At 42.5% G+C, this 72089-nt stretch overlaps 2 protein-coding genes across 4 annotated transcripts in view; both read right to left on the reverse strand.

Annotated features, from left to right (window-relative positions):
- The window catches only part of MORF4L2 (mortality factor 4 like 2), a 13570-nt gene extending 2489 nt beyond the window's left edge, over positions 1-11081 (reverse strand). Inside the window, exons 1-3 of one of the 3 annotated variants that reach the window (XM_039223737.1) lie at positions 11044-11081; positions 8259-8347; positions 1430-1535 (exon numbers count right to left, since the gene is read on the reverse strand). The gene's annotated coding sequence lies outside the window, so the exon portion shown is untranslated. The other 2 variants (XM_039223735.1, XM_039223736.1) reach the window with 2 other exon arrangements.
- An 18764-nt stretch (positions 11082-29845) lies between these two features.
- LOC120225551 (glycine receptor subunit alpha-4) lies at positions 29846-54403 on the reverse strand. Its single transcript, XM_039223741.1, has 9 exons — positions 54333-54403; positions 50724-50854; positions 50370-50437; positions 49512-49735; positions 49291-49373; positions 47648-47788; positions 43280-43494; positions 37004-37153; positions 29846-30136 (listed from the first exon to the last, which is right to left on the reverse strand). Exons 1-9 carry the CDS (start codon positions 54401-54403, stop codon positions 29846-29848), a joined length of 1374 nt encoding a protein of 457 aa, XP_039079672.1.
- Between the last annotated feature and the right edge of the window lie 17686 nt (positions 54404-72089).

The following is a 72089-nucleotide window of genomic DNA, read 5'->3' on the forward strand; positions in this document are numbered from 1 at the left end:
GTGTAGCAACATGGATGGACCTTGAGGGTGTTATGCTGAGCGAAATAAGTCAGGCAGAGAAGGACAAATACCATATGTTTGCACGTATAGGAGGATTAGGAGGAACTTGACGGAGGAACAAGGGGGAGAAGAAGGGCGGAAATGGTGGGGGAAAGGGAGAGAGGCAAACCATGAGAGACTCTTGAATGCTGACAAAAACTGAGGACTGATGGATGTGGGGGGGAGGGGGGGATGGGCATGGAGGAGGGCACTTTGGGGATGAGCACTGAGTGTTATGTAGAAACTAATTTGACAATAAACTATTTGTAAAAAAAAAAAATCACTGATTTTAATGATCAGTTTAGAATCAGCAATAAAGTAATAGGAAATAATTAATCCATCCATTCAATTAACTATCATACATTATCGCACATCTGCTTTGAGACAGGTACTATGCTCGGTGCTAAGGATTCAAATATCTAAAGTGGTCAATTAAAAAAACAATGAGGTTAGGGGTGTTATGCTAAGTGAAATAAGTCAAGCAGAGAACGACAGATACCATATGTGGAACAGGAGAAAAGTCAACAGAGGACCATAGAGGAGGAGAAGGGGAAAAAATAGTTAAGGAGAGGGAGGGAGGCAAGCCATAAGAGACTCTTAAATACAGAGAACAAACTGAGGGTTGAAGGGGGGTGGGGGAAGGGGAAAATGGGTGATGGGCACGGAGGAGGGCACTTGTTGGGATGAGCACTGGGTGTTATATAGAAACCAACTTGACAATAAACTATAAAAAATAAAATACTTCAATAAATAATAAAAAGAAAAAAAACCAATGAGGTTAGTACAATGATAGTTACAGGCGCAGAGTATTTAGAAGTAAACAAGAAATGGTACATGACACAACTTTCAGTATTAGCTGAAATCACATGGAGGAGGGAGAAGTCATTGATGACTCCCAGGTTTTGAGAATGGGTGATTAGGTCGTTAGTATTATCACATGAAACTGTATCTAGAGAAGAAAATGGATTGCAGAGGAAAGAAGTTCAGTACTAAATCTATTAAGTGTGAGGCGTACAGTTAGATATTTACTTTAAAGCTCAGCTAAAGGTTAGAGCCAGAAACAGGGATCTGAGAGTAATCATTTTATAGCTGCTACTGGAAGCTATGTATGAAAGCCATTGAAATCATTCATGAAGAGAAGTGGGAAAAAAAAAACTGAACCAAAGTATGGAATACTAGAAAAACCTAAAAAAGACATATAAAGGGTGAACAGAGACCAAAAACAAAAACGGTCAGAGCAGCAATGGAAGAATCAGGAGAATGTTCTTCTGGAAGCCAAAGAAGCTGGGAGTTTTAAGAAGGGATTAGGATAAAATGCAGCAGAGGGGTTGAAAAAATAGTGTTCTATGATTCTTACAGTGTGACAGATGAAGCATTTTCTTTGACTTACATAATCCTCTTCCTTCTTTCCTTTCCAAGAACTCCTAGTGTTTTCCCAGATGGAACCTCCCTAGATCTCCTGGGATGGTCTGGAAGGATAAGCTGGGAGACACAATCTAGAAAGGAAAACAGGTATCTTCCATGAAGATGAACTTTTGTGAAATAATACAGAATAAAGTAATCTAATTTTATGACTATGTGGTTTACAACTGTAATATCAAATATATGAGCACCAATGTTAGACATAATTCTACTTCAATTAGGTCTGTCATTTATCAGTTGTGAGGACTTAGGCAATATGTAAGCTCACTTAGCCTTTTTCTGATCTATGAAATGAAGCAAATTACCCACTAGCTTTTACAGGTTTTTGTTAAAAACTTATTTTAAAAAAAATTAGTTTTTATTTTTGAAACAGAGAGAGACACAGCATGAGCAGGGGAGAGGCAGAGAGTGAGGGAGACACAGAATCTGAAACAGGCTCCAGGCTCTGAGCTGCCTGCACAGAACCCGATGCAGGGCTCAAACCCACAAACTGTGAGATCATAACCTGAGCCCAAGTCGGATGCTTAACAACTGAGCCACCCAGGCGTCCCTCTTGTTAAAAACTTCTTAAATACAACGTGGCCAAACAGCTAGCACAGTACCTTGCAGGAATACATGTAAATATGGATACAAAGATGTTTGTTGTGGTGGTGTTTTTAATACTGAAGAACTGGAAACATCTAAATTTTCTTCTAACATAAATTATGTATGCACACTACGGAAGAACATTCAAGTGAATTAAGCAAAAAACCACGTAAAACACGGAAAGATGTTCGATTCTATATTAGTAAGTAAACAGGCATAATGCGTAGTATGTATAATAGGATCCTGAAGAGATAGGTCAAAAAAGAACTATCAGTCTCACACAGTTCTTATGAACAGTGAGTGTGATCAAAATCATGTTTTAGGGGTGCCTGGTGGCTCAGTCAGTGAAGTGTCTGACTTCGGCTCAGGTCATGATTTCGCACTCCTTGAATTTGAGCCCCACGTCAGGCTCTGTGCTGACAGCTCAGAGCCTGGAGTCTGCTTTGGATTCTGTGCCTCCTCTCTGTACCCCTCTGCCTTTCACTCTCTCTGTCTCTAAAATAAACATTTTAAAAAATCCTGTTTTAAGCTGATATGTGTAAATGCATAGGAAAGTATCTAGATGAATAAATACCAGATTGTTAAAATCAGGGTAACCTTTAAGAAAAAATGAGGGATGATGGTGGATCAGCCTTAAACCAGACTTCTCTGGTAACTGTGGCCTTTCACCCACAGAAAAAGCCTCTCAACCAATCCCTAGACGTTAAAACAATGTTGAGCAGGTATCAGAGAAACCCTGAGGGGGAAAGTAAGAGGTAAGAAATGCTAGACAGAGGTTTGAATCAGGGAAACCAGTTATTGGAAAGACAGACCTGGCTGGAAGAGCTTTCATTAAGCAAATGATATCCTCTAATTAAGAGCACAAAACTCTGAGCAGAAATTAAAGGACAAAGGTGGTCCTCAGAGAGCATCAAAACCTGAAAATTCAAAACCTGAAAATACAGTTACTGACCCTGTGGGAATCAGAAACCTTCTGGCTGAGAGGGATATACACACACATCCTGTAGAAGGATCAGACAGCAGCTAGTGTGTCACAGCATACATTGTAAGCTATCATGCTTACAAAAGTAATTTGTTTCAAAACAAACATTCATTGTGACCAGGACATAGGGGACACAGTATCTGATGTTTTAAGAGAATTTAGTTAATATAAGTGAAATCCAGAAAACCCACCTCAGAACTAATATAGTGCAGAGCTTCCACAAAACAAGGGGACAGTTAAAATACTAACTAAAGAAAGCAAGATGGCCCAGTGCAAGCCAGCCAGACTGTATAAAACAGAAGTAAGAAAGGCTGGACAGGAAGTATTTTGGAAGCCTACCTGGTCATCAGCAATTCCTTACTGAGGAGGAACTTGAAAACAATAGCTGAACCTACTGTACATCCTTGGCATTAATCACATATATTCATTCACAGAAAAACTACAAAAGGAATTCCACCTGCTTCTGATTAACTGGGAGAGTTGTCATTCTCTACAAATTCTATTATTCATATGAAGTCTCAATGAAATATCTGTCACTAGACAGAAAAATACTTATACCACAAGTAAAGGTTTGTGACCAGAGTGAATAAAGTCAGGGAAACAGCCTTTCTCAGAATTAAGTACCTTTATTTTCATCTGAGTATCCTACATATCAAACAAATCACTACCTATAAGTCAGAAACCAGAAATCAAAGGAAGGGAATACCTGTCCTTTTGATGTATGCTCCTTCTTGTAGTACAAGTTTGTGGATAGCTTTGCACTTCATACTGCTCTTTCCTGCTTAACACTTCTCATGATCAATGACAGATGTGCTGTGCACACTCATTTAAAAAGTTTGCACTGTAGATTAACTTGGGGCAGTTTTAAACTTTGAATTTGACAGTTTGTCTTGAGTTTCAGGCTTTATTAACATTGTTTATGAACTTAGCATGCTACTCTTTGCTCCTGTCATGCTCCCTCATCTAAATACCACAGAAATCCTAGCTCTTCCTTAAATCTCCAGTTGTAGCCCGTTTCTCTCCCATCTCCAGTACCATATGAAGCTGACGCTAGGACTCAAGTTTATGATTTATTTAAATGTCATGTTAGTTTTGCTTATAGAACTACACCATTAATCCCTTTTTGTCACAGGTATTGTTTTACTTATCTCACATATTTTCGAGGAGCACTTAGGTCCCTTGTGGGTATATGACAGTGAATCAAAGTGAGTGATTCAACACATGAAGAAAATGGAAGCAAATTATGGACGAATCATCAAATATTTTTTACTTGTTTTCTACAGGTCAGCTCTAGGGTAGGCCAGACACTGAGAAAACACATTTGTAGGTTTGCCCTAGGTTTCTATTTTTAATTTCTGTGTAAATATTCATTTAAACAAAAGTGAACTAATACTAAATATCAAATTTTAGATCTTCCGTTTTAAAAAATTTGCAACTACAACTCATTTTTCCCAATGTATACAGATCTTAAGCTGTGTATTTTATTAAGTGGCCATACATTAAAGTACCCCCTTAAGGGAAAAGTGATTCCCCCTCAATTTACCCTGTAGTAACTATTTAAATATTTTTGTCCTCATTTCCTATTAAAACTTCCAGACAGATATAGTGGGTCACGAGGGACTAACAGGTTATCAAATTACTTCCCCCATGCCATACCAATTTCCAACTTTATAAATAGTGTGTAAACCTATCACACCCATGCTCTGGTCAGCAGCGGCTAGTCTTTTACAAAATTAATGAAATTTTATGAAATGTTTAGCTGTTGAGCTTCTTAGTGATGCTTCAACATTTAAAGTGTCTGTTGGCCTTAAATATTTATGGCTCTTGCTCTGTGCCTAGTTGGTTCTTATACTGATTTTAACATTTATAGGAGCTCTTTATCAAGAGTTGTCATTCTGGGGCAAATATTTCTCCTAGTGTCCTTTTATAACATCCAATGTTAAGATTTTAAAGTTTTATATAATGGAATGTTAGTTTTTCCTTCCACTGTTAAAACAGGTCATTTTAATGGATGTTTTATATTTTAATTCTTTAACCCACCCAGAATTTACTTTGTACGTTATAAACTGAAAAGCCTGTATTGTCTACCCCAAGTAGTTAACGTTGTGGCACCATTTTGGGGTACTCTTTCCTTTACATATGTGTAAATACCACCACACAAAATGATGGTGGAATTCTCCATTTACCTCCCTTCCCCAGGAGTGTATAGGATTTCAAATCTTATATACATATTCACACAAAAACATACCCTTAAAACTAAATGTGTATTTTATATTTGACTTGGTAAAGTGAGACCTACTGCCGCACACCTTTTCTTACTTTATCATGGGCATCTGTCATTCTTTTTAACATCACTCTATAATCTCTGTGCCAGAATTTAACCATTAATAAGTTTAACTTATTAATGAACATTTAGGTTGTTTCTGATAGCTTCGTTATTACAGAAATGCTGTAATAGACGTAAGTAGATAGATATATTAGAGATTTCAGAATTATTCTCAAAAGTGGAACTGTTCAAAGGATTGGTATATTTTTAACTTTGATGAGATAGAGACAAATTCAATTTGTAAAGAACCGCTTTAATTTGTACTCCTAGCAAAAACCTTAAAGTTCATTCATCTATACCTTCAGCAACATCTTTTGGGAAAAAACAATCATTTTTTTGCTTATCTAGTATGCAATAATACTTTATTTGAATATGTGGGATATTGAGCATCTTTCATACATTCATGTGTTATATTTTTCTTATGTGAATATTTTTCTTTTCTATCAGGTTGTTTGCTTTCAATTTATTGATTTCTAACAATTAAATCCTAAGTTTTCTTGGGTATGTTGGAAATATTTTTTCCAAACTCATTTTCCTTCTAAGACGGTCTCTGTGTGTCAACCTTTTCCTTTGACATTTATGTTATGTCTAGGGAAAATGTTACCAAATCAATATTCTAAAAACAATTTCCTGTATTTCTTGGTATTTTTATAGTTTCTTCCAACTATATAACTTTTAATATTAAATATTAAAGAGGTCATCCTTTCCCCGCTGATTTGAAATGCTATTACATAGAACATTCTAAATTTCTAGATGAATATGGATCTTCTAAGTACCATACTCTCTTCCCAATGATTTTTGATTATTCAATTTTTAAAGGTTATCAGTGTTTCCAGGTTACCTGGTTTGTCAGCGACATCTGTTCTCACACCAGTATCACCCTGGTTTAATTATCATAAAGACATAAATGTTGCCCTAGAATAACACTTATAAATGGTTTCCAATTATGTTTGATTATTGGAAGTATTATTTTAGGTAGCAAAAACACTGGAGTCAACCCAGAGGACCATCATTAGTAATTTGGAAAGATAAAATGTGCCTTATCCATAATGTGGATTAACATGCTAGTTAAAAGAAAGCCTCTGTGAAAGGAATCAAATAGAACTCTAAGAATGGACGTGGAGAGAGCCAAGACAATTCGCTGAATAAAAACAGCAAGTTGCAAAAACGATACCTAGAGCATGATACCAAGTCTATGTAAGGAAAAAACCCCACAATAGTATTATGTATGTTTTTAAACAGATACATAATTTAGAGATCTAGAAGGACTAATAATAGTGCTTAACTCTGGAGAAAGTAAGAGAATCAGGGGTGGTGAAGAAATGGAAGCCCCAACATACTCTATAACATTTAAACATTTTCATTTTAAGGATAATATATTCACATATCAATTACATGACTAAAATTTTATATTAAAAATACAGATTTAAAATTCATCATCATTTTCTGATCTATTCTTATCCTTGGATGTCACACATAGCTGGACTTTTCAGTGAATTATCACTGTGTATCATACATTTTGTAGGCATACCATTCAGACTGGTTTCCCTCCCCCACCTTTCTAGGTTCTACCCATCCTTGGAGGCAGAGGTCAAGGTCCTTTTCCTCTTTGAGGCCTTCTCCATTTCGGAATACTCTGGACCTGACCTTCTCTGAGCTCCTATTGGCCTAACAGCCCACCTCCCTCCCTTTTGCCTTTAATGATTCTCCAAATGGCCTCCTGTAAAGGTTATTTTTTGTTTTTGTTTTTTGTGCCTACCCATTTACTGCATCTTTTCCAACAGCACAGTGCCCTCATCTGCAACCTAGCTTTCAGAAGGGAAAAAACATTAGAAGAAAAATATAGTGACTTCATGGGAAAATGAAGCTTTCAAGCGACTGGAAAAACCTTCCTTCATCTTCTCATGCACGTAATGGGCCATTTAGGAATGCAGACTCCAAAGGCTAACATTTTTGGTATCGGTGTGTCACAAATGAGTGTAAACATCTATGGTTTGTTGGAATAAACCTTTAAAACCACATATGTCATTACAGTTAATTTACATCCGTTCACTTCTGGATCTTGGAACACTTTCTTTATGTTTAACATGTTGTTTGAGTCCAAGACAAAGGAGGAAAGACACAAAAGCTGTTAGCAGACTAAATATGGCTATGATTTCCTAGATAAAATTATTGCTCCTGGAAATTCCTTTATAAATGACTATGATCAATATACTCAATATCTTTCTAGATTGTTAGGATAAGCCAGAAGTCATGAATCCAGAATTCAGTTCTAGTGGTAACTGCTGCTTCTGGAAAATCAGGAAAGAAACCCAACAGTATTATTATTTTTTTTTACATTTCCAAAAAGAATTCACTGCTTTTAGAAGTGTAAGAATGTATGTGTGTGTAAACCAGGACGTAGCAGAGAGACTAATAGAGTCAGAATTATTATTAAAGCAAACACTTGTATGTGATAAGCACTGTCCCAGTACTTTACATGTAATCCCTTCAAAAATCCCATGAAGTAGGAACAATTATATTTATTTTACACATGGAGGAAATTTAGGGACAAAGTGAGGGACAAACTACTGTGCCCAGGATCACACAGTAAGTGGTACAAACAAAATTCAAATCAAAGAAGTCAGTCTTTACTCTTAACCACTAAATTATGCTGTACATGGGAGGAAACAAAATTTAAAAATAATAATATTGTAGTATTTTTTCAAAGAATGTAAGATTATACACCCCTCTGTTGTTCAGGCACTTGCTGTACTGGAAGCACCACTGGACTTGACCTCATCATTCCCATCTTAGAATTTAGAGTGCTTTCCCAGATAGGTGCTTATTAATCTTAAAATATTCCTGGACAGTTCGGAAGGTTATGGGGAATTGAATTGAGGCTAGTAGAAGGGAGGCACTCACCCAGATTCTGTAATCAGGGATAGTTCTGCAATCAGGATCAGATCTTCTGACCCTTATTATACAGCAAACTTAGCTTTTCTAATGATGGCCTGGAAGGTCAAAGAAGGGGACAGAAAAGGACATAAAATAAAAAGATATGAGATCCCTTTTTTCTTCATCAACCAATGCACTTTATCACACACAAAGCACACCATAGCTGATAAATATTACACAAATGTTTCTTTTTCCCTTCTTGTGCTTGTATTTTCAAATTTACTTTACTGTACATTTATCCTGATTTTCAATAAAGTGATTGTCTTTTTTAAACTTTTTATTAAGGATAATTTCAAATAAACAAAAATGTAGAAGGAAGAGTACTGTAAACCTGCAACAATCACCCAGCTTCAACAATTACGAACTGAAGGCCATCTTGTTTCATCTATAACCCCACCCACTGCTCCCCCCCCCCTCAGATTTTTTTTAAGCTCACCGAATAGCTGATTTTCTGTATTTTATTATGGAAAATGTCAAAAATATACCAAAGGAGACAATAATATAAGGAACCCCATATACCCTATCACTTAACTCAAACAATTATTAACTTAGGGCCAATTTTGTTTCATCTATACCCCTCCCCACTTCCTCCTATCGCTGAGATTATTCTGAAGCAAATCCTAGTCACCTACGTATGTGAAGTCATTCCCAGACATTTTATTACTTAATACGCAAATATTTTCCTATATATTTCTACAAGAGAGACAATTTGAAAATATAACCATTCATGCCATTATAACGTCTAAAAAATCGACATAGTTCCTTTAAAAAACCGTCAAACCGGTCTTCAAATTTTCCCGATGAATCTTAAAGTTTTTTTTTTTTTTTACAGTTTGTGTGTTCAAAGCAGGATACAAACAAGGCCTACTCATCGCATGTGGTTCATCCCCTGATCGCTCTCGTTCTCCATCTCCCCTCAACCCCCGCCTTTTAAACTTTTCAATATGGAAAATTCCAATCCCCGCTATTTTGAGGTAATTCTCAAATCGTAAATTTTTTTCAGCGGTAAAGATTGATATGTCTCTTTTATAACTCGAATTTCTCCTAGGGAAGAAGTTGATGGGCAGGAAAAGCAGTATAATAAACAAATTTACATAATTTGTGTTTTTTCTCATTCTGTTACGCGCGTTTTTCACTCCAAAATAATAGCGAATATCTTTCGGAGCCAATATTGGTCTTAAATATCTTATAAGCACTAACACATTACAAGCCTCTGAGATAAACGTCTCTGAGGTAGATACTATTATTATCACCATTTTACAAACATGGAAACCGAGACACTGAAAGAACAGGAGCCAGCCCAAGCAGGGCGTTGGCGAGTAGGAATTTGAATGCGGCTCTGCTCAGCTGTAAAGCCATTTGTTAATCTTGTCTAGATACGCAACAACAAAAAGACATCGTCAACTCTTTCACCCCACCCCCACCCCGAAACCTGAAACGAGAATCCAGTTCTTCCCAGCAGCCGACGTGTGATCACTGCCGTCCCTCCAACCGCCATAGTAAAGCCAGGTTTCTCTGGCAACTGATATCCATAGGCAGACACGTCACCCTGGAGGCGGGCTTATGCCCTTCAGCCAATCACAATCGTCTTGTCTAAGTTTTAGAATGTTCCATAACCAAATGATTGGACGAAGCCTACCACGTCAGCGATGACACTTCGCCGCAGTAAAGGCGGTCGCTAGCAACCTGCTTCTTCACGGCTAAGGATTGAAGCAAACCAATCATCTTTCTCCATTAGTGTGGGCCCTGGCCAATGACGCTCGCCCTCTTAGGTTCTTAGCCCGCCCACCAAAAGGGCGACAGACGTTGGGTCATACGTCTATAGGGCAGGGTGTTCACGTGGCCTATTTTCACGACCCAGAGTTCCCCTGACCAGAGTTTTTTTTTTTTCCTGCAGGGAGGCATTATGGGTTTTATTTTTTCCACTGGGAAAGGAAGTGTCTACGTGGCCTGCGGAAACAGGATGGGCGGAAATGAGCTAAGGTTTCCGCGAGTGGGGAAGCGCGAGATCAAATCCTGGTGCCACGCCCCCCAACCTCTTGCGCAATTCTCTGAGTGAAAAAAAGACTGGGTGGCGGTTTTAATGTGTGTGAGGGGTGTTGGGGCCGTTGTGTTTGTGCGCGGGAGAGTTCGCGTAGCTTTGGGGTTGGGGTGTGCGCGCGCGGCATTTCTCGTGGCGTTTGAGGTGGTGGGTGTGCGCGGGCGTGCGCCCCTAGCGTTGGAACTCAGTGTTGGGGCGGTATGTGTCCCGGCGCGAGGTTGTGCGTCTGTGTGCGCGCGCGCGTGTGTATGTGCGTGTGTGCGTGCACGCGCGTGTGTACGGAATGTTGTCTACTTTTCTATGAGTTTGAAAATTGTTCTAATGAAAAGACAAATAAGTCAAGGCGACCATAACCAATAAGGAGCCTTTACCAGAAATATTTTGGTCTCTCCTATCGATTTAATTTGAGACCCTAAATATACACTTTCCTCCCACTTTTTTTTTGATTGCCAAAATGATGTTATATAGTTTTCCACTTAAGAGCCAAGCCCTCCCAATCCCATATTAGCAATACCAAGGAACAGCTTCTTTCCCGTTTTCTAGTATCCGCTCCCATCCCCCACCGCCAAAGTTGCGTGCAGTTTTCTTGGTACGAACACAATTTTCTGCCGGCAATATCTGGATGTGACAGCCTTCTCCAGTCTATCGCGCGCGCGCTCTCTCTATATATACGCAGACTCCGAATTTCTGTAGGGACTGAGGCTCTCTTACCTTTTTGTCCTGATCTCCAAGCACAGTGCCCTTCAGGCAAGTACGCACTCAGTTAATTTTCCAGAAAGTTCTCTGGGTGAGGTTTATACCTCTTGAGTCAGCCACTAGATGCCACCAAATCCTAGCAAAGGATTGGCTGTTTAGTCCCTGGAATTATGGGATTTTGTTGCCCCTCTTTCTGATTTGTTGAACTCCACAATCTATATGGATCATATATATCTTTCATTGCTAGGGAAAAATCAAATTAACTTCTGTAAATAGCCCAGCCAGACAGAGGACTATGGCCCTAGATCCAGATGTTTTTCCTTGTTTTCTTTTTAAAAAAATTGCCCCCTCTATCCCTCTCTTCTTTCCTCCTTGCCTTTTTTGGGGAGTCAGAACTGATGAATAGCCGCAGGCACTGATGCTGATGAAGACAGAATTCTTTGCGTGCACCTGCTTTTCAAATGCTGACAACACTCCCCATTGGAAAATATAGATGGCTGTTTAGTTAATAAAGACAGATAGGAACTTGGACCCTGATGTTGAAAACTGATCTTTTTTCTTGAAATTTTTATTAAGTATGAATGTTTGCACTCTTTTTTTTTTTTTTTTTTTGTAGTGGTACTGCTACACTTTGTTATGTCTCTGGAGTTAGAGACCTAATTTTATTTTATTTATTTAAAAATTTTAAAAAATATATTTATTCATTTTTAAGAGACAGAGACAGAGAACGAGTAGGGGAAGAGCAGAGAGAGAAGGAGACACGGAATCTGAAGCGGGCTTCAGGCTCTGAGCTGTCAGCACAGGACCCGATGCTGGGCTCGAATTCACGAACTGTGAGATCATGACCTGAGCCGTGAGATCATGACCTGAGCTGAAGTCGCATGCTTAACCAAGTGAGCCACCCAGGCGCCCCTTTATTTTTATTTTTTAATGTTTGTTTACTTTGAGAGCAAGAAAAAAACATGAGTGGGGGAGGGGTAGAGAGAAAGTGAGAGAGAGAATCCTGAGCTGGCTCTGTGCTGTCCCCAAAGAACTGACATGGGACCTGACCTGAAATCAAGAGTCAGACTCTTAACCAACTGAGCCACCCAGGTACCTGGAGACCTAATTTTAATTCCCTACTTCCTAACCCTGAGACCTTGGGCAAAAAACTTATGTTCTGTGATCCCCAGTTTTTTGCATGCTTTCTGTAGTTTACATGTTGTGTCATATCCTTTACATGGCTAGTCTTCTGTTCCTCACAAAATCCTTGTTAGATGGGTCTGAATACATAAAACTCAAGGAAATATATATCTTTCAATTATCAATCGTACACGTGTGTGCATCCACGAGCACAAATGTGCACATGCACACACAGAGGGGAGGGGAGGAAGATTTAGACCTGTGGTTATCCAAGTGTGTTTTCCAGACACACCAGGCAGCATTATTACCACTTTTGGGGAAGTTGTTAGAAGTTCAGATGCTCAGACCCCACCTCAGACCTAATGAATCAGAAATACTAGGGGTAGGGTTTGGTGATCTGTGTTATAACAGAGTCTTCTGCTGATTCCAGTGTACACTGAAGTTAAAACCACTGCTTTGGAAGGCAGAAATGCAATGCTTATTTTTGTACACTCCACTAGAGGGTGCTACAGAATGTAAAGCAAAACAATAAATGATGTGTTTATTGAGACACCCTGTATAGTTTTTCAAAAATTTTTGTCCTTTTCTTTATTGAAGTATAGTTGACATACAATGTATTAGTTTCAGGTATACAACACCTTGCATATTAGCAGTCCCATTTTAAGATTAAAAATTAACATATAGAGGTGTTCAGTTGTTTTCTCAGTGCATACAAATGGGGCAGTCAGGATTCAAACTTTACGTGCTTCTCCAGCCCAAGCCCTTGATAGTACACTGTTCATCTATAATAGCTTGTCTTTCTGGGCCTCAAAATACATTATAGCTACCTTGTTCCCTGCTTTAGCTAACAGTGACTAGAATACCAAGTAGAGGGCAGAAAAGCAAACCGAATAAATGGAAATATTTTGATCATTTCATACTCTTCCTCATCTCTATTCTATAATAAGATATCACCTAAAAGCTCATAGGTGTTTCCCTTCTTGCTTTTATATTCCGCAAATGTTTTCTCTACCCTGCACCTAATCTATTTTAGTTTATGCCTGAACCTCGGGGAGGAACTGAGTAGTGAGGAAACACTGTTGTAGAAACCTATTGTGGGCCACACTATATAGCTCTATACACATTAGTCCCAACAATAAGTCTGTAAATTAGGTGATAATTTTCATTTTATAGGTGGTGAAAGTGAGTTCTAGAGACTATAATTATTTTTCTTTGGTCATATGACTTGTATAGGGGAGTTTGGGTAATTCCTGGTGTATCTCACAGTACTACCTTGCTAAACTTTCTACTGCTCAATTTTGAGTCTGGTTTAGTTACTTACTGTTTATGTAACTTTTAAGAAGTTCTTTAAATTTTCTGAGACTCAGTTTTACCATACATTAAATGGGAACAAATATTCCTGCTTCATAATGTTAGAGATGCGGTATCTAAAACAGTAGCCACTAGACATGTGGGTATTTAACTTTGGATTAAAGTTAAGTAAAATTAAAAATTCAGATCCTCAGTTGTACTGACCACATTTCAAGGGCTCAGTAGCTACTTATGGCTAGTATTGGTACCAAATTGGATATCAACAGATACAGAATATTTCTACCATCCCCGGAAAGCTGAGTGCTGATTTAGAGTTACAAAGTATGTAAAAGGACCTAGCATAGTATATAATTCATGGCAGGAGCCCAATAAAAGTGATTTCATCTGCTTTCTTTCAGTATCAGAGCTAGGTATGTTGTCCTGTTTTATTGACAGAGTCAGGAGAGGGGAGTAACTTACCCAACATACTTTAACGGAGGATATGTCTGGCATTGGGACCTACATCTCCTGACTTTCACTCCAATATTCTCTCTAGTCGAACCCCTCCTGTTCTACTCTGTTGAGTGAGATCTCAAGGCCAAGGATGTGAATCATGTGAATTAGCTTTCGAGTCAGGGTAGTAGCAGAAAAAGACATAGGAACTGAATGCCTTCTATGTGCCAGGCAGCACTGTGTTCAGTTCTTTACATCTGTTATCTTAGTGAATCTTCCACTGAAGCCCAGAGAAGCTAAGTACTCACTTAAAGTTGCCAATTAGCAAATGGCAGAGCAAATATTTAGACTTCATTGACTCCAAAACCCCAGTTTTTTTTTTCATTATGCCATGCTATCCTCTTAAAAGTAAATATCCTCCTGCCTCTTCCACTTACTAAGTAGGATAAAGTTTCCATAGATTCCTGACTTTTAGTGGGTCCTCAGAAAATGCGAGTTACTCTTCTTCCTTCTTACATTTATAGCTGAGCCATTGTCTTCACAATCTGTTACAACTGGAAGGGAATGATAGCTTAGATCACTTTTTGGTTGGCTTCAAGACCCAACTCCAGATGGAGACTGTTTATTGTACCAGCCTTCAGAGAGAACAAACAGCAAGTGGCTCCAAGATCTCTGTTATTTTCAAGGCCATCATTTCCTCATAAAATGCCTTTGTGCTAATTAGAAACATGAGCCACCTGAGAGCAGACAAGTTGTAGAGAAGTGTCCACTCCAGTGAAACAACGAGAAAAATATTTTTCTTTCTCAGGGATGTTGGAGCTCCACCAGGGCAGTCGAAGAATGAATTTCAGCCTCTTCTCATTGGGTAGCCTTCTGCAGGGGCAATCTGCTCTGCCTATCAGTAACAGCTGTAACAGTATATGTTGCCCTTGCCTTGTGACTAAGAGCTTTACTAGGTCTGGAAGGTAGTGGTTAGCCTGTTCTGGAGAGTGGAGAGGGACACCAGTATCCTGTCATGGCTCCTGGCTAGTAGATGAAATTGTTGTATTCTAAGGTTATTTTGGATGTTTTTCATTTCATTCTGACTAGCTTATTGGTTGATATTTAAAAGAATATTTGGTTAATTTAAAAGTTAAAAAAAAACCTTAATATTTCAAGGCTAAGTAAAATGGTTTTTTTTTAAAAATAATAATGTTTTCTATATATTTATACCTGCCTCATTCCATAGGGATCTCACAAAACCAGTTCAGCAAATTAGTCTGCATCAGTCTAGTTTGCTAGCCTATGACGGACAGGAAAAAGGATGGAAATAGTCATGGAAATTTTATCCTTTTACAGTATTTGTTATTTTTTAGCTCCTCTCTCTTGTAATCAACCCTCCCCTGCTTCAACTGGCCCATCCATTTAACAGAAAGAGGATATTTCAAATGACTGAAACCTAAATCTAATCAATATGGTCCTTGGTGACCTTGGAATGCCAAACTTGCACATAATGCTTTGGTTCCCCCTTCCTGAGTCAGTAGTTTAGCATGCAATATACTGAAGTGTGTGGTTTTGTGAACCATAGGCTTTACTTGGAATCATCATGTCAAGTTATCCATGTTACACATCAACCAACAGGTGAGGACTGATTTTCACCAGTGTATTCTGACTCCTACAATCTGATCATCATCTCAAAGAGTTTGTCTTGAGCCAGTTTTCCAGAGATAACTTGTTTATGCTTATAAGCTGCACCCACAGTGCCCATTTTACTAGGAATAATAAAAGCTATGTCTTTCATAAACTTCAGCTGTAATACTATTAAGGAGGACAAACCCGTAGTAGTTAAAGTTGTGCATCTTTATACCATATGTTTGCATGTATAGATGGATTAGGAGGAACTAAATGGAGGACCATGGTGGGGGAAGAAGGGTAAAAACAGTTGGGGAGAGGGAGGGAGGCAAACCATGAGAGACTCTTGAATGCTGAGAACAAACTGAGGGCTGATGGTTGGGGAGAGGGGAATAGGGGTGATGGGCATGGAGGAGGGCAGTTGTGGGGATGAGCACTGGGTGTTACATGGAAACCAACTTGACAGTAAACTATTAAAAAAATAAAGTTGTACATCTTTAAATTGTTGAAGCTTTATGAACCACCATGTACCCATCCTAGGTGAGTGCTGGAGAGAGCAAAGCTACTAAGGAATGAGGGGATCAGGGAGCAGGATATGTTGCAAAGAGGCCCTCAGTTGGAATCTCAAAGGATATTATTTGAAGACTCCAGGCCCTATCTGATTTGCAGGTTTTAAAAACGTTGGGAAAGCCATCTGATTGCTGCAGAGTTCACACAGGCAACATATGCACACACAGGCATACATGCACTCATGCACAAGGACCTGGAACCTGTCTGTTCAGCTTGGAAAGGTAGTCTCCATAAAGTACACATTGAAAACTATGTGGTTTGGTTTTGTTGTTGTTGTTGTTGTGTTTTTACTGTGCCCCTGAGCAAAGAAGGGTATTGGTACATTGCTAGAAGTGAGATATGGTTGGAGAGGTAGGAGCATTGTTTAGAGTGTGGGAACATAGGAGGACATGTTCTCTCAAGGCCTTGAAGTTTGAGGTAACATGATTAGAAACGGGAGACAGAGAAGAGAGCAAGGGCAGTTCTTAAAAAGGTACAAAGCCGAGATTCACCCAGCTGCTCCTAGGCCAGAGTTGTGGGTGGGATGTCAGTGAGACCCAGGCGGGTGCCGCCAGCTTTCAATAGAGCTGGTCTGTGAAACTTGGCTGGGAGGACAGAGGAAGATTGATGTTTGCTCCAGAGTGGGGCTGTCAGCTGTGCTCACCACCTCACTATGGTCCCAGCTGTAAACAAAAGTCCTGGCCCTTCATGGCACTGCAGAGCCGTCCAGGCTGGCGTAAGTCTCTGAGAACAGCTAGACCATTTTCTCATCCTGGCTGACAACCAGAAGACAGAAGAAACAATAGAAGGTGGTGGTGGTGGTGAGAGGGGTGCAGGATTGGAAGGGGGTGAGAAGCAGTGTCCAGTGGGAAGGAGCTATCAATTTCAAATCTTAGGTCTTTGGATGCAAGTAACAGAAATCTTTTAGAGAAAGCTGACCCTGTTTCTTGTCAGCTTCACAGATAATAGTGAGTTACTAAAGGAGGCCTGCAGGGACTTCAGTGCCTCATTCACTTATTCATTTATTTCATGAGAGTAATTTAATGTGCCCACCACTGGGCTAGGTATCCTGGATGATGCCAAAGTAATGAAGACAGTTCGTAAATTCAAGGAGCTTACAGGGAGTTTGGGGATATGTGTACAGTTAAGTAACAATAAGAAATAGTGTGTCTTTAAATGCTAAGTAACAAACATTGGAGTTTAGAAGCAAGAGAAGCTGTATCTGGGCATGATCAGAGAAGGTGGGATTTGAGAAGGCCTTAGAAAGATAGACATTATTTGGCTAGAAGGAAAAAGGAAAAGGAAAAGGTAATTGGCATTCTAGGTTGGGACCAAAGCATTACAAAAATGAGGACTGCTTTAGCTAAAGCAGAAGGTTATTGTGTCAGAGACTTCCTTCAACTTCTCACCCCCACCAAACTCCTCACCGTAGCTAACCCAGACTTGAGGTCTCACTTGAAATGTCACATCTTCAGAGAAGACTTCCTTGATCTCCAGGTTTAGCCTTGCTTTATGTTCCCTTAGCATGCACTAATTTCCCCTTTTTAAGCTAGGACAATTTTCGACTAATAACTCTTGTCTCCCTACAACTTTTCCTCCTACAACATTCCTCCTCAGAATGTTCTTTGCAAAATGCAAATCTGTTACATCACTTCCTTCTTTAAAACTCTCCTACTCTGACCCCTTCATTCTCTTTAGCCTCCCTTTAGGTCCTTCCTGCTTCCTTCCGTCTCATTTTTCCTTCAGGTCATATCTTAAATGTCTCTGTCTCAGGGAAGCCTTCAGGACATCCCTTCCCCTAATTTCAACCTCAACCAGGTCAAGTCTCCCTCTTAAATATTTCCATAATACTTCCACATTTTGTCCATTTTTCTATTCTCTAATGACTTAGTCCAAGTTTGTCTCCCCCACCAGAATATAAGTAAGCCCTTTGAGGGTAGGGGCTGTTTCTTCTTCACTGTGTTGCCCATATATTTCGTATAGTGTCTGGCATATTGTGGTAGGTACTCCACAAAAATTTGAATGAACCCAAGGGAGATGAGGCAATATTGGTAGGTGAAAGCCAGCCTGAAGAGATTGTTCTCACATCTGGGGGCAAAGGGAAAGCTTTAAAAGTTTTTGGTTCTGGAATGAGGAAATCATTAGACAACACTATCAAAAAAAAAAAAAAACAAACAAACTATTCAAACAAACTAAACCCAAAGAGCTCAAACCTCAGCTTACCCCAAACTCTAGCCTCCCAATTATCTTGTAGACTCGTATTCACTCATACCTATTCCCTCCACCACTTACTCCTCCAAAAACAAAAGAAAACTTACTCATTGATTATTCCAACCAGAGAGATTTGACACTAGAGCCAAAAGCACTTACTTTAACACTTGTATTTGTTCCTTCAGCTGATATTTATTGCCCATGTCCATTGTTCCAGGCACTTGTGATCTTAGCTACAGATGAAGAAGATATTCCTACCTTAATGGAACTCACAACTGAGTGCACTCTTCATGATGATCACTCATTTGATAGCTTCAAATTTCTAGTGAAGGATTTTGTCTTACCTGGGCTCATTTAGGGACTTTTCAGGGCACTAAGAGCCTGAATCTCAGGGTTAGGTCCTGAGAAAAACTGGGGAGTCAAACTCAGAGAATGGATGCTTATGCCAACACACACTAGATTTTTATCCTTCCATGAGGAGGCTAAATGGCAGGGTGGAGAATATCTGGAAGGGCATTCAGTGAATAGCCATTCCTTAACCATATGACGCTGGGCATAATAAAGCAAACAAGTCTCTAAAGGTATACCCCTTGAGTGAACCAGAATGGAGGAACTCAAGGAAGGACAGGAAAAAGAACTAGATTTTCCAATAAAAATTGAGGTGTTGTCCTGTCCCCTGAGGGGAGCTAAAAAAAATGTGTGGTTCTAAGAAATCTTCCAAAATTAATCAGAAAGTACTCATCCTCACCATAGGGTAGATGTTAATGCCAGGGGATGGTTTCTTTTCATCTTAGGTTCAGTCCCAAAGTGGTTAGGAAGATAGTGAATGGGGATGTCAGAAAGGCAGTGTGCCTCTGTCCTGCTCCAAGGAAGAGTAAGGGGAATTAATTCATATTGTTTTGTAGTTGCAGTCTTTCCTAACTGGTTATCTCTTGGTTGAAGGGTAACATCAAACATGGTGGCAGTGATATTTTGAAGATACATTAGTTAGTTTTGACCTTCTCTCTCTCTCAAATCCTTTAACCTGAACAAGAATCCACCACCAGGATATCAGGAGATTATATAAGTAGCAGATAGACATGAATTAGATAAATGTCCAAAATTCATAGCTCTACTCTGTTAGGTGGCCATGAGTGAAGAGGGTTCATACACTTGGAATTTGAAATCCTAAGAGACAGGCAGGAAGAAATCAGTGGAGTGTATTTCATAGAAGGATAATAATGTACTGAGAAACCATATTCTATCCTTCCTTAAAGGATCAACTTGAAGCCTAGGGCCAACAAATAGTGATGACAGGCTTTGTTTCTACTAGGGAAAGGCAAAAAGAAGCTAAATCTAAGGGATTCACAAATAAATTCAAAAGAGAACCCTGGGGGACACTTGAGTTTGTAGAATTTGGAGCTTGGCATGACCATTTTTATTTTTTTTTATTGTTTATTTTCCTGAGCATTTAATTTTTTTTTTACAAATAGTTTATTGTCAAGTTGGTTTCCATATAATACCCAGTGCTCATCCCCACAAGTGCCCTCCTCCATGCCCATCACCCCTCCTCCCCCCCAACACCCATCAGTCCTCAGTTTGTTCTCAGCATTCAAGAGTCTCTCATGGTTTGCCTCTCTCCCTCTCCCCCACTATTCTCCCCTTCTTCTCCCCCACGGTCCTCGGTTAAATTCCTCCTAATCCTCCTATACGTGCAAACATATGGTATTTGTCCTTCTCTGCCTGACTTATTTCGCTCAGCATAACACCCTCAAGGTCCATCCATGTTGCTACACATGGCCAGATTTCATTCTTTCTCATTGCCATGTAGTATTCCATTCTACAGATAAACCACATCTTCTTGATCCATTCATCCGTTGATGGACACTTAGGCTCTTTCCATGTTTTGGCTATTGTGGAGAGTGCTGCTATGAACATTGGGGTACATGTGCTCCTATGCCTCAGCATTTCTGTATCCCTTGGGTAAATTCCTAGCAGTGCAATTGCTAGGTCATAGGAGAGTTCTATTGTTAATTTTTTGAGGAACCTCCACACTGTTTTCCAGAGGGGCTGCACCAGTTTCCATTCCCACTAACAGTGTAGGAGGGTGCCCGTTTCTCCACATCCTCGCCAGCATCTAGAGTCCTCTGATTTGCTCATTTTGGCCACTCTGACTGGCATGAGGTGGTATCTCAGTGTGGTTTTGATTTGTATTTCCCTGATGAGGAGGGATGCTGAACAGGCATGACCATTTTTAAAAAAGGTTTTTAAGTTATCACTATATCCAACATGGGGCTCTAACTTACAACTTTGAGATCAAGGGTTGGATGCTTTACCAACTGACCTAGACAGGTGCCCCTTGGCATGACCATTTTATACCTGTAATATCCTAATTGGTGCCAAGATTTGTGTTATCCTCTTTCTGTTGGGACTGTGGATCCCTCATATGGATATCAGCCAATGTTTAACATGGCAGAGATCAGGGACCGAGTGGTCATCAGAAAGACAGTTTCCTCAGCTACAGATTGCCTTTGGCTTTTAATCTTCTTCAGTCTGTATGTCATAACAGTCTCAAAAATGAGACTCTTAACACATTATGACACCCTTTGGTCCTTCACTTTCCTTTCTATTCTTTCCTTTCATAGCTTCAACTAAGTTGAAAAAAAAGGGGAATTACACCTGGGGCCTGGGCTTTGCCCAATCAGGCCTCAGTATCCCATGTTGTCTAATGAGCAGACCAGACCGAATGATCTGGGAAGGCCCTTCCAGCTCTATTGTGCCAGGTTATAGAATTCCAAGACATTGTGATCCATTTACCCAGTTGCCTTATGGGAAATCCCATGAGAGATTAGTTTTCTAAAAGAGCCAATTGTTTGTTTCTCTGTGTGGGAATAGTGGTAAATATAGTCAATATAGCAAATATGCTGCTGTGACCATAGTCCCAAGTATTCTAGCCCTTCTGATGGTCAGGGCTATCTTAATAACAATGATGCTCACTGGCTGAAGTAGTTAAGGATTAATGCTAAATTGAGGACTGATAAGACTGTGATCAGTCAGCAAAGCATTGTCAGTAAGTGAAAGGGGAGGGAAGTGAATAAAGATTCAGTACTTCTGTGGGTTGATAATTTGAAGGAGAGCTTAGAGTCAGAAAGATACCCAATTGCAAGATTCTTTTGTCATGATTGCCTTTCATTTTGGACTATTTTCAAAAACCAATGTCTTTTTATATACTATTATCCAAAAAATACAGCAGTAATACCTCTTGACCTGTTAAATGAATTACCTCTGAAAGTTGTAAATGATGTAGCTTTGTTTTTCAAAAATTTAAAAGCAGGAGTAACTTCTTTTCTTGCTTCCCCTATCCCTACCGCAAACAAAATATCATGGTGAAGTAAATGTATCAGTCAAAACTAAAGTTAATCTAACTGAAATATGTGTGTATATTGTGTGTGATGGGGGAAGGACCGCCTATTCTAGGGTTTCTTGAAACTGACTTGCCCAGTAAATAGGGCATTGAACTGAGAAATGAAAAGCCTGGGTTTTGGTTTTGCCACTGTAACTAACTCATTGTGAGACTTGGGTAAGTCACTTGGCCTCTGTGAGCCTTATTTCCTCATCTTTTGCATGGATATATGGTTATTTTACCTCAAAGGTTTACTTTGAGAATGACATGCCACGTAACTGCTTTGAAAAGAAAACGGCTACAAGCATGCTTGTTACCTTGATAGTATAGTCCCTCACCACACACCCCTTGCAAAGTAAGTATAGTTGGTGAGAACTGATGCTGCAATTGGTGCTTTGAAGAACTACAGTGCTCATTAAAAAGAAATTATCTAGCAAACACTAATTAATTTCATGCTGTGAGCTTAGTGTGGGGAATTCAATGATAAATAAATGATAATCCTTGACTTCAAACTCATATATATGTATGAGGAAACAGATAAAAGAACCCTATATAATCTTACAAGTATAAATATAAAGCCATATACAGAGTGTTATTGGAGAAACAAAATTTGTCTGGATGTTGAGGTAATAGGGGTTTGAGACAGCTTCACAGAAACTTTGATATCTGGTTAGAATCTTGACAGATGAGTGGGGATACCTCAGGTGGAAGAGGTCATAGGAGGTCATTTAATTTATTTTACATTTATTTATTTTTGAGAGACAGAAGCAGAGAACAAGTGGGGGAGGGGCAGAAGGAGAATGAGACACAGAATCCGAAGCAGGCTCCAGGTTCTGAGCTGTCAGCACAGAGCCTGACATGGGGCTCGAACCCACGAACTGTGAGATCATGAACTGAGCCGAAGTAAGGCACTTAACCAGGTGCCCCAGAGGGCATTTAAAAGCCTAGGGAACAGCAAAGGCACAGAGCATTAAACTGGATGAATTATAGGGTTCAGGGTTCTGTGGGTGGTTCATCATGGCCAAATACAGGGTGCATTTAGGGAATTGAGGGGATTGATGAGAGAAGAGACTGGAGGAAGTAGCAGGAGCCAGAGAAGAAAATCTCTTAGAGGTTAATTTCAGGAATGTGGACTTTTTCCACGGGGTGCCTGGGTGGCTCAGTCAGTTGAGTGAGCATCCAGATTCAACTCAGGTCATTCGTGATCTGGCAGTTCATGGGTTCGAGCCCTCATTGGGCCCTGTGCTGACAGGTCAGAGCCTGGAGCCCACTTTGGATTCTATATCTCCCTCTCTCTCTCTCTGAGCCTTCCCTGCTGACACTCTGTCTCTCTCTCAAAAATAAAAAACATTAAATTTTTTTAAAAAGTTGAAAAAAAGAATGTGGATTTTTTTCTGAAAACAATAGGGAGCTATTGATGGATTCAGAGCAATGAAGTGTCATAAAAAGATTTGTGTTTTAGAAAGGCCAAGTTAGAAATAGTGTGTGGGGGATACAAAATGATACTGGAATTAAAAGCTGAACCAAGGGGTACCTGGGTGACTCAGTTGGTTAAGTTTCCAACTCTTGATTTCAGCTCAGATCATGATCTCACTGTTTGTGGACTGGAGCCCTGCAGTGGTCTCAGTGCGAACGTTGCAGAGCCTGCTTGGGATTCTCTCTTTCCCTCTCTTTCTTCCCCTTGCCTCCTCTCTTTCTCAAAATAAATAAACTTTTTTTAAAAAAGCTGTACCAAGATGAGGTCAGGGAGAATAGAGAAGGGGGGACAGACTTCAGAAATATTTGAAAGGTAGGGGTGCCTGGGTGGTTCAGTAAGTTAAGCATCCAATTTCAGCTCAGGTCATGATCTCACAGTTCATGAGTTTGAGCCCTGTGTTGGGCTCTGCACTGATAGCCTACTTTGGATTCTGTGTCTCCTTCTCTCTCTCTGCCCCTCCTTCACTTGTGCTCTCTCTCTTTCTCAAAAATAAATGAACATTTAAAAAAATATTGGAAAGGTAGACTTGGCAGGACTTGGTGATTGATTTGATCTGAGTGCTATGGAAGAAGGAGTTGTAAAGGATGACTCCCAGGTTTCTGGCTTAGGTGACTGGGTAGGTGGAAGTCCCACTGATCAAGATTGGGAAGATTGGTGGAGGGAGTGGAAGAGGAAATTTGAAGGAAATTATGAGTTGTTTGGCTATAGACATGTTGAATTTGAGGTATTTGAGGGATGTGCACTGGAAAGGTTCAACAGAGGATTGGAAAATAGGACTAGAGTGGTGTTGAGTCTGAACTGAAGGTAGAAATTCAAGAACCATCTGCATACAGGTTATGACAGCCATGAAAATAGTTGAGAACAGCCAAGCAGTAAGTGTGCAACAAGGGGAGGTGAAAGCTAAAGATGAAATCCTGGAGAATAAGGAACACCAAGAAGCAATGGCCAGAGGAGAAAGTGAAGACACTGGAGAACGAAAGTCAGGGGAGAAGAGAATTTCAAAGAAGCTGTGACAGCTCTAACAAATGTTACATGAAGTCATGAGAGATTAGGACAGAAAAGTATTGACTTGACATAGCAGTTAAGAAGGCAGTGTGAGGAACATGGGAAAAGCATTTTCATGAGGAACGTAAGGGGAGGAAGCAGAGGATAGATTACAATGTGTTAAAGAGTAAATGGCAGTCATGAGCATGTGGAAATATCTAATAAGGATAACCCTTTTAAGAATGTTGGTGATGAATGGAAAGAGAACAATAGATCAATACCTGGAGGGAAATTCAGGATCCAATGAAGGGTGGTTTTGATTTTATTTTTCATTTTTTAAAAGATTTTATTTATTTATTTTTAAAATTTTTTCAATGTTTATTATTTTGAGAGAGAGAGAGAGAGAGAGAAAATGAGTGGGGGAGGGGCAGAGAGAGAGGGGAACACAGAATCCAAAACAGTCTCTAAGCTCTGAGCAATTACCACAGAGCCCGATGTGGGGCTTGAACTCATGGACTGTAAGATCATGACCTGAGCTGAAGTTGGATGCCCAACCAACAGAGCCACCCAGGCACCCCTTACGATTTTACTTTTAAGTAATCTCTACACCCAATGTGGGGCCTGAATCCACAACCCCTAGATCAAAATTCTGATGCTCCACTGACTGAGCCAGCCAAGTGCCCCTATTTTTCATTTTGACTGAGAGATTTTCCCTCTTTTTTCCTCTTCCTCCCCTCATCTCCTCTCATCCTTACTTTTCCCCTCCCTTCACTCTTCCTCCTTCTCCATTCCCTCTTCCTCCTCCTCCTCCTCCTCCCTCTCTTTGAAAAAGCTGAGATTCAGAAAGAGATTAAGCAATTTGTCATTGGTACATAATTTGTAAGCATGTTATATGTCAGCAGGAAGAACCCAGTGAGAGTGGAGAGATTGAAAAAATAAAAAAGGTCCACATGCTGGAAATTTGACAGGTGTATGATGATGTGGTCTGGTCATGTAATAGCTAATCTTTATTGAGCACTTAATATGCGCCAAGCACTGAATTAAGCATTTTGCCTAAGTTATCTCATTTTATTCCCACAACAACCCTATGAGGTAGGTACTGTTATCACCTACTTTTAACAGATGTGAACATTGAATCACAGGTTCAATGATTTGCTCAAGGCCACATAGTTATTGTGTGCTAGATCTTTCAGAGCCTTCAAATGACCCTTTAGAAGAGGAAATTGAGGTTGAGGGAGATGAAGTCATTTGCCTAAGAGCCCATATCTAGTGAGGATCGGATCTGTAATGCAAACCTAGGCTCTGTTTGGTACCAAAACCATGCCCTTAATCACTACGCTGTCATGAATGGAAGCTATTAAAATAGAGTATATGTGCATATTTTTCTAGATCCAGCCCTGTATGGCCCAATGTTCCCCTTGAATTTAATTAATAGTAAGAATTACCCTTATTCCAGGAAATTGCTAGTGAGAGTATGTACTTCCTTGTAATGCACCACACAGTAACCTGGGCATTTGTAGATAGCCTCATGGTGAAAGCAGAGACTAAAAAAAACAGAGCTAGTCAGGCAGAGTGGCAACAGCTGAGTTCTCATGTGATTTTTTTCAGGTAGCTTTTTCAGCAGCCATACTTCAACCTTTCATGCAGAGAATACTCTGAATGAGAAAGCTCCTGGCTCAGGTGTCATTCCTCCTTCTGGCCTCAGATTTGCTAACAAGCTGTTCTGATGCCACTAGTCCAAGCCTGTAGACTGTAAATGTTATCCTAGATGTGAAGTATAATGGAGCAAGCAGTATAGGGCTGGGGAGAACAGCCTAATTGCTCTCCTTTCAGGGATGACTGGCTCTCCAGTGGGAAAAGCATGTGGATCAGGGAGAAGTATATTATTGTAATGCCAAAATCCCCACTTCTGTACTCATTTGTCACTGCCAGAGTTTTCATTTGGTGATTGGTTTTTGAAATATAACTTGATATTAGTCTTCATATTTGGAACAGTATTAATGTTTAATCATATCATTATCATTCTTTATTCAACAATTTTTTTTACCAGGATTTGATGTTTTCTTAACTTTGGTTCTATTTTACCCAAGGACCAGCTTGGGTGTGTGTGTGCATGCACATGTGTGTGTGTATTAATTCTATCTGATTTGATAAGTCCCCTTCCAGGTCTATTTTTCTGTGATCAATAGGTTAATGGAAAGGGAATGAATCGAAATGTGGTATGTAATAAACTATGTGAGAAGACATGCTTTCATTTTATATATACCTACTGAGTATTGCTATGTACCAGGAGCTTTGTGAACTAAAAAGCTGTATAAGATGCAGTCTCTGCCATCAGAGTGCTTATTGTACATTTCTTCCATTCAATAAGTGATAATACTACCTAAGTTCCTAATCCCTGATAGTTCCCATGCTTGGATGATTTGTCTTTCATCAGCAGTGCAGCCTAGGAAGATATTTAATCTCAACATAGTGGATTTAAATTTAAGATTTTGAGAGCCAGAAATAAGATAATAAGAATTACAGTGTTGAGAACAGTAAATTGAGAATGGAGAGAGGCAAGTGGGGACATGTACAAATATTTCCAGGAGATGATAGGTTCTGGACAAAGTTGGGATATTTGCATGGGTCAGTGAAAAGGGAATATAACTTCAAGAGTCAACTTAATATTTCAACTAGAAGTGTCAGTTCTTTGGTGATAGGTGGACTGAAAGGCTCATGGGAGAAAGTAAAAGGGATATATTATTTCATTACCTTCCACATCAAAAGTTTTTTTTTTTATTTGACTGTGAATTCTGGGCGAGCAAGAGGCCCTGCTGGTGGATTGAGGGGGAAAAAGGAAGACAGGCTACTGGTTTTCCAAGGAGCAGAGCAAACTGAAGGGTAAATGGAAGCTCAGATAGCCTTAACAACAACTGCATAACAATAACTGCCTTTCCTCTGGAAAAATATGTGTATAAAATATTTAACTGACATTAAAGATTAGCAGTGAATTAATGAAAACACCCAACACACTTTATGTAGGAAGTTTTTTCTCCCTCTAGAAAATATGCTGTTTTGGGGTGCCTGTCTAGCTCAGTTGGTGGAACATGTGACTCTTGATCTCAGGGTTCAGTCCCCATTTTGGGTGTGGAGCCTACTTAAAAAATAAAGAAAAAAGAAAAAATGCTGTTTTAAAACTTAAAATCACTTTTATATGTGATCCAAGCAGAAAGTAGTGTGGGTCTCTAGAGGGGTGAGTACTATGAGGGTAAATGAAAGTGACTTTCAAGTGAGTCTCTTCTGTCACTTCCTGCCAATTTACTGTGGTGAAAAGGGTCCATGTTCAAGAATTTCATGATTGAATGGTTTGGTAGGTGTCAGATGCTTCCGGTGGGACCCAGATTTCCGCTCCCCCCTCCCCCATACATGTGTGGTAAGGATGAAGAAAATGAAAGCCGTTTCCACCTGATTTTGACACCATGTGTCTCCCTTCTCCACCTGGGGGCTCTGATAGGGAGGGACAGTACCTTCCACCTGGCACTGCCTCTGAGTAGCTTTGTGAACTCCTTTGGGCTATTATGTTGGTTGGTACTTTGGCTTCTTTGGCTCCCAGCACCAGCTGATGCACTGAGCTGAGTCTCAGTTAGGCAGGCTCTATTGCTCAGTGCTGTAGCTGTCTCCAGGGCATTGTTCTTGAGACTTCCAACAGGGCAGATTTGTGCAGTTGGCCCATCTGGACAAGATCTATAACAAGTAGAGCTCTGTGCAGTAGGCTCATCTCCATAGTCCACCCCCCCACTACCCCCGCCTTCGGGCTGCAGCAGCCTGACACTCCAGCCCTGCCATGGAGAGTATCAAAGAGATACTCTGCTCCTTTCAAAGGCGTATTGCTTGTGGCCTCTCATTGATTGGCACTACCTGGGAGGAAATGGGAAAATAGGGACCCTCTGCCCTCTTAATTTAATCTCCTCCCTTAAGCCAGTCCTTTAGTTTTGAATCCTGTCGGCACCGGAGTTGTAATTAATATCAGTAAGATTAATTTCTGGTCCAGCTACCCTGGTCAGCCCAAATTCTCTCCTCAAAGCCAAGAGACAGACAAGAGGAGTATCTCAGTGAACAGAAAAAAGTAGACAAGCTCAATAGGAAAAAGGGGGAAAGAGGTGAGCTCCTGCTTTGACTACAGAATTTGCTTTGGTCATTGTTTTTATTGACTTTCAATTTGGAACCCCATTTTGAGGAAAAGAGGGAGGGAGGGGTGGGAGGAATGAAACAGAAAGAGAGAGAGAGAGAGAGAGAGAGATTAGACTCACATAGTTAATTTATTCTAGGTCCAAAGGACAAGATATTTAAGATATCATTAGATCACCCATCTCCTAGCTGTTAGCCCTGTACTTTCATCTTCCCTTTTTCAGTTCTTCATTGTTGAGTCATTCCAAAGGATTCAGAGTACCAGATCCATGATCCCCATGTCCCATTGGTATTTTAGGCCTGAAATAGGCTCTTCCACAACCTCTCTATTCTGACATTTCTAGTGGCTTCAATTGAGGGTCACCCTTTCTCACTGTGGAAGAAGAGAAACGAGAAAGGTTGAGAAATAACTTCAACTCATGGGTCTTTAACTTCTACAACTACTACCCTGAGGTTGGTCAAGTCAATGTTTTCCAGGATTGGGGTCCTCTATATGCCTAGTTCCTTTCCAGGAAGCTTAAAGTCCACTTTATCCTGGACAAGGTTGAATGGCACTTTTATTTACTCACTAAAAGAAGGTTAAGGAGCAAGTTGAAAATTAAGGTCCTGGGAAATAAAGAGACTTTGGAGAAAAAGAAGAAACAAATGAAAGCCCAGCCAACAAAAGACTCTCTTAGGATAGTTTCTATATTTTACTCCTTCCATGTCCTACTACCTTGGGTTTCACTTTTTTTTAAGTTGTCTAGCATTATTGAGTAAGTTTCTTAAAGAATAAGCATTTTTCTCTTTTTACACTCCCCAGCAGCCAAACACACCCTGCAACCATACTATTTAGGGAATAAAACAAATATTTCTGAGACATGGAAATTCACATGAATCTGGAAGGGTGGCTTTTCTGAGAGTCCAAGATTCCTGACCACATTTCTGACAGTGTTGAACATCCTAGGAGATCTGAAGACCTCTCTGTTGAGTCATATAACAATGCCCTACCTCAGTGCAGCCCATGACTGTTCCCACCTTGCTGAGAGGTAGTTAACCTGTCACCCTGCCTTCCTCCCACAGTCAAGGAAAACTGACTGGGTCACAAATGGCAGCAATTGTGGATGGGAAAGATTCCCTATTTGAGCCTGTGGTAGGAGGGACAGAGGACAGGCTCTGGGTGGTGGGTAGCAGCATGAAGAGTGGTGCAGGTTAAGATAACAAAGGCCAGAATATAGTAGGAATGATCTGAAAATTCTCTATTGGAGAATTGGAAAACAGAGAGGCTCCAGCAAGGGAAGAAGGTCATCCTGGACCCAGGAACACAGCCAAACCTTCCTCTCATGAGAAATGGGATAGCATGGGCAATAACTGGATTAGAGTAGATAAGCCATCTTTCTAAGTACAGCCACTATTGGCACCATGCAGTGTAGACCTGCGTAGCTTCGGGATTGACTGTTGAGGTTCTGAGTGGGAGATCAGAAATGAACTGTCCAGGCCCCTGATGTATTCTAATAAAGGGGGAAGTCCATGGAGGAGGAAGAAGGAAGCCAACAGCCTGACTTTCTAGCCCTTAGCCCTCACCCTATTCACAGTGCCTGGTGGATATCTTCTGACCGTAGCACTTTATAGACAACCCAGTAGAAGATGTTGAAGATGAGGAAAGTGAAAGGGAAGACAGCCCGGGAGATGGTGTCAATCCTCTTGGCTTGGTCCACGTAAAGTTTCCGCATGGTTTCTCTCTCCCTTAGAAGAGGGGCTGGAGGCTGGGGGGTATAAATGCCAGAACCTTCCATTGGACCTCCATCCCTTGCCTGCAAGCAGTGGCCTAGGCCATAACCATGGAAATAGAAGCGACTTTCTTGGATGATATCTTCCTCCTAAAATTACATGGCAGAAAATACAGCATTTGAGGTTACAACTCTAAGGCAGAGGGATAGAGACCAGGTCAGACACAAATATCTCATAGGTGATGCTATGCAGACAGGTGACTGGATACACAGGACCATTACATGCTTTTTTTATGGCCACAAAACTACTCATGAGAGAGATGTATGCTCAGCTCATTCATGGTACATATGGTATATTTTATGATTCTGTTTGCAGATAAACCCCCATATGCCTTTTTAAAATGCACAACACCGTTTAGAGCCATCTAAAACCCAGCAAAGTGCCAACCCACTGTGGGAAGGATATCAATGCCACATTATTTCTGACTGGTGATCAACAGAATAAACAGAACAATAAAACAGAACAGTTCAGATATTTAGACTTGGTGAACTTGACTTTAATGATTTTCAAAAGCTTCAAAATTAATTCTCCTTGTATGCAGTATCTTTAAAAAAATTGTTGGGGTGCCTGAGTGGCTCAGTCGGTTAAGTGTCCAACTTCGGCTCAGGTCATGACCTCGCAGTCCATGGGTTGGAGCCCTGCATCGGGCTCTGTGCTGACAGCTCAGAGCCTGGAGCCTGTTTCAGATTCTATGTCTCCCTCTCTCTCTGCCCCTCGCCAGCTCGTGCTCTGTGTTTCTCTGTCTCAAAAGTAAATAAACGTTAAAAAATACTTTAAAAATTGTTTATTTCCATTTAAAGCTGAGAATTCCAAAACTTTTAAATAACGTAGTTGGTCATCCAAATTAGAGTAAAGCTGATTACTCTATTGCAGATACATGTGCTTCTCTGCAACTCAGCAGATTTTGACAAAGGAGTCAGTACATCTAGGGTAACATTTATTACCCAGTACATATTCCATTTATGTACAATATATGCATTATGATGAACACATTAGCACTGGGGAAGTAAATTTTATATCAGCACTAAGTAATGTAGCAGCTACACAAAGTTCATTTATCCAATAGTCAGTGGATAACCTTAAGTAGCTATAATAGCTGGAGCACTAGGTAAGTAAGGACAGAAAGAAAGATAGAGGGAAATATAGAGATAGAAGAAGAGGGAGAGAGAAAAAGGAGATATAGAGAGAAATAAAGAGAGAGAGAAAAGACCAAAGCCCCTGAGTGATCAATAGAGAGAGCTTTACTATATGAGAGCCCTCAGGTCCTTACTCAGACCCTATCTACTCTTACTTTATATACAACCCAGACATGCCTAATTTTGTCTACTTCTAAAGCACATAATGGCATCAGAAGTGATGGTTCACAGAGTGGAAAATAGAGAGAGGACAGGTAAGTATATACTAGAACCTAAAAATACTTCATTCAAAGATGGTTACAATTTTTGGTAGTGTTGGTGTTTACAGGAGTAAAAGCTTCAGCTATCTAAGAAACCACCTAAAGTGAAATGCCCCCTTGTGGGATGATACCAACTACCTTCTTGGTGTTGCCCACAGCTGGGGGCTTCCTGAGACTCAGGACATTCAGTGCTAACACAGAATAGTGTACACATATACTGAATTGATATGCCATATGTGTGTGTGTATGTATACATACATACATACATACATAAAATGTGGATAAATAGATTTCACAAACGTTGTATAGTTAGAAGGACATCATAGGGTCTTTATAATGGGACCTCTGCATCTATGGTAACACACTGAAAAGTGGCTTCATAGGTGAGATATTGATTGGCGTGGTGCGTCCCAGTAGCCCTTGATTATTACATCACTAGAATGTAATAATTCTGTGACAGCTGAACCTGTTACTGGGCATCAGGGACAGGCAAGCTCAGGCCAGAATTTACCAACAGATCCCATCTCTTTTTCTGCTTCCTGTGGACTCATAGGACAAACTGGGAATGGGCATTGGTCTTGTCCACTGCTGTGTCCCCAGCATGGTGCCTGGTATCCAGTAATCACCCAGTAGATATCAGCTGAATGAATGAATGGACTGATGAGCCACAGTCTTCATAATATAGGACAGGGAATGGCTTTGTTCCCATGAAGCTAGCATCCTCTCAGGGTCTCAAACTCAAAAGTTTACTCAGAATAGAGTCTTACTCAGTTACAAAGAGCTTGGCAGGAAAAATGATTATTCCTTGCTCCACCCATGCACAGTGGCCTGATGTCCTTCAGCCTCTAGAAAAAGTGGCACTTTTGGCATAGGGAAGAATCTAAGTCTGCCAATCAGAGAGCTTTGCTACCCAATCTTTGATTTTGCCAGTCTCTGGAGAGAGTTGTATGTGTGTAGGCCAGAGGCAATTCACCACTGTGGCTGTCCTTTGACCCTGAGTTGCAGTGGGGCAGCCTTAGCTGTCTGCTCAAAATTACTTCCATAACATGTCACCAAAGGCCTTGGCTCACTTCACCTGTATTTTCTAGGTCATTTTTACACTTTTCCTACATGGAATTTTTGCTGGACCCATTTTAGAAATGAAGAACTAGAGGTAAACAAAATATCTTTCAAGTAATTGAAACATGAGGGAGTAAAAACAAATTATTTCCTCTTTTGCCTTCCATTTCAGGGTCCCTCACACCCCTAGGGATCTCCTCAGCTTCTCAGCTTCTCAGCTAGAGGATAAAAGTATGGAATATATTTGTTTGCAAAAGTCTCTGGAAGAGAAAGTTGAAACCAACTGCTGTTTTCTGTTCTTATAGATTTATTTATTTCTTTTCTCCAATCATAGTAAATCTAAAGGGAATTATTTGGAAGAATTTCCCAGGCTGAAAAAAAGCTATCCCACATGGGAGGGAAAAAATTACCTCTAGAGTAAGCTGCCCTTGGCTCTTTTTGATTTTAACATATTGTACCACTTGCAGTTGGCAAGCAAAAGTGGCCTGAAATCCAGGGGTTGGGGTCTTGGGTATGAGTAGTATGTATTTAAGCCAAATTACCAGGTGTGTGTGTGTGTGTGTGTGTGTGTGTGTGTGTGTGTGTGAGTGTGTGAGTGACAATGAAAATGAAGACTTAAACACCACTTTGTGGCTTCCATGGCTATTGAAATAGAATATTTTTGTTGCAGCTATCTATAGGAGAGGATGGCTGGGGCCCCAGAGAGTAAAGATTCCATAACCAGGTTGGGGAAGAAATGAATAGTGTGGGAGGTAAGTAAGGTGTGGATATGGGAAAGAGTGATAGATATTCGGTGATATGTATTGAAGTAATTGAAAAGAAGAGATTGGGGGCGCCTGGGTGGCTTAGTCGGTTAAGCGTCCGACTTTCGCTTAGGTCATGATCTCGCGGTTCGTGGGTTCGGGCCCCGGGCGCGTCCGGCTCTGTGCTGACTCAGAGCCTGGAGCCTGTTTCAGTCTGTGACTCCCTCTCTCTCTGACCCTCCCCTGCTCATGCTGTCTCTCTCTCTCTCTCCTAGAAATAAAACATTAAAAAAAAAAAGAAAAAAGAAGAGATTGGAGAGGGGGGGGAAGTGCTGGGGGATGGAGAGAGGCAAGCAGGGTTCTGGGACCAAGTCCCTGAGAGGACTTGGCAGAATTTTGAAATTTCTTCCATTTTCCAATTTATTCTACTGACAATTGCAAGGCTTCGTCTCTGTCCAGCTTGAAATATTGCCCTCTCCAATAGGCCTGCAAAGGTTGGTAGAATGGATAACATAGTTTTCTGTGTCCAGAGTCAAGTGCTAAGGCCTGCTGAGGTTATAAAAAGAAGAGACACAGACCCTTCCCTGTGAAGTTCATAGCCTAGCTGGGAAGACAAAGCAGAAATGTATGGACAATTAATTAAACTACTTTAGACAGTGACATGGAAGGGGGGTGCCTGGGTGGCTCAGTCAGTTAAGACAGTGACATGGAAAGAGACTACCATGCAGTGGAGACGAGTGGTTGAGGAGAGATTAGAGAAGAACATGATTAAGCCTGGAGCTGGATGAACAGCTGGATGGCTCTTAAAATACTCCCCTTTAAAAAAATTTAATGGTTATTTTTATTTTTGAGAGAGACAGAGCATAAATGGGGGAGGGTTAGAGAGAGAGAGACTCTGAAGTAGGTTCCAGGCTCTGAGCTGTCAGCACAGAGCCCAATGCGGGGCTTGAACTCACAAGCCGTGGGATAATGACCTGAGCCGAAGTCGGATGCTCAACCGACTGAGCCACACAGCCACCCCCAAATACTCCCAACCTGCTCTTTACTAAGGGCTCCCTGAAAATCATATGGTTGCTCTCCCCTCCCATAAGAGGGCTCCTCTCAGACCAAAGACTGCTGCTTTTCTAGCTAGAACAGCATGGCTCAGAGAGAGGTTCTAGAAATAGATGAACTCTGCATCAGCTTTTCCAGCCAGCTCAGTGGCCTCCAGAATTCCTGCTACAATTCCTCTGGTATGATAATGGCTTTAGGAAACATGGAAAGGGATATGGGCTAATGGCACAGGTTTTGCTTTTCAGGGTTTATTTACATTAATAATAAGCCCAGCCCATTTTTTGGCAGCATTCAGGAGCCTAAGCAGGACCCAGGCCATAGTCATAACTTTGTAATAATTGAGCACTGGTTATGACAGACTCCATTATGATGTCAGGATCAACCAATATATGACCAGGAGGGGATAGGCTGTGGGCAGTTGGGGGCTGGAGTGGTGCAGGGAAGGAGGTGGAACTAGTGTCAACCTGGAGTAGCTCTACAGTAATCGCAGCAGTCCTCTGTTGCTAGGACACCCACACAGACAATTTAGCTGGCAAAAGGACACTGGGCTGGTTAGTAGCCTGCTCTTCTTTTTCAAAGTAGGCATTGAGAAAGCATAAAGATTAAAACCCCTATAAAGATAAGATTTTGGTACCTGTAGGCAGGTTTGACACACTAAAGAGGAGGTAGTGACAGTTACCTTAGAAAAGGGAGTATTCTCTTTTCTTTCCCTTCTGTCAAGTCTATATATTATTTTTTCTAACCCTCAGCATGGGATAGGAAAGTCTTTAAGCCTACTGAAGGAGTCCTACTCAAGGAGATGCAGTTGTGAATCAATCCACTAGAGGGCATATTTCTCAGTGCCTGACTAAAGTCCAGGCAAGAACTGATGAATTCCGACAAACCAATAGATGAAATAGGAGCCCTGCTTTCAGCAGAAAGGGATCTTAGCCAGGGACATGAGGTCCCCGAGGTAGTTTTAAAGATATTTTTAGTGTGGACATATGGTCGGGGCACCCCAGAAGCAGCTGAGGTGGGAGGTAGGGTATTAGGAAGAGAGAGAAGTCTTAGTGCTGGAGTGGCCCCAACAGGCTAGAGCCAGTGGGATCAGATCATCATTTTCTCTGCCCCCAGAAGTCATATGTGCATCTCCTCTGGCTTTAAAGCCTCCAAACTGGACAGAAAACATGAAGTCAGAGCTCAAGATAGACCAGAACTCTGATGATTAGGCTGCCAGTATGTAGCACAGCAAAGGCTTTTGGCTTTGCTCATAATTGGGCACTTGGTTCTGTGAGAGCGGCCCAGGAACCTCTGTTATCATGGCAACATACCTAGTACCCATTGTCTGGGCAAAGGGGAGGGGCAAACTGCCTCTGTTGTCAGGGTGACAAGATCTCTATTTCCCCTGTTTGATCATTCTGCTGTAGAAGAAATGGGGTTAACAAACAAGAGTGAGGGAGAACAACACCTCATACCCCACAACTCTGATGTGCCTAGTGAAGATCAAGGTGAAGAAATCTAACAGCCAGAAGAAGCAAGTAGTGGTATTTCAATTCCAGCTTAGCTATGGGGACCCTCTTATTTTTTTAAAATGTTTTTTATTTATTTCTGAGAGAGAGAGAAAGACAGCGTGAGCAGGGGAGGGGCAGAGAGAGAGGGAGACATAGAATCTGAAACAGGCTCCAGGCTCTGAGCTGTCAGCACAGAGCCCGACGCGGGGCTCGAACCCACGAACCGTGAGATCATGACCTGAGCATGACCTGAGCTGAAGTCGGACACTTAACCGACTGAGCCACCCAGGCGCCCCTCTGGGGACTCTCTTATAATGCTCCCCTAGAAAGGCACCAATTCCTGACTCGAATTCTTAACCCCCAATCAGCGTATGGCAACCTGGGGTACCCTCCTCCTGGTTGAGGGGAGAGCCAGGGGAAACCATTAGTAATTCTCAAAGTAATCTCATATTGACTAACTCGATAAGGTTCTAATACTAGCTAACATTTTTTTTCAGTGTTTACTATGTGCCAGGCACTGTGTCTATGCTCTTTTTTTAAAATTTATTTATACCATGATAAATTATTTCAGTAGTTTCCCAAGTAGACAATATCTCTGTGTCTCTCATTTACCTCGATAGCATTTAAAAAAAAAAACATTTTATTTTTAACTAATCTCTATAACCCATTGTGAAGCTCAAACTCATGATCCTGAGATCAAGAGTCACATGCTCTCTTTTTAAAAAGTTTATTTATTTTGAGAGAGACAGAGACAGTGTGAGCAGCAGAGGGGTAGAGAGAGGGGGAGAGAATCCCAATCAGGCTCTGCACTGTCAGCACAGAGCCCGATTTGGGGCTTGAACCCATGAACTGTGAGGTCATGACCTGAGCCAAAACCAAGAGTCAGACGCTTAGCACATTGAGCTACCCAGGCACCCTCAAAGTATCATGCTCTTCTGACTGAGCCAGCCAGGCACCCCTGTTATGTTCATGCTCTTAATCACTCTACTAGACTGCTCTACAGGGATTAATGTCTCATAGGACAGATAAAGAAATGGAATCAAAGACGTTAAAGTACTTAGGTTATCTGTGACCAGCCTAAGACTAGAATCTAGGGTTCCTGACTCCCTGTCTAGACCTTATAGCCCTATGTTGAGTCTTGGTTTGTGGAAGGAGTAGTAGGGAGGAAGGAGTTCAAAGGAGAAAGGAAATGAGCCCCTCCCTAATTATATTTACCATGCGTTGGCGCCTCTGCCTTCTTCGAAGTCGCCTGAATTCCTTATGCTGACGGGAGACAAAATTGACAGCAGCATACTCCAGCAGGGCAGCGAACACGAAGAGCAGGCACACAGCCATCCAGATGTCTATTGCCTTCACATAAGACACCTGCAACATCCACCAACAGAAGAGTCAAACCTTTTTGGAGCCCTTCCATGGCCTATCCGGTGGTTTGCCAGCCCATATCAGCTGCCTGGTATTCTTCAGTTTTATCCTGAATTTCTCCTGTTTTTTAAAATTTTTTTAAATGTTTTATTTATTTCTGAGAGAGAGAGAGAGAGAGAGACAACATGAGCAGGGGAGGGTCAGAGAGAGAGGAAGACACAGAATTTGAAACAGGCTCCAAGCTCTGAGCTAGTTGTCAGCATAGAGCCTGACGCGGGGCTTGAACCCACAAACCGTGAGATCATGACCTGAGCTGAAGTTGGATACTCAGCCGACTGAGCCACCCAGGCGCCCCTCTCCTGGTTTTTAAAGAAGCTTTCCACAATATATCCCACTGCCTGAAGGCCTTTGTCAAAGAGATCAGGCTACCCATCATCATTCATTGCTCTGCACTCTCCACCCTCCACTTTCATATCCCTTTCCTCCTTACACTTCTTTTCCTTTCTTTTATTCCTTTCTCACTTCTGTCTCTGTTCCTGCTTATTATTCTTTTAATTCTTATCTTCTTCTGATTCTCTTCTTTCAATAAACAGCAATGAACATGAATGCTGCATTTGTTTGCCCTCTGTTATCTCCTAGGGTCCTCACAGCTCTGATGGAAATTGGGCAGGATTTGTTATTCCCATGTGAGACATGTGAGAACGCTTGAGTCCTAAAGAGGAAAAGTCCTTGCCAAGATTATCCAGTGAGAAGTTGGCACTAGGATTCGGGGGTTTTGAGCTTTCAATTCAGCATCACTGCTATTCACTGAGGCTTCAGTCATAATATCAGACTAGGAATTCCTTCCTTTCCCTCCTCCACTCCCATTATTCTCTTAATCTTGTGTTTTTTCTGCTGCACTTTATGAAAGGCCCTCTAAAGACTTAAGCTCAGTGGCCCAAGGGAATGTCACTCAACCCCCAACTATGGACACTTCTCTAATTTCAAGGCACTATTGGTATTTTTTAATGTTTTTTATTTATTTTTGAGAGTCAGAGAGAGACAGCGCAAGCAGGGGAGGGTCAGAGAGAGAGAGATACAGAGATACAGAATCCAAAGATAGGCTCCAGGCTCTGAGCTAGCTGTCAGCACAGAGCCCGATTCGGGGCTCGAACCCACGAACTGTGAGATCATGACCTGAGCCGAAGTCAGACACTTAACCGACTGAGTCACCCAGGCGCCCCTAGGCACTAATGGTATTTACCTATCTGGTTCTTAGTGCCATCCTCTCACTACCTGCCTTGGAAACCTTTAAGTACTTTTCTCTCCCATTTCTTTTGTGAAGACTGAACACTTACCTCTTCTGGAATGGAGTTTTGGCTGGGTGGGGCCGGGAGAGGTACAGAACTTAGGTTTATGAAGTCCTTTAACCTCCTCAACCAAATGGACTCCCTACATAGTTTTGAGCTGCTTAGCCCACCTCATGGGACTCCCCAGTAGGAGTAAGATTCATGCCAGACAACCTCTTTCACTTGCTATGCTGGGCAGCGAGGGTGCTACAGGCTCCAGGTAAGGAGCAAGTCTCACTGGATAAACCTTCCACCTTAGTGGTTCTTAACTTGTGATGCCCACCCCCACCCCTGCCTCCTCACCTGAGTGGCATTTGGCAATGTTTAGAGACATTTTTGGTTGCACAATTTTGGGAAGGGTTGCTACTGGCATCTAGTGGGTAGAGGCCAGGGATGCTGCTAAACATCCTACAATGCACAGGACTCTTCCCCTGCCCCACACACATAGACATACATACACAAAACAATTTATAAGGTCAATAGTGCTAAGGTTGAGAAAACTTGCTCTCTTTTAAAGCAAATCCACTAAGGGATTAAGCATCCTTTAATGTTTTCACTTTGCCTTTTATTAAGAGGGAATCCTATTTCATTCACCATCTCCCAGTCCCACTGTGTCCCCAGGGATGTCAAGTAAGTGCTATGAAAATCCATAGTGAGGTAATGACAAGGGAAGCCCATGAAGGGCTTTGGATGATCAAAGAAAAGGACACCTCAAGCCACAGGAATAAAGTCTTATTAATGATTAGTGTGTCAATAATACACCTTAAATATCTGTGGAATCCATCCACTCACTATCCTAGCTAATCTGAATGACCCCACACTTTCCTAAATGATCTCTCTGTATCTATGCTTGCCACCTCCAATCTGTTTTCCAGATAGCAGCCAGAGTTTTGTTTTCAAAATGTAAACCTGATTATATCATTCCTCTGCTTACAATCCTTCATGGCTCTCCATTATTTTTAAGATATAGTCTATGCTTTCCTTAGCATGACATTTAGCCTCTTGCTTACTTCTTCAGCCCCGTCTTGCCTCTTGCAATCTGTGACTCTCCCATGATAAATTATTTCAGTGGTTTCCCAAGGAGACAATCTCTCTGTGTCTCTCATTTACCTATTGCTTTTTTTTTCTAGGAGAGAGAGAGAGAGATAGAGAGAGAGAGAGAGAGACAGCGTGAGCAGGGGAGGGTCAGAGAGAGAGGGAGACACAGACTCCGAAATAGGCTCCAGGCTCTGAGCTGGCAGTCAGCACAGAGCCCGACGCGGTGCTCGAACCCACGAACCGCGAGATCATGACCTAAGCGAAAGTCAGATGCTTAACCAACTAAGCCACCCAAGCGCCCCTACCTATTGCTTTAAAAAAAAAAAAAAACAACACTTTATTTTTTAAGTAATCTGTATACCCAACATGGATTTGAACTCATAACCCTGAGATCAAGAGTCACATGCTCCACCACCTGAGCCAACCAGGTACCCCAACCTTGATAACTTTTTCAAAATATAATTTATTGTCAAATTGGTTTCTGTACAACACCCAGTGCTCATCCCAACAAATGCCCTCCTTAATGCCCATCACCCACTTTCCCTTCTCCTCCGCTCCCCATCAACCCTCTTTGTTCTCTGTATTTAAGAATCTCTTATGGTTTGCCTCCCTCCCTCTCTGTAACTTTTTTTTTCTCCTTCCCCTCCCCCATGGTTTTCTGTTAAGTTTCTCAAGATCCACACGAGTGAAAACATATGGTATCTGTCTTTCTCTGACTGACTTATTTCACTTAGCATAATACCTTCCAGTTCCATCCACATTGCTGCAAATGGCCAGATTTCATTATTTCTCATTGCTAAGTAGTATTCAATTATATATATAAACCACATCTTCTTTATCCATTTGTCAGTTGATGGACATTTAGACGCTTTCCATGTTTTGGCTATTGTTGAAAGTGCTGCTATGAACATTGGGGTACATGTGCACCTATGCATCAGCACTACTGTATCCCTTGGGTAAATTCCTAGCAGTGCTATTGCTGGGTCATAGGGGAGTTCTATTGTTAATTTTTTGAGGAACCTCCACACTGTTTTCCAGAGTGGTTGCACCAGTTTGCATTCCACCAACAGTGCAAGAGGGTTCCCATTTCTCCACATCGTTGCCAGCATCGATAGTCTCCTGATTTGTTCATTTTAGCCACTCTGACCAGTGTGAGGTGGTATCTCAGTGTGGCTTTGATTTGTATTTCCCTGATGATGAGTGACATTGAGCTATATGTGCCCAGGTTACCTACACCTTCCTAGCATCCGTCAAATACACCTGGCCATTTTATTTAATAGATTGTGAGCTCTTTGATGGCAGAGGCTATTTCTACTATGTTCACTATTCTATCTCCAGAGCTTAGCTGAGTGCCTGGCATGTAGCAATTATTTTTTAAATGAACGGATGGATGGGTTGATTGTATAGCAGTGTATTTGTCTCTGTTGGCTTCTGTTTGCTTTCTTGGCTCTCCTCACTAAAACCTGCCCCAGAAGTAGTGGGCCATTTAGATTACAGGTTCTCAAGAAAATTGGGTCCCTCCTCTTTGCTGCAACGTTAGGTCAATTCTGCCAGTCTCTGGAAGAAACTTCCATTTAGCCCTTCCATCATTGTCTGAGCCACCCAGAGTTGTATAGACTGAAAGCTGTCAAAGAGACTGTGATCAGTGCTTTGGGAGCCCCCATAAAGGCAAAGAAAGTGTGGTTTCCTGGGAGTATGAGTAATGGCCATCCCAGTTGAATTCCATTACAAGTGAGCTTCTGCTTCTCTCATTCTGGACACTAGAGTTGTATTGGGAGTGAAAATGCTGTGCTTTTTAAGAAGCCTCTGACTTTATCCCACCTATTTCCTTAGGGTTCCCACCATATCTAATGTTGCATGAACTCAAGAGTGAACAGAAACTCCCTTAACTTAATTCCTAGCTTTGTGGGCTGGCCAATGAGTCTATTTAGTTTGGTAGTGAACGTCTACATATTTTCTTTACTGCCCAATGAAGCTACAGAAAGGTCATCAAAATATAATGAGAAGGCACCAAATACTGCAGACAAACAGCCCTCCAACAAAGTCCATTTTTTCCAAATGAGGAAACTAAGTGATTCCTAGGAGCAGACAGACAGTGCTTGTTGACAGGAGGGGACTAGAAAAGGAAGTTCCCTTGGCAAGAATAAGGTGCTAACTGCAAACTCCCTGGATCAGAGAAGAATCTCCTTACATGGCAGCAGCAATAAACTAGGGCAGGTTTCTAAGGTTTGAACTACTTTTCTGCCTCTGGTTTTCCTACAAGTCTACTACCACAACATGGCCATCACAGCCCCACCTGGCCTTTCGTCCTTGCCTATACGCTGTCTGTCTCTCAGAGCCTTTTCAATATCCCTGTCCATTTAGGAAACACGTTTACAGGAAATACTTTCTGACAACTTCCCCTGGGAAACTTGATCCTAATCTGAGCTTTGTTGTCGTTTATCACTAGAGACCTTTGGATTACCTCAAACATTTTCCAGCAAATCAAAGATACTTGGGAACATCACCAGCTGCTTTAGCCCCAGGTCCACCACTCCATTCTTTCCACTCAGACACCTAACAATAACAAACATTTATTGGGTGGTTATTAGGTGCCAAATGCTGTTGTCTGTGTTAAATCATTATATTATTTATTTCTTGCAATAACCTTATGGAAGAGGTAATATATTTATTCCTGTGTCCCAGGTAGAGACTGAGAGGTTAAGGAATTTACCTAAGAATGCCGTTGGTAAATGATGAGGGTGGAACTTAAACCCAAATCTGCCTGCTTCCAATCTCCTACTTTCAACCACTACATCACCCCCATGGCAAATTTGTACATTTACTATGGATGCGGAGGTTACACCCTGTTTAAGTTCCCTGTAAGTGTTCTCTTAGGAATAAACACTGTGAAATGGGAGGTCACAGGGCCTGGTTCCCATCAAATCAAAAATGAGAGGGACTATGTTCACAGTAAGTTCCACAAGGAACTGTTTTGCTTTTGCTTCCCACATTTCTTCATGGCCTAGAATAATGTCTGCTATATAGTACATGCTCAATAAATATTTACTGAATGAATGAATCAGTTTGCTCCCTGATTTCTCAGAGTCTTGCTGACTGTAAGGACATTGAGGTAACTTCTTAATTCCCCACATGAAGACACAAGGCAGGGAGAACCTGGGCCCAGTCTCATGAGCACAAATCTCTTTGCATAATCAAAGCATCACCAGGTCACAGATGCTCAGAGTCCACTGAGGTTAACTGCCATTTGCTACTTCAAAATTTTTTCACCCCAAGAGAATGGACATTGTCTCTAGAGCTCTTTGTAATAGTGTCCAACTTCTGACACAGTAAGAGACAGATGTTGGTTTAAAATCCTTATATATATATTTTTTTGTTTCTTATGGAAGATGACCTTGAGAAGGTTTATTTTATCTCCCTGGGCTATATTCGTCTCATCTGTACCATGAGAGAGTGGGACTTTCTACTTGCTAAAGGTCTTTTGATTTTGGAAATGCTAGTATTTCCTGATAAAAGTCAGAGTAAGTCAGGCACTGTCTCTGCTCATTCCCTACCCAGACAACACCCACAACCTCAGCTTCCACATCTTTAGCAATATCATTAGCAGTATGTTGTAGGGGAAGAGAAAACTATTGTCACCTACTCTTACTCAATGCCTCTCCTCTACCTTAAATCCAAGGCAAATAGTGATCAGAAGGGAACAGAGGATGAATGGGAAATGGGGAGCTCTACAGCAAGCAAGTTCCCTTGCATGTTTCTTCACCTTAGGCAAAGATGCCCGGGAGCCAGAACTCTGAGTTGTCATGGTGAGCACAGTGGTGATGCCAAGGCCCACACGAGCAGGGGCAGCATCCATGTTGATCCAGAAGGAGACCCAGGACAGGATAACTATCAGTAGGCTGGGGATGTACATTTGAATCAGATAGTAGCCCATCTGCCGTTCCAGGTGAAACTTTACCTCGATGCAGGTGAATTTCCCTGTAAAGAAAAAAAAAAAAAGTGAGGTATCAGGCCTCAGGTCCCCAGCCTGGAGCTGAGCCTGAGAGGCAGGTCTGGAGTATCCCTATCTCTATATGTCAGTCTCTGGGCACCTCAGCTGGGCAAATAAATGAGCCTTTCAAAATAGTCCCAGGGAGCACCAGAAGTTTCTTCTAAGGAAGCTGTCAGAGCACCCATCAAAGACTTGACCTCTTGGTCCAAGAACTATTTTCCAACAGAGGGCCTTCCATGTGACCACACAGCAAGAGGATTAAGAACAGAAGGGATCCAGAGCTAGACTGCCTGGGTTTGAATCTTGAACCTTCCATGTACTAGCTGTGTGACCTCAGGCAAAACACCCGAGCTATTTGTTTGTTTGTTTGTTTGTTTTTAATAGTTTATCGTCAAGTTGGTTTCCATATAAAACCCAGTGCTTATCCCCACAACTGCCTTCCTCCATGCCCATCACCCCCTTTCCCCTCTCCCCCACCCCCATCAGCCCTCAGTTTGTTCTCAGCATTCAAGAGTCTCTCATGGTTTGCCTCCCTCCCTCTCCCCCACTATTTTTCTCCTTCTTCTCCCCCATAGGCCTCTGTTAAGTTCCTCCTAACCCTCCTATACATGCAAACATATGGTATCTGTCCTTCTCTGCCTGACTTATTTCTCTCAGGATAACACCCTCAAATTCCATCCATGTTGCTACACATGGCCAGACTTCATTCTTTCTCATTGCCATGTAGTATTCCATTGTATAGATAAACCACATCTTCTTGATCCATTCGTCTGTTGATGGACACTTAGGCTGTTTCCAAGTTTTGGCTATTGTGGAGAGTGCTGCTATGAACATTGGGGTACATGTGCTCCTATGCATCAGCACTCCTGTATCCCTACATCCAAGCTATTTGAACTTCAGTTTCCTCACCTATAAAACAGAGTAACAACATCAACTCCATCATTGTAGGGATTAAATTAGATAATTTATGTGTTGAGCACATAGATAGTTGGTACTATCATCATTATTAACAAAGCAATGAGCTTAGACTCTGCCCAAATCTCAGTAGCCTTGCTTGAGCTTGCTGGTACCCCAGAATCTCTCGAGCAACAATTCACTGAAATAAACACTGACTGTATCTCAAGCAAGTGTGAAGAGATGGGGGGCGCCTGGGTGGCTTAGTCGGTTAAGCGTCCGACTTTCGCTTAGGTCATGATCTCGCGGTTCGTGGGTTCGAGCCCCGCGTCGGGCTCTGTGCTGACTGCCAGCTCAGAGCCTGGAGCCTGTTTCAGTCTGTGACTCCCTCTCTCTCTGACCCTCCCCTGCTCACGCTGTCTCTCTCTCTCTCTCTACTAGAAATAAATAAAACATAAAAAAAGTTTAAAAAAAAAAAAAGTGTGAAGAGATGGATAGAAAACATCTGGAAACAGTGTCCAACAGAGACCAGCTCTGGACAGTAAGCAGTGTGTGCCCAGAGAGCATCAGGCAGCAGCATTCTATCCCACCAACAAATAGTTCATTGGCCCAAAGCACATGTACTAATTAATGCTCTACCTCCTCTGCCAGACATCTTCACTTTATGCTGCTTCCCATGCCCTGAGGCTAAGAAAACACTAGCTCGGAGCTTGTCGCAACAGCAAAGGTTTAGGATAACTAAAGAAAAAGCAGGGGATGCATATATTGCTATTTTATTCTCTACTAAGTTTGCTCTTATCAGGCCTGATTCCTCAAGGCCAGTAATTTCGTCAATGACTGATTATGGCTTTGATATACTATGTGATGCTGTGACCTCCTATTTTTCCCTGAGTCCACCCCACCCCAGGCTTTTTGCTATGACATGTCTTTGCTAGGTATCCATATTTTCTTTCTTTCTTTCCTTCCTTCCTTCCTCCCTCCCTCCCTTCATTTCTTCCTTCCTTTTTAATCTATGTATCCATTTTCTACTTTTTGTAATGGCAGTTTTATTTTTAATTAAAAAAATTAACACTTGTTTAGTATAGGAAAGAAGTGAGAAGTAGAGAAAAATAATAATAGTTATAAGCTCACATTTATGAAGTCCCTACTCAGTACCCTGACTTTATATAGTTTATCTCATTAAAGTTTCATAGCAACTCTTTGGGGCAGATAAAATTATTATTTCCCATTTTACATATAGGAATACTGAGACTCAAAGAGATTAAGTTATGTTTTCTCAAGGGCACCCAATAGTAAGTGGTAGTATAAGAATTCAAACTCAGCTCTATCTGACTCCAAAGTTGTTGCTTTTATCTACTGTATCATACTACTTTAGAAATATTTAGTGATATTTCCTTCCAGGATTTTTAAACACATGCTTTTGGCTTGTTTCTTTTACCACAATATAATGATTCTGTGTTATACAACTTTGAATCTTAGCTTTTTCCACTTGTACTTTCCATGTTGATATAAGAATCTTGCAAGCATCCTTTTAAACATCTGGATAATATTCCACCAAGCAGATGCAGTGTGTAATTTACTTAAGTTCTGTCATGTTGGTGGATATATAGAACAGTTCCAATTTTTTGCTAGTATAAGCACTGACCCAGTAACACTCTTGGGGTTTAAAGTCAATGTGATATTTTGCAATATTTCCTTATAATAAATTCCAAGGAGGGAGATTCCTGGATCAACACATAGGGAAAAAAAAATTAACTTTTAAAGTTTCTCAAAGTATGCCCCCTCGACCCATCTGTATCAGAAGCCTCAGGATGCTTGTTCAAATGCAGATTTCTGGGCATTACTCCAAGTGCATATAACCAGAATCTCTGAGAGGCAGAACCCAGGAATCAACATTTTAACAGACTCCCTAGGGAAATATAATGCACACTGAAGTTTGAAAAACACTCATCTATATACAAATTGCCAGTTTTCTCCCCAGTAAAAGTTTTACTGATTTCCACTCCCACGAGCATTTCCTAAATTCAGTGGTCTGTTTCTCTCTCCACTTCCCACACCCCTACACACACAAACACACGTATTCATAGGGTGGCACCCAAAGTGTGTCAGCACACCACATGAGGATCTCCCTTCTTTTTATTTTATTTCATTATTATTTTTAATGTTTATTTTTGAGACAGAGAGAGACAGAGAGTGAGCAGGGGAGGGTCAGAGAGAGAGGGAGACAGAACCTGAAGCAGGCTCCAGGCTCTGAGCTGTCAGTAAAGAGTCCGACGCTGGGCTTGAACCCATGAACTGTGAGATCACGACTTAAGCTGAAGTCTGACGCTTAACCGACTGAACCACCCAGGTGCCCCAATCTCCCTCTTTTTTAAAAGATAAATTTTATTTATTTATTTTGAGAGAGGCAAAGAGTGAACAGGGGAAGGGCAGAGAGAGAGGGAGAATCCTAAGCAGGCTCCTAACTATCATCACAGAGCCTGATGTGGGGATCAAACTCACGAAACTGTGAGATCATGACCTGAGCTGAAATCAAGAACTTGATACTCAAGTGACTGAGCCACCCAGGTGCCCCAAGGATTTCCTTTATTTAGCTTCTGGCCTCTATCTCATAGTCATGCACTTTGTAGCCAAATTTCCAGGGCACCTGAGGAGCAAGTAGCTCTTAGGGAAGCTGCAGGGAGCAGATTCTCAAGCTGAAAAAACAACCTTTCTCCACTTCCTGGCCCACATTTCACACCTGGGAAAACAAGCCAGTTCAAGAGTTGGGTGATTGTGGCTGTGGTATGAGGTGTGGATAGTAAGCCTGACAGTGCCGTGAAGCCTATTGTTTCTTGGTTCTGCAGAGCCATTGGCTACTCCCAGATGTAGATTCCCCACTTTCCACACAATGTTGGCCCCAGGACAGGTGGGACAATCCTGTCACTCACTGACACAGGCCCATCTGCTCTGCAGAATGTGATAGGGACAAAAAGATGGGCTTTGGAGCTAGATCTGGATTTGAACTCTAAATCAGACATTTTCTAGGTATATGACTTGGAAAGTTAATATAACTTCTTAAAATCTTAGTCTTCCTTTTCTGAAAAATGTAGCTGATAATTCCTACCATAATGAGATAAGGCATATGAAGCACTTAGCACATCTGGCACAAAGTGGACTTTCAACAAAAGCTGGCTTCCTTACCCCCTTCCCTCCCATCTGGAAGCCCTTCTGTGGCTCACAACCAGTAAAGATCCTGGTTTTTACCTGTGTTGTAGTGCTTGGTACAGTAGCCTAGATCCTTCTCATTCCGCAAGATAAACTGGGGCAGAGTCAACCCCTCAGCCACTTGGACAGCAGGAGCATCTTCCAGCCACTCAAACACGAGGTCATTCATGGTGTAGCCAACTAAAAGTGACAGAGATGGCAGACGGCTGCAGAGTATGGTGCTGGGTGGGAGTAGGGAGAGGGTTAGAACCAGCAGGAAAGAACAGATGTGGAGCTAAGGCCTGGGTTTTAAGAGCTTCATGCTTGTCTTGGAAAGGGAAGCCTTTCTGAAGAGGGTACTTGATGAATTGTCTAATGGGCCTAACCTAAGCAGGTAAATCAAAAAGATTCCAGAGTCCTCTTCTATCTAGTTCTCAAGCTTTAGGAAGGCCCAGAGAGAAATTATTCTGGGAGACCTAGAAAGCAGGTCAAAAGAGTTGGAAAGATGTCAAGGAACCCAGCTAGAAACCTCTTGCCATGTCTCAAACCCAGGGGAGTAAGCATGTGCACTGACCACATGTCCTCAGCTGAGCCTGCCTCAGACCTAGGGCTTTTGCCACTTCCCCCCAGGGAGGAAAGAGCTATTTATACCCTGCACATCATGCATGGAACAATGTGCATACCACAGACTCCTAGTCAGGGCATTGAATTGGGGCAGATATTGAGAGTTAACATCTGAACATGCCAAGTTGCTCACAGATAGCTAGCAGTTTGTAGAGGCTCCTGTCATATATATTACTGTATTCACATATGTCAGGTAGAAATGGGAGAAGAAACACTGAGACACACAGATTTCCAATGTAGGCCCTTGACTCAGAGCAGCTGTGTGATTTTGGGCAAGTCATTTCCCCTTGGGTAAAATGTTCCACCTACTTTTCAGAATTGTTGTGAGTGGGTAGTAAGAACAGGATGTGAAAGTGGTTTATGAACTCTAAAGAGCTGACCACATTCTATCCATCACTGTTATTATATGCTGGAAACAGCCTGACCAGCCTACTCTGAAAATTGAGTGGATATGTATTGATCTCACAAGAGATGGCAAAGGACTGCATATAGATGATGGCATAGCCTTGTCATCCTTTAACTTCTCTGAAATCAGGGCAGCCCCTAGAAGCTGGCACCCCTGCCACAGACTAGCCTTTGGCTGACCTTAACAGCCTGGGCACTGTCTTATGCCTAGAATTGTCCCCTCCCACTTCTCTATAAGTTATCTTTGTTTATGAGCAATCAGGGTTTAGTACCCTCTCTACTGACTCTGGCATTTTTATAGGCATCTTGAATGTCTTAATTCAGGGAGAATAAAGGTGGAATAACTCCAGGCACTGTGAGAGGGAATGTCATTTGGCAGAAAAGGTATCTTTCAAATGACCCCCCACAACCAACACAAGCATGTTTGTAAAGCTGGTGCCTTCCCATTCCCCAGCCCTGTGGAATAGCTAACCCAGTAAACAGTGTGAGGATGGAAAAACACATTGGGTTGGGTGTTAGTGGGTCCTGGCTCCTATTCTCATCTGTGCTAACAACTGACTGTGTGGAAGAGTAAGTACCCACTCTGAGTTGCCCTTTTCTCATTTAGAATATCATGAGATGGGGTTAACTACCTGATATTCCAGGCCTTGCTCTGTGACTCTAGAGACACTTACAGCTCTCCAGCTGCATTGTGCAGGTCTGGATGTCCATGGGGAAGTTCTTGAGGTCCATTGGGCAGGACAAAATGAGGGTCAGCCTGGCAGGTACAGTAAAAAAGAAGTGACATCAGCTAACTGGGGCCCAGTACAGCACAGGGGACCCTCTTCCCACCCCTCACCCTCCATCTGGTTTCTTCCCCTTGACCCAAACTCTCTTGACCATCCTCCAGGTGCACCTGATGCTGTAGAGCACATTCCCATTCTTGAAGATGCGCAGTAACTTGTTGTCTGTGGTCACCTCATGGAAGTTGGCCCCTTTCTCATTGGCAAAGAACAGGTCCGGCTTCCAGATAGAGTCCAGCATGGAAGGATCAAGGTCCAAAGAGTCATCAGGATATTCTCGGTATGCTAGGCGTGGGTCATTCCACTGTTGCCGCAAGAAGACATTTACCCGGTAGTCCTGGGAGGGTGCACAAATGGGCCTATCAGAGGCAGTGCTATTCCAGGGACCCAGCAAGCCTGCATGGGCTTAGAAGACCATGAGGAGGAAATGCTGGGAGCACATCTCAGGGGCAGTGGACATTTTCCACTGGATAAGCATCCTGCTTTGAGCTGATATGACAAAGATGGGAAGGGAAAAGATCTTTATTAAGCACTTACTATGTGCCAGGCTCTCTGCTAATTGCTTTCTTTATATGCATCATCTCATTTAAATCTTACACCAACACTGTGATGAGGGTACTGTTATGATCCCCATTTTACAGATGAGGAAACTGAAATGAGAGATTTAAGAAACGTATCACACAGGATGATAGAGTCAGGATTTGAACACAGGTTTGTCTGATTCCAAAGCGTGTGTTCTGTACCAAGCTACCTCCCATGATCATGGCCATCTGCTTCTTAGGCTAGTCTGCCTTTAGCTACTGAAACCCTAGGCTGGAGAAAGATATCTCCCAATGACCAACTTTAGACATCCCATGGCTTTAGCCATGACCACAAAACAGGGAAAGAATGACAGAAGGAGGAAAGATTCAATATCTGGTGGGCTTCCCATTAACACTAGAATGGAAGCAGGGAACAGGAAGACTCCTTACCATAGTAGTCTCAGTGACAGAGCCAAAACTGTTGATGAAGATGTTGCAAGTCACGTTCACAGGTGGGCCTAAAGGTGGCAAAACACAGCCATATTGGCAGGACATTCCAGGAGTCTGGAAGAACGTTCTAGGACTCCCTCTCTGAGCTTAAGGCCAAGGCACTTCTGGGAGAAGGCAGTGCCAGCTACACAGACCCATAAGCAATAAGGAGGGGGAGCTCTTTCTGAACTGTAAAAACTAACCCCTTGTACCTCCAGCGTCCTCTCCTTGGGGCAGACATCAGGGGATAGCATGGCAGTGTGTTCCTAAAAGGAGTGGGGAAGAAAGGTTTTTTGTAGGATGAATGCTTCTTACCTTTAAAATTGGGTCGAATCCTGGCATCATATCCTGATGTTCGCCCCATAAGCTTGTCCAGGAAATCAGAGGGGGACATGGGCTGGGGCCCTTTGGTCCCAGATTTGACTTCCTCTTTTGCCAAGGCCACTCTGGACAGGAGAGATAAAGAAGTCTAAGGCCAGTTGTAGTGTACACTTATCACAGACCCTCTACTTTCCTGTCCCCACACACCTTTGGCTGGTCTCTCCATCAGGCAAGAGGATAGAAGAAGATGGGTCTCTGGGTACACATTGCAAAATGAGAACAGAAACAGCCATAAGCCAACACTGCATCTCAACAGTTAGTCCTAAAAAAGTGCTTTCACATATATAATATCTTTTTACCCTCACAATTCTCAGTATAATGGGGGTAAAGACAGATGAGAAAAGTGACATGTGGGATTATAAATTGGAACAGCCACTATGGAAAACATTATGGAGATTCCTCAGAAAAGTAAAACTAGAACTACCATATAATTCAGTAATTCCACTCCTGAGAATATATCCAAAGAAAATTAAAACAATAATTCAAAAAGATATATGCACCCTCATGTTTATTGTAGCATTATTTATAATAGCCAAGATATGGAAACAATCTAAGTGACCATCAACAATAAATGGATAAGTGTGTACACACACACACACACACACACACACAGTGGAATACTATTCAGCTGTAAAAAGAAGGAAATTTTGCTATTTGCAACAACATGGATATTGAGGGCATTATACTAAGTGAAATAAGTCAGACAATGACAAATACTGTGTGATTTCATTTATATGTAGAATCTAATAAACACAAACAAACCAGAAGATGAGATCTACCTAAAGTCTCAAAGCTGGTGAGTAACAGGATCAGGGCTCAAACCCAAGGAGCTGAGATCTCATCCAGTTGTCTTTCTGAAGGTGCTTTGAAGAGCACCAGCTCACTGGAAATAACGTGGCTGCTGCAATGTTTTTGCTTAACCAAGGATGGGAAGGACTCCGGGACAATTTGCATCTCTGACAGTTTTCGTTGTTTGGCCTTCATGCTGAACCACTCAGGATCTAGGGACTAGCTTCTAGAGAGGGAGGCCTGGCTTCTGGTGTTTGCTTCAGCAGGAAACTGTTTTAAGCTAGATTTCAGTTCATGGTTGGGGCAGCTTCAGGCATATAAACTTGCTTTGGTAACAAAATAGGTGAGGAAGCAGGGCTCTAGGAGCACAAGGACTCCCAGAAAGATGGCTATGTTGAGAAGGTCAATTTCCATCTTTTCCCCCTAACAACTTGATTTTGAGGAAGGGGCCAGTGTGCTTTGGCTGGGCCCCTTCTACCTTGACAAGTTTCTTTCTAAGAGCAGGGAAGCCCCTTCCACATGCCTGCTTGTCTGTTTACCAGCCAACAGCTAGACTAGGGACCAGGCCCTCAGCCTTGAGGGCCCAGGTAGGGCTCAGGGCCAAGCTCAGGTTGGACTCCTCCCATCATCATTGTGCTAGCTCTCTCACAGCCACTATTGTTGCCACTCTGGGGCTGGGAGGCAAGGTGACTACTGACCTTCTGGATCTGACTCTCTTTGAGCCAAGAGACCCCACTACATCTGTGCACCATGATAGGCCATATAGATCATATGCATGGTGATCAGTAAAATAATAAAAATAGCTAAGACACCATGCTACATATTTTACTCACCTTATCTAGTTTAGTTCTCACATCAGTGCTCTCAGATAATTGTTATTATTATCCCCCTTGTATAGATGAGGAGACTGAGGGTCAGCAAGATAAAGTGATTTATTCATGATCATATAGCTGGTAAATGGTAAAGCCAAGATTCTAACCCAGAGCTATTGACTTCAAAACTAAGTCCATCTACCACAGCACTGTGATGTAAGCAGCCCAGGGTGGGCTGCCAAGGAACCAGAGTGGGGGAAGGTGAGTGAAAGCCACACCCTGATATCCTAGAGTCCTGTCTCTTTAAATCCCCTGAGCAGATGAAGCCCTTACCCTGGGAACAGAGACCACTGTGGCCCCAAGCAGGGGCTGCCAGAGCAGGTGGCTTAAGCAGGCTCTGAAAATCCACGGAGGCTCGCAGAGGTGTTGGAGCAAGCAGAAGTCTGTGGCTTCACTACAGGATGTCCGTGCTGGCTAGTTGCCGCTGCTGGCTGCCTGCCACCTGCCTGCTGGGAGGCCACATAATCCTGTACATGGAGTAGCCAGATGCTTGCCACCATCTGTGGCCCCACTCTCAGGTCACCTCTCCCAATGGCCCAGTCCCAAGGCCCTGTGACAGGCTATGGGCTTAGCTGTCTTGGGCCCCAACTCCTATCACAGACCCTGTTTTCTGGGGCTGCCTTGTCTGTGGACCTGAGAGTAGAATCACTATGTGCAGCCACTTTTTCCTCTCTTTCATTCCTGGAAAGTCCCAAATACAGACAGGACCTGGGAGGTTCCAGAGCTGAAAATTTTTCTCATGCAAGGCTCTGGGGTGGGGTAGGAGAAGAACTCTGATTCTGCTACTGGGTGCCTGAGTGACCTTGGACAGGTCACTCCCCTCTCTAGGACTCAGTTTCCATATGTACAATGAAGGGCTTAGATTCAAGACTTCCTAAGGTTTTGCCTCACTCTAATTGCCCAAGTGGGAATGCTGCCACTAAAGCTTGGGTCTTGAGGAAGCCTCCCCTCCAGGAGGGCCAATGAGCTCCGCTGTGTGCCCCCTTCTTCCTGCATTCTCCTACCAACTGCAGCTGAGCTGCCATTGTACTCTGGGCTACTTTTAACCCTTAAGAAGTTTGCCGCCTCACACATATCACATCCCTGTATGCCTGCCAGCCAATGTGTCTGTAAGCAATGAAGCAGGAGGCTCCTTCCTCAGAGACAAGAAGTCCCTAGTGTACTACTTGAATTAAGAGGAGGAGGAGGATATTACCCTGGAACCCAGCCCCCTCCACCTTGGGAGGCACTGTTCTTATGACCAGTTCAGCCCAAGCCACAGCCATCTTTCCTCTTCAACTCACTCTGTCCACCTAGAGTGGCTCCTGGTCTCATGAGAAAGTGGGAATGGGTAGGGGTACATTTACAGGGAGCTTAAAGCATGTCTTGCCCTCAAGCCCAGAAAATTATTTCCACTTAGTGCCCCTTCAGGGACAGCAAGCAGCCACATATGCACAGGCAGGGTTACTGCAGAAGGACAAGATTTGCTCAGCCCAGTTTCATTCTGATATGGTTTAGAGCAAACCCCTGCTACTTTGAAGCCTCTTTGGTGGACAGCTGGCAGATGTTGGTGTCATTTTTAGGAATCTGAGCAGTGTGTGGCCATACTGGTAGGAAGACAAGAAAGGATGGCACAACAGATGACCTCTGTTCCAGGGCTCAACTACCTAGCCCCTACCCAGGCTCAGGAAGATCTCACCCATGCAGAAGCCTCCCCACCAACTCTGAAGGCCTTGAGATTCCTCATAAAAGGCTACCAGGTCCTGGTTTGGGGAGAGTGTGTCCTTCCCTGGAACCCTCCTGACTGTAGGCTTTTTTGTAAACTTCAAAGAAACTGCCAGAAGCCCCTGCTGCCACCAGCCTGTGTTTGCATGCACCTCCTTCTCACCCCGACTCAGCTCACCTGAGGAGGACTTGCCCCGGCAGGGTCCAGAGGAGAAGGAAGGAGAGGGTTGCAGGAACAAGAGTTGTCATTCCGAAGAGACCCTGGAGCCCTTTCTCAGCTTGGCTGCCAAGGTAAGGGGGATATCCCAGCAGGGGGAATGCTGTAGAAAGTACAGAGCCTTCCTCCAACTTGGTCTACTCACAAGGAGCCCATGGGGCCAGGCTAGGAGTTGTGTGCTCTCTCTCTTTTGCTCTCTTCTCCTCTGCCCCGCCGTTACCAGTCAGGATCCCGAACTATTCCCCTGGAAATAATCCTGAATTGGATATCCCTACTGTCTCCTGCTCTGGCTTGCCCATGGGCTCCAGAGGGCCTCAGCCTGCCTGCCTGCCAGGGGGCCAAAGGAGATTCTCTTTGGGCAGCAATCGCTCACCAAAAGCCTGGAGAGTCTTGGAAGGGAGGAAGGAGGGCGACTGGTAGAAAGATGTTTCCCTCCCTCCCACCTTCCCCTAGACGCACCCTCCTAAAGCAGCAATTTAAAGGCACAGTCACCTGGAGTGGGGTTCAGAGCATGTCCGTGTGCTGGGGAGGAGCTTGTGCTGCCGCTGCTGCTGCTGCTTGGAGACGGCTGGAGGTGTCTGTCCAGCTTCTAACTCTCCAGATGGAGGAGTGCATGCAGGCTGCCCTGCTCCCAGCTCCCCAGCAGCATCCCTTATAGCCTAGAGCTAAGCTGGGACGGATCTCTAACATCTTAATGATTTTTATAAGGGGGAAAAAAAGATGAGAGGGTTTAGGTGGAGCCACTTGGTTTTCTCAAGCTGACAGCTTCGGGTTTGAGAGGAGGTGAGAAGGAAGCCAGGGGCAGAGTTGGCTTTTCCTCAACCCTCTGGATGGAGGTACAGGGCATGGATGATACAGAGGAACCTTAGGATCTTCCTGATATTGGTGCCTGCTTGTCTGTCCATCTGTCTGTCTGCCTGCCCCATCTCCTTCATCCTTGCATATCCTTTTCCCTGACTGCTTTCCTCCCCCAGGTTGTCTCTGGTGAACTTGGCCAGCCCTCCATAACTCTTGGAAACTCTCTTTACCTGATGCCCTCCCTCCACCCCAGCTTGGCTGTGGGAAGGGATTGGTGTTCCTGGTGGGGCCAGAGCAGGCCTGGCACACAGTAAGCTTTGCAAGCTCCAGAGGAGTCAAGGCGGCCAAGACCAATGATCTGGTAACCCAGCCCTGAATGGGAAATAGAGGCAGGGAGGGTGGGTCTATCTCCACCCTGGCCTTTGCCCATTTGCTTACAGCATCCAGGTGCTTTAGCAGCAGTGCCTCTCTTGCTAGACCCTTCCCCAAAGTTTCCTGGACAGCAGCTCAATTGTGCTGGGACTTCCCCCAGTGTGTCTCCCTCTCTCTTTTCCTCTACTCTCTTGCTCCTTCTCCCTGATATTTCCTCTATCCATCTTCTATTTATCTCCACCTCCCTCCTGTTTCTTCTCTGTGTCTCACCTTTTGAGTATGTCTCTTCCCTCTTCTTTGGCCCTCACTTTCTCTCCATCCTCTGTTTCTCTCTCAACCTCACTGATATCTCCATTCTCTTACTCTCTTCTAAATCACAACAGTGAGAAGCCAAGTGTTTTCATCTTTTTCAGCAGAAACTTTCATACCAGTTCTGCTGAGTTCTGAGGGTGTACAGGGGAAGGGTCAGTGCCACTTTGAAGGGATCCCAGAGCTGACTGCAGCAACTGCCCTCCACCCTCAGCATCACCAGATAGAAGTTTTGGGGATTGCAAGCTCTTCTAAAGGCCCATTGGGTTGATAGAGAGAGTTATGATGACAAGGTAACAATGGGTAGAACTTGCACTGCATCTTCCTTTGGCTATGTTATTCAGGATGAGGAATTTTTAAACCACAAATGACAGGGAAAGAAGATCATTATAAATAGTACACACTGAAATGTTGATGGGAGGGTTGGGCTTTTGGAATTGGGACTAGAGACATTATAAGCTGCAACTAACATTTATATGGCCAGTCACAGTGCCCACTCTGCAGGCACAAGCACAGGTGGGAAGAAAGCCTTCCAGAACATCTCCTGGCAGAGCTCCTGATTAGGGAGCTAAAGGCAAGTGGGGATGTGGAAAGGCACTTGTCTCCTCTGTGTAATGCATTCCTTGTGCCAAACCTAATCATGTTATTTCCCCTGCCTCAACTGTTCCCTGTTGCTCGCAGGCTGAAGTTCAAGGTGCTGCATGATCTCGTCACTCTGCTTGACCCGATGTATCTAGAGTCACCATCTCTCCAGCTTCCAGGTAGTTTAACATGTTATCTCTACCAAAGCACTCTTCCTGCATCTTTTACTTATTCCTTTAAACGAAATTTTGTTGTCACTTTCTCAAGAAAAGCTTCTTTTTTATTGTTAATTTTTAAATTTTAGACAGAGAGAGCAGGGGAGAGGGGAGAGCAGCAGAGGGAGAGACAGAGAGAGAGAGAGAGAGAGAGAGAGAGAGAGAGAGAGAGAGAATCTTAAGCAGGCTCTACGTTCAAGGAGGAACTGAAGGATCAATCTCATAATCCTGGGATCATGACCTGAGCCAATATCAAGAGTCAGATGCTCAACCGACTGAGCCAGTCAAGTGCCTCAAGAAAGACTTCTTGAAATGATACGAACCCCTCCAATTCTGGGCTTGGAAACCCTGCAATGTGTTTCCGCAGGACCCTGGCCTTCCCCCTTCACAGCACCTGTCACACTTCATTACAGTCGTCGGCTTACTAACATCTCTCCACACTCTCTGAAGATGACCTCAGCATTTTCTGGCCTGGGAAGGGTACAGAAGTTGTGTTCAGTTTTGCTCTATTACCCCTTTCTTTTCTTATTATCAAACTATGATGGATATGATACATGTCCCAAAATGTGTCACACCCTTTTCCCCTTTTTGCAACTGATGGCCACATTGGCCCCAATGTTGAGGTTGTGTAGAAGCTACAATAGGCAAAGTGTTTTTCAGGATGAGAGATATTATTTCATCATGAAAAAAATACCAAGCTGCTAAAAATGGATTAAGCACATTTTCATAAATGTTTCATTCCAGGAAAGACTCTGTCACATTTCAGCCCTATGCAAGGAAAATGACAATGGCCTCCCCCCGACAAGCACATTTCTTGAAACCTCATTCTGAGGGGCAACATATTATTTTAATTCAGTGTCTTCTAGGACTTACTTTTGGGACAAAGCTGGAGAATCACTTGGCATGCCTTCCTGGACCCAAATCCCTCATACTGCCTGTCCTACCTATTGAAGTACAAACTAGTCCAAGGTGTACTTCAAAAGGCAAGATCTGTCCCCTGTCTGATGAAATTTGCAGAGAATTAGGTATTTCTCAGAAGCATTGAGGTAGGAGGTTGTTGTCGGGTTTTTTTGGTGGTGGGGATGAAATAAAAGACAAATGCCTTTCTAAAAATATGCTGACAAGTATCAGGGTGTTTCAGTTGGATCTCCAAGGAGCAAGTCTGCATGTTTTTGCTGTGTGTGAGTTTTTCTTTTCAGGGTCATTTTCAACCTCCACATATGTGACAGTTTACTCAAAGGGGAGGCTCAGCTTCTGGTGCTGAAGGAGCACTACTGTCAGAGGTGGGAAGCCCCTTGGCCCTCAGACTCAAGGAGACATGCATACTGTATGTGGGTAGTAGCAGTGCTGAGAGTTTCATAGTCTTTGATTCATGAAAGGAAAAAAAAAAAAACAAAATGGCAGATGTGTCAGACATATTCTGTGCTTTCCTAAGGCTTTTAGAGACTGCCTGGTTTAAGTCTGATGTTTCAAAGAATAGCCTTTCTTCTTTTTATGGAATATTTTAGGCATGGGTTTTATAGACAAAACCTGAGGCATCTGAACTTGAGGGGAGCCCATATAGAGGTTTACTGAGCTCCTCCCAGTCTTCAAAGACAAAGCATGTATCACCACCAAGATACCACCAGTGAGCAATGGTACTGCTTTTGTTGCTAGGCTTTCTGTTTAGTGTCCAAGGCACAACAGAGATGTGGGGCTCCAGCCAGGGAAGGTGTATTGACTAGCACCCAGTATACACCATTTATCTCCTGCTGGACCCTTAGAATTACTCCTCATCCAATCAGCCACTTGAGAGCAATACACTAGGCATGCAGGAGCATTTCATTAAGGTTTACACAGAGTTTGCATTGACTTTCCTAGTCTTTTGGCTCTCATAACTCTGAAACATTCTGTTTTGGAGACAGTAGTACCATGCCATGCCTCTCTTTGAAAATTGGTTTTTGCTCATGTTCCTACTCATGAATATCTTATTTCACTCTTTTGGAAATTGTAATCATCCATGCCATGTAAGGTGTGAAACCCTTAACATAACAGCAACAGAATTTAGAAAGATGAATAAGTATTTATTATTTGAAATGGATTGCATTCCCACCAACTCATATATGCACTCAGCAAATGTTTATGGAGTGTGAATCATATGCCAGATGTTCTAGGTGCTGGACATACAGCAGTGAACAAAGCAGATGAAATCCATGCCCTTATGTAGCTTATACTCTAATGGGGTGGTAATATAATTCTTTCCCAAAGAAGGTTCTGCATGGATCATCAGCAATGCCCCAGGGCCTGAGTACCCTCTCACAGCATTTTAGTGGGGCATTTATTCTATATCCTGGGAAAAAGAGAGACTACTTTTCAGCAGGCAGAAATGGGCTTCATTTCCATCCCAGAATTGGTCTGCTAGTAACATCACACAGGTCATCACATACAAGACATCCTTCCAAGAAGCTAATCCCCCAATCCAACCTTCAACAGAATGCACATGTGCAAGTCACATGAGTATCTCTGGTGGTGCATACATATTTGTCTGTGACTGCTAATAAGTGCACTCCTCACTAAGAGTGTTGGGATTAACAGCACACTTAGCACTCTTGCTGTGGTGCTTCTCTAAGTGGCCTCCAATTATTTAAGATTCTCCCTCTCCCCTGCCTCTCTTCTGCCTTTGTCTTTACTTTCTTGCTTCCAGCCTGTTTTTTTTCTGTCCTCCCATCTTTTGTTTTCTTTCTTTTTTGGTTTTACCATGAATAAATTCAATGTCTGCTATAATAAGACATTGGACACTGAACTAAGGAAAACTTTGATTGGTGACTACATGGAACTAGGCAGAAAGCTGAATTTGCACTAATCATACCAATCATATAGTTATAGTTAAGTTAGGAAATTTTATATGACAAGATTTAGAAATTTAACATTACAAAAATGTGCTAGCTCAATCTTGCACTCTTATCTGAACATGTACACATATGTGCATGCAGACGAACACACATATACACAGAACTCTTCTTGATAATCTGAAGATGATGCCCTTGCAGCCAACAATTATCCAAGAGTGTGACTGTGAGGTGTGATGAAGCTGGGGTGTGATAAGTAGTCCTTTTCATCCTGGGTGAAGGTGGATCTTGTTCTTTGATTTGTGGCTGTGGCTTCTACATATACTGTACTAATACTGTACCCTTTTAACCATAGTCACTTATGCAGAATAATTGGAATCCCTAGGTAAGGTGCCAAATTGAACTACTTGTCTTTTTACTGGGTGGGTTAATTCATTTTGCAAAATTTATGCTGCATATGGCCCAAAGTGACAGATTCTAAGCAATGACAGTCACTCCCAAAGAGTCACCAGAGATGCTAATCAGACAAAGTCTACTCTAAATCTCAGCAGGTCACATACACCAGCTTTTGCTGCCACCCACTCCTGCACTGTCAGCAACATCATCTTCCAACACTGAAAGCATTGCTTTGAGAACTCTTACTTCTCTTTCCTGCCTATTGTCAGTTCCTTTCTGTAACCTTCACATTGCTTTTCTACCATGGATTGCATCCCACGTGTTCTATAATCCTCTCACTTTCCACAGCGGTATGCCCACTGCTGAATCAAAGGCAGGTGCTGTTTGACAACTGCAAACCCAGTACAACTAACCTCAATTATGGTCCAGTTTCTTGAAAGACAAATAGGATGCTGAAGTCTTGACATTTTCAGGCAAGCAGTGGCACAGAGCCAGGGAAATCAGCTCAGTTGCATCTATGAAATGGTAGAATGGAATAAAAGAGGACCATTTAGAAGGTGCACTGAACAAGGATTAACATTTTTGTGCTTTAGAGAAGCATCCAGGAGGAAATTGGAAGCATGGGCAGGGGAACTCAACTTACGCTGAGCTACTGGAGGGAGAGAATTTGAAGTGGCTCTTTTTTGGTGGCTCAGATTCTGGGAAAGATTGCTGAGATTCCATTCAAGATCAAGTAATAACCAGCAGCCAGTCAGAAGATTCCTAGAGAAAACTAAACTAAATGGATATACCTCAGACCAGAGACCATATCCTGGAGAAGCTGTTAATCAGTGCTTAAAAGGCCAGTGCATGGGGAGTCTTAGCTCAAAGTAATTGCATTCATTGAATCCTAGGGTAGAACTGAGTCCACCATTAACTCTAATGATACCAAAGGGCTCTCCTCATCTCCTTACTATAAGAGGGTTCTTCTGTTCTCATTGTTGTGAGAGGGAAGTTTCTGGCATTCAAGTGCTTCCAACTGGTCAGAGGTAAAAAAGATTCATTGTTCCAAGTTGGTGGGATTCATAACTATAATTAGATACACTTCAATGTCTTTAATTGTCAACTAATCAGTTTCAATCTTATATTCTATTATTGGACTTCCATAGACCCATTTCACAGATGGGAAAATTAAGACCCACAATACTGTTGATCTTTGTCTTCTTTGCCTGACATCCTGCACCTGTACTATCATTCTGCCTCTACATTGCCAACATAACTATACTATGTTTACTAAGTTTGTAAAAACCAAGCCAACTAATAAGACAGGCTGAAGCAGAGATAACACTGGGCTTCTTCTTGTAGTTGGTAGCCAGGAAATAATTAGATACCTATTTCATATATAATTCTATATTCAGGCTCTAGCTTCTTCAGTGCTCTGCATCTACTCAAACCTCTACTCACCTTCACATTCATATGGTCATCTTCTAGAGATGAAGTGAAGTCTACTGATGCTTAATGGGGATCAAGGTAGGTCTCTTCATTTGAAGAGGAAGGAAATAGAAAGTACAGTAATTAATTCATCATAGGACTTGATTCTGCAATGCAGATCCCCTTGGTCTCAGGAGGTGAGTAGAGAGTGGAGAAAGGACAGTGTCTTGTTTTCCTAGGAATCAAAGGATCCTTTGGGGACTTTTATAGGAAAAAAACCTGCACTTTTTCCAGCCTGCCTTGGTCATGGGATAGGCCTCTTTTCTCAAAGATCAAATAGACTGGCCACGAGGCCAGGAGACAAAGCCAGATGGGCCTATCCCCCAACTGACTGCTCTAGTCAAACGAGAACAAACTGGATCCTTAAAATATTAAGAGACAGTGGACAATCAATCCATAATCAATACTTCCTTCCAGATCAAATTTTGCTGTGGTTAATGATGAAGTGGTCTCCAAGTAATAAGGGGATTTTTTCAGCCACCAAAAGAATGATGGATGAAATTAACACAGCAGCTATTTTTTTCTAAAGGGCTTGATTCTTCTCTGCTTTACTTCAGAGCCTCCTGTCTCATGTCATATATCCTCTTCAATCCTGCACTGTGCCTGAGTTTAGTAGAAGGAAAATGCATTTGATTCCCACGTTCCTTCTAATGTCTTTATGCAGAAGCTTGGCCCAACCAGCCATGAGTAGAGATGGTAGCAACTTTTACTGCATTCTCAGGTGGTATAGATGTGCCTTGTTGCTTCCATTTGGTGCTTGAAGCATATTAATATGGTGAGGAATGGGGAAGGGAGATTAAAATTCAACAGGAGAGACTTACTTGCATAGGACAAGTGAAGAAGGGCTGGAATTTTCCTCAAAATCTCATGCACAACCGCCAAGTCATAGAATGTTAGAAATGGCTAGGATATTGGAGGGACACCTGAGTGACTCTGTTGGTTAAGCGACCGACTTTGACTCAGGTCATGATCTCGTGGTTTGTGGGTTCAACCCCGCATCGGGCTCTGTGCTGACAGCTCAGAGTTTGGAGCCTACTTCAGATTCTGGGTCTCCTTCTCTCTGCCCCTCCCATGCTCATGCTGTGTCTCTGTCTGTCAATAATAAATAAACGCAAAAAAATATTTAGAAGTGGCTAGGATATTGGAGATCAAATCCAATCCCCACTTTTTGAAAACCAAAGAAAGGACAAAAAAGGTGAAATGATCGGTGATTTGGCTATTTTGTGTGGAGCTGAAAGTAGACCTCAGAAACTTTGGCTCTCAAGGCAGCCTCTCCCTATAACATTGCTGCCTTCTACCAAAATCTCAAACTGTCTTCTGTGTTGTTCTCCGTGACATTTCCCCTATACTCTCTCTGCAAGGCATGCATGTGCACATCTACATTCTGCACTGCACTTGCTAACAACGAACTCTTCCCAACAAAGCACAGGCCTGGGCGATCTGGCCTTCCCAATTTGCTAGCTTGCAGTAAAGGTTCAGCAGTAGGGCCAAGGGAGGCCCTTTGTATTAACCCACAAGTCAGCTAAATTATGCACACACATGCTGCTTCTGCCAGTGTTTACTCAGTAACTCATTTTCTTTCCCCACCCCCAAAAAAGAGCTGAGGAGAGAAATGAGAGAAGAGAAGAGAGAAGAGAGCAAGAAAGAGAAGCAGAAATGAGTAGGTTTCCATTGAATATCTTGCTACCCACTCCCCTTTACTCAAACAATTTTTTTAATCCCTGTTCTGTGGGGTCAACTTCCCTTACAACTCTGGATACACATTGTCCCATTATAATAATGATAATGATAAAAATAATGTTGCCTCAGCAATGTCTTTCTTTATCCAGAGACCTCATCAGCATAGAAGGTTGATAGCAGAACCAAATGCTATGTTCTACAGAGGACTGGGTCTCTTCTTCAATCATAAGAAATAAGCAATTTGGAAAGAGGAAGCTGCATGCTGTAAAAGGCAAGTAGGTATATGACGTGAGAGCCCACTCTCTCTCTTGCTTTGAGAAATCCCATTCCTGAGACAATTGGTAGAGGGCCCAGCACTCCCAGAACCATTCCATCTCTGGAAGAATTCAGCACCAACCCCCTTGTTTCAGGTGGAACTTTCCCATGTAGCAGTGATTCTGTCTCTACAAAGATGGCCCGTCTTATATCAGGCATCATGTCAGGTACTTCCATAGCCATGATTTCTATCATCTCACAGGTATTTTTTAATGTTTATTTATTTTTGAGAGAGAGAGAGAGAGAGAGAGAGAGAGAATGAGCAGCGGAGGGGCAGAGAGAGAAGGAAACAGGATCCAAATCAAGCTCCACGCTGTCAGAGGATCTGAAGCAGGCTCTGCACTGAAAGCACAGAGCTGGATGCAGGGATTGAACTCACAAACTGTGTCGTTCAGCTGACTGAGCTACCCAGGTGCCCCCTCACAAGTATTTTTGTCCTCAGGATCAAGCTCAGACATGGCAAGTGGAGAGCTAAGCCTTATAAAAAGGACTCCTAGCACCCAATAGTCTTTCACAGCGACACAAGTGCCCATGGATAGGAGGAGCAGAGCCCGGCCTAGGGAAATACTTGCTAAATGTGTGATATGTGGATGAAAGAATGAGTAAATGCATGAACTGAGTGTCCGAAGAGAGAAGAGGTTCACAAGCGGGGACTTCTCACCCCCTTTCTCCTCTTTCTCCTCCACTGCTCCCATGTATCTTTTTAAAAAAAAAAAAAAAAGTTTATTTATTTCTAGGAGAGAGAGAGACAGCGTGAGCAGGGGAGGGTCAGAGAGAGAGGGAGTCAGAGACTGAAACAGGCTCCAGGCTCCGAGCTGGCAGTCAGCACAGAGCCTGACGCGGGGCTCAGACCCACGAACCGCGAGATCATGACCTAAGCGAAAGTCGGACGCTTAACCGACTAAGCCACCCAGGCGCCCCTGCTCCCATGTATCTAAGCTGGAAGACATGTGTTTGCTGTCTAAGACTTTTTTTTTTTTTACCAGACTCCTTCTAAAAATGCTAATTAAAGGATTTACCTGGACCCCTTTTCCATTCAGTGAGTCAGGATGGGACCTTCCTCCCTAAACCTCTTCTGAAAGTTGTCATGAAAGAAGCAGACTTTGGTGCTAGACTACCTGGGTTTAAATCCTTACTACCACTTGCTCTACCATTTACTAGTTGTGTGACCTTTTACAAGAGACTTGACCAGTCTAAGCCTCAGTTTATCCATTTGCTAAAGTGAGATAACAAATAAGACCTCTACCATCGGGTTGTCATGAAGATTAAATGTGATGATAGGGCCTGGCACAGTCAGCACATGATAAACTTTGATTATTCTCGACCCTGGCACCCTTCTTTCCCTTCATCTGTTCTTTGGGCTGAAGTGGTTTTACTGCACTGTATCCTCCCAGCTGCAGGATAATGTAGGCTTTGGAGGGAGTGCCATATAATGCTTACCCAGAAAGCAAAGACCAAAGCTTACTAGAATGTTAGAACTGGAACTGATAAAACATCCTGAATGAGGATGTTTACCTCTGGGAGAAGAGATGTTAGAAATATTGCTCACAAAGAGGGGGACAAGAAGTTGTGGGAACAGGCAGAATCAAAAGAGGAGATAGAAGGGAAAGGGGATAGGGAGACAGAAGAAGAAAAGGTTTGGGGAGAAACAGAGAGGGGGTGGAGAACAAGGAGAGGCTAAATTGCTACTGGAACATTAAGCACAAATGAGGGGAAATAAAATTAACATCTTTATTGAAAAGAAAAACAAAGAAGTAAGAAATATTCCTGTTTGGGGAAATCTTGTGTAGAAAGGAGCAGGTGCTGAGGGTCTTTGGAGGCTAGTTTCCATGGTGATGCTATATGTCTTCTTTTCTATTATCCTGTGAATCTGGCAGCTAATACTTCCTTTCAGCTCTGGTTTCTAAGTCCAGGGCTTAGCCCTCAGTGAAGCCATGGTGTTTCCATTTCTAGCACCATGCTTATGCTGTGCGACCTGCTGGCATGTTGTCATGGTTCCTTTTTGATGTGATAACTGTTCAGAAAGAAAAAGGAGAGGGGGCACATTCTGGAAAGCTCCAGGGAGAAGCACTCTGAGCAGCTCTTTCCAAATGGATGAGAAGGCAAGTTTAGGAGGTAGGGAGCTCTTTGGCCAGAAAGTTATCAAGGCACTTACAGTGACTCTTCCCATTTCAAGGTAAATCTATGTGGGAACTTCTCTAAGAAACTATGGTGACTAATTCTGTCTTGCCAATACTGAGGGGTTTCCTGGGACATGGAACTTTCACTTATATAATGAGGAGAATCCCAAATGAACTGGGACAATTGGTAACCCTAAGAATAGACCCATTCAGAAAGTCCAAGATGAAGGGAACCCACACTGTTCAGAGTCTGACATTAAACAATCCCATGTAGGAACCACAGAAGGCTCTTGAGAGAAAGTCGCTATTAAAACCAGGATCATAAACATGGGCAATAATATCATGGCTAAACTTTTGCCACCAAACCAACTTCCCCATTTTATACATCCATATTATTTAAAGAGGCCTTTCTGGTTACAGTAACATCAAAACCACTTGGAGACCTTACTTAAAATGCAAATTCTCAGTCTCCACCCAACCTGCTAAATCCAGATTTCTGAGGAGCAGTACAGCCCAGGCATCTATATTTTACTGAATTTTCTAGCCGGGTATGATACATACGGCCTGAGATTTGGTGTTGAAAAGACTCAATGGCAGCAGTCAGAGTCTGTTTGACAAGTGAAAGCCAACAGGCCTGATTCTCCAAGAGCCTGAATCCTCCAAGGCAAAGGGCTTGGAAATGCCCTGAGCCGGGGGCAGAGAGACACCACAGTCCTCCTGCACACATCTTCCCTGCACGGTTTGCCTGGCTGGTGGTTTCTCTGTCTCAGGGTCAGGCCTACACACCACCTCCTCAAGAGTCCTTACCTGGCCTAATACTTGATTGTGTAGGCATGCCCAACATCCTAAAGATTTTCTTCTGTTTACTGCAAGTTGCGGACTCACATCCGTGTGTGTGGATCTTCAGAAATGTTCCCTGCCCTCCTCACTAGACTGTAAGCTCCATGAAGGCCAGGCCCGTGCTTATTTTAGTTATTGCTGAGTGCCCACAGCACCAAGTGCAGGGCCAGTCACAGGATAAATGGCAGCTACATATTTTGGAATGAATGCATGCATGAATAAATGAAGGCATGGATGAGGAGGCAGTGGTGACAGCCCCACCCTGTCAATGCTGAGTAGAAATCCTCTGTGGGGCCAGCCCTAGCTGCTCTGTTGGCAAGGCTGTTTGCGATACCATTAGTGAGGTTGAAAGGTGGCAAAACAGGGCCTGGTCCCCCTTCCTCCTAAGCTCCAGCCTCTTGGCAGAATCCTAGGTCTCTCTCCAAATGTAAAGCAAACAGAGAAGCCAAGGCAGCCAAGACTGAGGCAACAGGCCAGGGGAATTGCTACATTTCCGGCTGCTTGGCTGGATACCTGGAGGCCAGATGACCTGATGCCCTCTTGTCCTAGCCCTGGCCTGCGCAGCCCCCTGGCTCCCGGAGGGTGGGCACTGAAAGGAAGCAGAATTTGCCACCCCAAAACATGTCCCTTCGGCATAAGGATCATTTTAGGCTGATTAATTTTAAGAAACAGCAGACAGGAAAGGCACTGAAAACCAAGTAGAAGTTACCCTTTGGCAAGAGACATTGACATTTACAAGGGAAATCTCCATTTGTAGGGGTGTCTCTCTCTCTGTACCAGGAAGAGAAGGATGACTAAATCTCTAGAAACTCTTATCAATGGGGAAGGCAACAACCTCAATCTGCATAGCAACCTTACCCTTGCTTACTGTGCTTTGCTTGGTAACCTCCCAAAACTGAATCCACTCCACCCCCAAATCCTTCCTTTGTCTTTAGCTGAAGATGGTATTTGAGGTGCTGGCTTGGGGCATTTTGGGGAGTTACTCAGCATTCCTGGGTCTGTCCCATGGATGCATGTTACTGCATGTCTGTTTATTTTTCTCTTGTGAATCTGTCTTTTAATATGGGTGGGGAGTGTGGTATCGGCCAAGAACTTAGAAGGGTGCAGGGAAAATTGTTTTTCTTCCCCCACAACCCTTACCCTGCCATATGCAGAGTCATGGGCAGTGGCTGTGAAGCCCGGGAGCATTGATGCCCACAGCAGTATTTCCAAGGGCACCTAGGAAATGAAGAGGGTCACACATAGTTTGCATGAAATCACATGCAATTTGTGTCAATCTGTATATATTTTGAAGGGGTGGCTCAGGTAATCTGCAAACCACATCTCATCACCCGAATATCATGCCCTGTCCAGAATGAAAAGCCAGTCCCAGTGACTTGAACACAGGGACAAATGAAAGATCTGAAAGGTCACCATTCAACAGAGCAAACCCGGGAGAAGAAGGGTCTCTGATGAGAGACACAGAGCTACCACTTACTGAGTGTTTTTTTAAGGCTGTGTGCTGACTGCTGTACATATGTTCGCAGCAATTTTTTAAGGCAGGCACTATTGTTGTCCCTGTTTTACAGATGAGGAGACTGAGGCTTTGTCGGGCTAAACTAGGTTTTCATAGTCATGCACCTCAAAAGAGGCAGAGTTGGAGTGTGAACCCGGGCAGCCTGGCTCCAGAGCCCACGTCCTGTATCACTGAACTGTATATGTTTCCTCCTTTGTACAAGTGAAGATTCAGCCAGAGAAGCCAAGCCATGTGCCCAGAGTCACACAGCCAGATAGTGCCAGAGTTGGAACCAGAAATGAGGTGTCCTCTCCTCTACTCTGGATCTCTTCCCCACATGGTCCCATCTCTCCAGGTACAATAGGGATAACTTGACCTACTTTATCCAGCCAAGCAGAGTCCAACAGCCTAGACAGAGGCTGAGTTCTCTTCAATCCCATGACTGGATTTTCTTTGGTGCCTCAGCACTGTAAGGTTCTAAGGCTGGGAAGCATGGTGGAATCGGGCTTCTGTGTTTGTCCAAAGATTCTGAGAAGGGTAACACATCAGACCAGCACCGTTGTTACCCTGCAGTGAAGAGCCTGCATGTGTCCCGTCATCCTCAGGGACTCCCTGTCGCAGGCCCTCTAGAGAAAGCTCCCACCCTTGTCACTGTACCTCTCCTTCTGCTTGGCTCTGTTTCTGGCTAGCTGTGGGAGCTGGAGCCGGACAGGTCACTCCCATCCAGGGCTTTTAATGAGAAGTTTTGTCATGCCCAGGCAGCAAAGGTGAATTATTCAGTGAAGGAAGCCCCAGAAATATTCTTTTAGAGAAAATTACCTTGACAGTGGGAGAGGCAGAATAATGTATCTTCTTATGGGAGTAATGGGGGTGGGGTGACAGTCGTACTGGAGAGGAGGAGGAGGAAGGCTACACATGAGTTCCTAACAGTGTAGGTTTTCAGTAAAGAGTTTTAAACGGAACATATACTAAACATCAGAATTACTTTTTTAAGGAGTCCTGACTCTAGTGAGTATGGTGGATTGGATTCAGGGCTAGAATAGAGAGGCAGGGAAAGCAGAGAAGAGGCTATTGCAATCATTCATATTTCAATTATAATGAGGGGGGGAGAGTAGAATGGACAAGCTTAGATATAGGCCATGAAAGAAGAGTCTAGTATGATTCTTTGGTTTCTGAGCAATGAGTTCAGAGCAAATTCTAATTGCTAGTTTCTCCCTTGAAATGTGTTATTTTAGCTGTGTTTGCAAAACCACAGCTGTTTTCCTGCCAGTGTGGGATTTAATGACAGCCATATCCTAGTGCAGAGCTGGAAGTTGGGCAAATTTTGGGCCACAAGAGTGCCTCCCAGTCCAACTATTTCTCTCCCAGTAACTTCATTGCCGTGGGATTTTCTTGAGGAAATCAACTCCTGCTTACTCCACCTGAAGTTACATTACCTTTTTTTGCAGCCAGTACCAAGCTTTCTTCCCTTTCTCCTTCCCTTCCTCCCTTCTTCCCTTTATTTCTCCCTTTCTCACGTATTTTTGAGGCACTAGGCTAGGCATTAGGAGTTCATTATCAATCATACCTCCTGGGTGATTTCCTCATTGTTACTGCTCAACCTTATACTCCTATCTTGTACTAATGCAATTCCCTGGAGGTGATAGAGATAGAAGCTATTACTGATCAATGGATAGCATTTAATGTTATGTGAATACACTTAGCCCTACTAAACGGTATCTTCTTATTGCCAGTACATGGTCACAATTTGTTAACATGATTTCTTATTCTAATTCTGGAAGCCACTATATTTGCTCTCACTTTCAACTCTTGTCATACACAGATTTAGTATTTCTTTTCCTTACTCATTGATTAAAAATTTGGTGTGCTGAAAGACAGAGCTTTTCAGTTTGCCATAAACCCACTAATTAAAACTTTTAGGATATAGTCATTCAACTTATTACAAACCCACCTAACTATATCATCCAATAATCAGTATTTTTTTCCATCTTATCTGCAAGGCTATCATGAAGATACCTAGTTAAATCTCTTCCTGAGGTCAGAATACATTCTCTTATCACTTTGGAATGGAATATAAGCAACCTTCAAGACTCTATCCCATATATGCATTTAACAACAGAGCCCCCAAATATATGATGCAAAAAAGTGGCAGAATTGAAGGAAGAAATAAACAATTCAATAATAATCATTAAAGACTTCAATATACAACTTTCCATAATAGAACAACTAGACAGATTATCTAGGAGGAAATAGAAAACCTGAACAATATTATAGAACAAATATACCTAAAGGGTACCCATAGAAAACTTCCTGCAAAACAACAAAATGTATATTCTTCTCCAGTGCACAAAGACCATTCTCCACGTTAGAACATATGTTACACTATAACACAACATTGAATAAAATACAAAGGATTGAAATTATAAAGAATGTCCTCTGGGCACAGTAAAATGGAATGAGAAATCAACAACAGGGGCACCTGGGTGGCTCAGTTGGTGAAGCATCAACTCTTGATTTCTGCTCAGGTCATGATCTCACTGTTCACGGGTTCAAGCCCCCATGCTGACAGCCCAGAACCTTCTTGGGATTCTCTCTCTCTCTCTTCCTCTATCTCTGCCCCTCCCCCACTCATGCATACTCTCTAAACAAACAAACAAATAAAAATTTCTAAAAAAAGAAAGAAAGAAATCAACAGGGGCACCTGGATGTCTCAGTTGGTTAAGCGACCAATCGACTCTTGATTTCGGCTGAGGTCATGATCTCATGGTTTGTGAGATCATGCCCTTTGTTGGGCTCTGTGTTGACAGCTTGGGAGCCGGCTTGGAATTCTTTCTCCCTGCCCCCTCTGCTCCCCCACTGCTTGCTCTCACATGTGCTCTTTCACTCACTCTTTCTCTTAAAGTAAATAAACATTTTTAAAAAAGAAATCAACTACAGAAGGAAATTTGGGAAATTAACAAATATGTGGAAATTAAACAACACTCATCTAAACAACCAATACATAAAAGAAATCACACAAAAATTACAAAATAATGTGAGATGAATGAAAACTAAAGTTCAACATGGCTACATTTAGAAGATGCAATGAAAGCAGTGCTTACAGGAAAATTAGAACTGTAAACACCAATATTAAAGAAGAAAGATCTCAAATAAATAATCTAACCTTTCACTTTGAGAATGTGGAAAAGAGTAAACTAAACCCTAAGCAAGCAGAAAGAAGGAAATGGCAAAGCTTAGAGTAGAAACAAATGAAATAGAGAATAAGAAACAATAAAAAAAATTAATGAAACTAAATATCGGTCTTTTGAAAGATCAACAAAGCTGACAAAACTTTAGCTAGAATCAACCAAGAAAAAAGAGAGAAGACTCAATTTATTAAAATTAAGAATGAGAGATCATCTTACAGGAATAAAAAATCAGAAAGAGAGGTGACTATGAATAAGTGTAGATAAATAACTTATATATTCCCTCCCAGAAAAAGAAAGCTACTTCCTTCCATAATGACATGTTCCCACCACCCCCATTTGAGCCCCAGGAAATGCACCTCTAGCTTAGAACAAACACTTTGTCCCAGCTTCCAGCTACCCAGGGTTAAGGAACTCAGGATATCTCCCTAGGCAATCAAGAATATATATATTTTTTTAATTTTGAGAAGGACATTTACAAGTCTCTTTCAGTCAAGTTTAATCTCAAGGAAGAGTTAGCAAAAATGATAGTGTCCTGGCTCAACAGCAGACACAGAAAAACCATCTGAGAGAGGGTTGCATGAAAGACAAACTTGCCCGACTTCCCAGGTTGTTTTGTTTTTTTTTTTCTTGGCTGCCTCTGGATGGATTAATTTCAGAGAAACTGAAGAGGGTCCAAAGGAAGAACCATCAAAATGATTAATAAAAGCAAGCTACTGAATGGTGCTAGGAGCTTCTAGTGAAGGACAAGAAAAGCGGATGGAGAGGGGGAGGCCCTGAAGGCTGAAGTCAAAGCAGCCATCAGAGACTGCAGAGCTGCGGGGAGCTATGGGAGGAAGGGGCAGGCAGCCTAGGCCCAGCTCCCCACTAGCCATCACCCACCCAGCATTGGACCAGGCACTCCAGACATCAAAAGGAGCATAAAGTGTGGTCTATGCCCACAAAGATAGGGAGTCAAGGCTATGTCCACAAAAGGACAAATTACAGTCCAAACCAAGAATACACATGCTGTGAAGAAGCATTCATATATACCAATGACTAGGGCAGAAATAAGTGCTCAGCATTTCTACCAGGATGGGACTTCTCAGGTGATGGGGCTGAGGCCTAGGGGGA

The sequence above is a fragment of the Hyaena hyaena genome, unplaced genomic scaffold, assembly GCF_003009895.1.
Source record: "Hyaena hyaena isolate Hyena2069 unplaced genomic scaffold, ASM300989v1 scaffold_1450, whole genome shotgun sequence".
NCBI lineage: Eukaryota > Metazoa > Chordata > Mammalia > Carnivora > Hyaenidae > Hyaena > Hyaena hyaena.

Bases quoted from the DNA above. Each gene is read 5' to 3' on its own strand.
- LOC120225551 (XM_039223741.1), bottom strand. From the start codon at position 54,403: ATGACAACTCTTGTTCCTGCAACCCTCTCCTTCCTTCTCCTCTGGACC. The intron at 49,374-49,511 runs GTGCACCTGGAG...TGTACCTGCCAG, and splicing joins AATGTGCTCTACAGCATCAG to GCTGACCCTCATTTTGTCCT. The intron at 47,789-49,290 runs GTAAGTGTCTCT...TGTCACTTTTAG, and splicing joins CACAATGCAGCTGGAGAGCT to TTGGCTACACCATGAATGAC.